The 72089-nt window shown below is 32.4% G+C and overlaps 3 protein-coding genes, 1 long non-coding RNA gene and 1 pseudogene across 6 annotated transcripts; 2 read left to right on the top strand and 3 right to left on the bottom strand.

Annotated features, from left to right (window-relative positions):
- The first annotated feature begins 6120 nt into the window (after positions 1-6120).
- LOC120080279 (uncharacterized) lies at positions 6121-10469 on the top strand. 2 transcript variants are annotated; one of them, XR_005482458.2, is made up of 3 exons: positions 6121-6466; positions 6594-8511; positions 9498-10469. It is a non-coding gene; the product is annotated as an uncharacterized LOC120080279 (long non-coding RNA). The 2 variants fall into 2 exon arrangements; XR_016530230.1 differs by having other exon boundaries at positions 6594-10469.
- Positions 10470-14480: 4011 nt separating this feature from the next.
- Positions 14481-16704, bottom strand: LOC120079146 (beta-amyrin synthase-like; annotated as a pseudogene).
- Positions 16705-17351: 647 nt separating this feature from the next.
- On the bottom strand, positions 17352-17922 carry LOC150035505 (secreted RxLR effector protein 161-like). Its single transcript, XM_090314335.1, has 2 exons — positions 17753-17922; positions 17352-17487 (listed from the first exon to the last, which is right to left on the bottom strand). The coding sequence occupies exons 1-2, from the start codon at positions 17920-17922 to the stop codon at positions 17352-17354; spliced, it is 306 nt and encodes a 101-aa protein (XP_090170461.1).
- A 5656-nt stretch (positions 17923-23578) lies between these two features.
- LOC120080345 (putative protein phosphatase 2C 10) lies at positions 23579-25831 on the top strand. The gene is made up of 3 exons (XM_039034987.2): positions 23579-23747; positions 24433-24695; positions 25526-25831. The coding sequence occupies exons 1-3, from the start codon at positions 23732-23734 to the stop codon at positions 25544-25546; spliced, it is 300 nt and encodes a 99-aa protein (XP_038890915.1). The 5' UTR covers positions 23579-23731; the 3' UTR covers positions 25547-25831.
- Positions 25832-44273: 18442 nt separating this feature from the next.
- LOC120079834 (beta-amyrin synthase-like) lies at positions 44274-52554 on the bottom strand. Of its 2 annotated transcripts, XM_039034255.2 has the most exons (16): positions 52244-52554; positions 51971-52162; positions 51786-51875; positions 51387-51575; positions 49916-50170; positions 49243-49431; positions 48367-48480; positions 48145-48264; positions 47648-47770; positions 47462-47560; positions 47247-47306; positions 47033-47079; positions 44969-45371; positions 44799-44882; positions 44652-44708; positions 44274-44378 (listed from the first exon to the last, which is right to left on the bottom strand). In XM_039034255.2, exons 1-16 carry the CDS (start codon positions 52442-52444, stop codon positions 44289-44291), a joined length of 2313 nt encoding a protein of 770 aa, XP_038890183.1. In that variant the 5' UTR covers positions 52445-52554; the 3' UTR covers positions 44274-44288. The 2 variants fall into 2 exon arrangements, with proteins under 2 accessions (XP_038890183.1, XP_038890184.2); XM_039034256.2 differs by lacking the exon at positions 44274-44378 and having other exon boundaries at positions 44402-44708; positions 52244-52553.
- Positions 52555-72089: the final 19535 nt, after the last annotated feature.

Below are 72089 nucleotides of genomic sequence, written 5' to 3'. Positions count from 1 at the left end.
CGAGCAGCTCGATACTGAAGAACACTGAGAAGGTATCCGAGCAATAGTACCTAAGGTACGACGGTATTTAACTAGGACCACATTAAGCTGGATACTGAAGGACATAGAGATGATATCCGAGAAATTGATACTAAAGGACACGAAGAAGGTATCTGAGCAATAATACCTAAGGTACGATGATACTTAACTAGAACCACGTGCACGTAAATAGAGTTGATGTTGAGAATTGAACAAAAGAGTTCCTTCCCTAAGTTAAGTAGTAATGTAGTTAAGTATGGTAAAGAGTAAGCAAGGGGGCCACTCTCAACTAAGGCATAATTCAACAAAGCATAAAAGGTGATTTGTTATGTTAATGATTACGTGAATGATGGTTACCTAAGTTTATGTTTTCAATTAAAGCTTTTAGTTTTACTATCAAATTTATGTATGATGCTTATGTTTTAAGAGTTAGTCACTCACTGGCCTTTTAGCTTATGTTTTCAAATGTTTTTCCCCCTCCAGGTAGCGGTCAGTTCTCGGAAGTCGTCTCTGTTGCTGCTCTGCCACTCAAAGACTCAAGTTGAAGGAAGCTTAATTGAGGAATCTATATTTGTTAGTGCACATGTTTCTATCATATAGGGACTAGTATTGTATGTTGGGCTCACTATGTTGTAATATACATAAGTGTATGTATGAACAATGCCTAAAACCCTATAATGTATATGTGTTAAGTTTTGAGTTAATCTGTTCAGTATGTTGTTGAAATGTATGTAAACCAGGATTTAAGACAGGTCAAAAAAGTTAGTTAGGCAGTAAGTGCCAGCAAAAGGGTTGGTAACTGCTGCAGTCACATATCCTTCTAGGTTAAGAGGGTAATCTGGGGTGCATGCTGTAATTTATAATTAAATGCATATCTTGTTTTTTGTTTACTATGAAATTTATATTCAATGGAAAATGGAATTTCGTCGATCCGCTTCCGCTCAAGGTTCTCTCTCCATAGAGTTTCTTCAAGACTGAGATTGTTTCCTTTTTCTGTGAAGAACAAGGCTAAGGACTGGATGGAGTCATTTGCGACGAGAAGCATAAGAAAATGGAATGAGTTAGCCCAAGCCTTCCTGAACAAATTCTTCCTTCCTGCAAAAAATGGGCGGACTGAGAACAGAAATTGGCACATTCAGACAGAGAAAGGATGAGTAGTTATTCGAGGCATGACAGCGCTATAAGTAGTTGCTGCGAAAGTGTCCTCAACATGGATACCTCATTGGTTACAAATCGAATTGTTCTACAATGGGTTGACCAATACAAACGAAATCCATATTGGATATTGCTGCAGGAAGCTCAATTTTTGCAAAGAGTATTGATGCTGCTCTGACGTTACTGGAGAATACGACTGCCACGAGCTATAATTGGCTCTCAGAACGATGTTCAACAAGAGTGGCTGGAATTTATGAACTCGATGAGGTAAATGCTTTAAAGGCGCAGATGGCTACTTTGACTAATGCCATTAATCTTTTATCCACGGGTACTCAATCATCGATTGCATCAACGGAAGCTCGTAATGCACTTGCAGAATCAATTTCCAGTAGCCCATCAAAATTCTTATCAGATGAACCAACCCACTGGTTATCACTCAGGCTTGAGCAATCATGAGAATTTTTCATATGCTAGCAATAAGAATGTTTTGTAGGCACCTCTAGGTTTTTCTAAAAAGAAACTATTTGTGGAGATTTTGCTTGGGGATTTCATAAAGGAGTCGAGGAGTAGAACCAATTTCTTAGAGAGCACAGTAACGAGTCATGGGAAGGCTATCCAGAACCTTAAGGTTTAGGTTAGCCAGAACGCTGCTACATTGAACACAATGAATAAAGGAGCTTTCCCTTGCTATACGGAGAAAAACCGAAAGGAACAGTGCAAAGAAATAACCTTGAGAAATGGGAAAAATATCGTGCAGTGACAGACCAGACAGAGGAACAGGTGATATTTTTTGCTACAGTTGGTAATATGCATCAAGGGAAAAAGGGTGATGTTCCTGTATCATCCAAATCAGGGAGTAATTCTAAACCTTCACCCGTTGTATTGAATAAAATTCCCTATCCCTAGCGTTTTTAGAAAAAGAAAGTAAATGATCAATTTGTTAAGTTTTTGGATATTTTTAAGAAGCTTCACATAAATATTCCTTTTGTAGATGCTCTAGAACAAATTTGAAATTATGTGAAATTCATGAAGGAAATGCTGTCTTCAAAGAAAATTTCAAAAAGTTCGAGATAGTGAGTTTAAATGAGGAATGCAGTGCTATATTACAAAAGAAGTTTCCGTAAAAATTGAAGGATCCCAGGAGTTTTACGATTCCCTGCACCATAAGGAATCTAACGGTAAATAAGGCCTTATGTGATTTAAGAGCCTCAATTAATATGATGCCTTTATCTATGTATAAGAAACTGGACATAGGAGAGGTACAACCGACGATGATCTCATTGCAGTTGGCAGATCTTTCCCTCACTTACCCTCATGGTGTAGTAGAGGATGTTCAGGTTAAGGTCGGTGATTTCATCTTCCCAGTAGATTTTGTGGTCCTAGACATAGAAGAAGATGATGAAATTCCCATCATTTGTGGACGGCCAATCCTAGCCACAGGGCAGAGCTTTGATTGATGTTTATGATGGCAAACTTACACTTCGGGTGAACGATGAAGAGGTAAAATTCAACATCTTTCATTCTTCCAAACCAAATGAGCCTATAAGTTTGTACCAAGAGATCAACGAAGTAGATGGTAAACATTTTGAACAATCTCTTGGTAAAGCAAAGGGCAACAAAAAGGTAAGTTGTTCTGAACAATCTCCAAAGGAAGGTACAGTAAATTTTCTCGATTATATTCGTAAGGGAGATATTGAACTGGTGGACGAAGGGAGAAAAGATTATGCTTTTCCTGATAACTGTTCTTCGACTAATTTTTATGTGAATGTTAGTGTAAGAGAAAATTATATATTTCAAGTGTTGCTGTGCATGGAATGATGAAGCCACCTTGAAAGTTGTTTGAATTAGAAACCTGGTCTAGCTACAGACGTTAAACTAAGTGCTTTTTAGGAGGCAACCCAAGTGTTCTAGTTTTAATTCAGTTTTGATTTTATTTGTTATTTGATATTTTTAAGGATAGAGAGCCACCTCATGATTATATTTTTTTTATCCTCAGGTTGGAGATGATGCTCAAGTGTTTTCACATATTACATGTTAATTATATGTAGTTATAATTATATGTCACATATTACAAGTTAATCTCAAAGCATTAGAATTACATAATAAAATTATTGGGCGTTAATTAACAATAAAATCATGAAATTCATAAATATAAATTTGGTTCAAAACCCATAGACAAGTTTGTATACATCAATATCGAAATCTCACAAAATAACACCGAGTTCCTCCGAATCTTTAAACTAAGAAACCAAAACCTTACCTTCCTATGGAGGATGAGAAGCTACTATCCGGTGTTACTCGATTAATTACTAAAGAAACGTCCAAACTACATAGTGGACGAGAAAAGAGAAGGGAAATTCGGCTGAAGGCCAAAGGTGGGCGTCTCTTTCTGGCCTAAAGTGAAAAAACATATATATATAGGAGTTGGTCGCAGCGTCGCAACGCTGCAAGCAGTGCTGCCATGCTACTCTGCCGTGTTCGCACGTTTGTTATGATGTTCGTAGCATTGCAACGCTGCCTTATTTTTTTCAAAATAGGTAGCTACTGCCTTACAGCATTGCGCCACGCTCTGTCCAGGGGTATTTTTGTCTGTTCACCTCCCTTTGAAGTCTGATTGCTAAAATTAACTCCTAATTTCTCGCAATTAATCCCAAATAGCTTGTAACGACTTATTCTACCTTCAAGATGCTCAATACCTACAAAAGTATCAAATAAACAATTTAACATAGTAATGACCTAGAAATAAGAAGAGAAAAATAACACATTTTTGGTGCTATCACTCACCTTACCTAATTCATGCGTCGACGCTTGTACAAGCCTCTTGCTTAAGATTCTCTTACCATGCATACCAACTTAGCCCCATCGCATAGCTTCTAGCCTCATTGCATAGCTCTGGCCTCATCACATAGTTCCAGCTTCATCACATATCTTGAGCCTCATTGTATAGCTCTAGCCTCATTGCATAGCTCTAGCCTCATTGCATGGTGTTGGCATCGCATGGCCAACTAGCCAGATACCTAACCGCATGCCCAGTGCCCCTGCATTCAGCGCCCATCCTTGCGTCCAACCGAGTGCTTCCTCGCCTGTGCATGGCCCTTACTCGATGCACGATGGTCTTTACTCGATGCGTGATGACCTTTACTCGATGTATGATTTTGATGGATCAATATGGCAACTTTAGGGGGGGGGGGGGGGGGAGGGTGAATAGGGTTTAATTAAACTTTTTTTTCTAAATTAACCCAATTAAACTAATTAATACACTTTTTATAAATAATAAGAAAAATTCAATTTATGCAACAAATAAGATGACAAAAATGTGATAATTTAATTCTATTAAATTTTAGTAAATAAATAAGAATAAACTAAAACATACAATAAATTGCTTAAATTAATTGCAAAAATAAAAAGAAAAAAGTTAGAGAAGAAGACACCGTAATTTTTATAGTGCTTCGGTCAAACTCGACCTACTCCACTCCCCAAGTACCTTTTGGGAATTTGAATAAAAATTTTCCGACTCTTTCCACGGATTAGAACCCAACCGTTACACCACCACTCCTTTTACAGGTTTAATAGCAAACCCGATCCTTCCACGGTTTAGGATCGAACCGTTACAAATGTTGAAATTTTTGAAGAACACAATACATCTCTCACTAGAGTGGATTTACAAGTTTAAGCACTCAAGAAGTTTATCCTCACAATATAATAACACACTCTCAAGAATAAAATGAAAAGAAAAAAAAATTGGGAACTTAGAGAGAGCAACAATGGAACTTTTGAGTTTTGGAGGATTATGAAATGTAAAATTTGTTGATTTAAAATTTGGAGAGGAAGATGGTTTATATAGGGATGGAAAAAAAATTTTAGAAACCACAATTAATTAAAAGTCAATGGTAAAGATTTTAAACTAAACTAGTCGTTAGATACAAACAAAATATAATATTAAATTCCTTTTTTTTTAAAATTCATTTTATTTTTAAAATTAATCCAAAAAATAAAAAAAATACCATGTGTCAAAAACTAGCCGTTACACACAAACATAAAATAATATTAAATTCATTTTCCTTTTAATTCATTTTCTTTTTAAATTCATTCTTTTTAAAGTCAATCCAAAAATAAAAAACATACCATGTGTAAAAATCTAGCCGTTAGACACAAACATAAAATAATATTAAATTTATTTTCCTTTTAAATTTCTTTTTAATTTCAATTTTTTATTTTAAATCAATCCAAAAATAAAAAATCGATCATATGTTCATCTCTTAATGATCCACCATTCAACCAATATTCTACCACATGTCTACATGCAAATGGTCTGGTTATGCCACATCATCCACCACGGTATTTTCTCTATAGATTTGTTTTGGTCATATCGTCTTCGTTTTAGCTTCGATTTGAGTGATTCAAGAGGTGTTGGAATCGTTGTTCCGAGCTCTACGCTATGGACATATTAAAATACTAAGATTTCCAATAATTAAAAATTGAGTTTGTTATCATCAAAACATTGATTAATTAATTAATTAAAATTAATTAATTTGAGATTAAGGGCCAAAAAGCCAATAGATTTCATTTACTCATTGCACGATCCTGTCCTCGATCATGCATGGCCTTTACTTGATGCATGATCCTTCCCGCGATCACTCATGATTTTTACTCGATGCACGATCTTTTCCTTGCTCACCATTACCTTTACTCAATGCTTGATCTTTCAACGCCTAGTGTTTACTTGATACCCGATCCTTGCCTTGGCTGCTTCCACGTTTGGCCACCATTTTCACAGCCAACACTTAGCCATTTAATGAACTTTTTTTAACCTCCACTACAATAAATTGGCTATGAAATCTTACACTAAAAAAAGGCGGAAACATGTTAAAAATGAACTTTTGAGGTCGCCCAAATTTTCGGAAGTATTCGCGCCTCACTCCTTCATCACTAGACAAAATATTTAATTTCTCTCTTTGTTATATTTCCTTTCTCGTCTCTACATGCAAATTCTTAAATCTCTTTTGTTTCCTTTCCTCGTCTCTACACATAGAGCCCTAAATTTTCTCTCTCAATTCCCTACCCTTATATCTCTTAAGTCCCAACTTTCAGCACTTGATACCTACCTAGAACCCAACCTTCAACATCGATGAGAATGTCAAAGCTTCAACTCGTTTAGTTCGTCGCTCGAAACCCACCCCTTCTTTCTCTTAAAACCCACCTCTTCATTTTAAATCTCACTGTCGATTCTTCTCAATCATATTATTGCAATTATCGACCATCCACAAATTAACAAAGAAATGCCAAACGAAAGGTTAGTTCATAGCAATAATTAGGAATGTTTTGGTTTTTAGATATTTTATTTCTCTCAAAATTTTGTATCACAATTTGGAGGAGCCATCTAATAGATGATTTTGATCTCACTATAATGGTGTTTGTAGGAGCCATCTAATCAGTTTTATCTTCAAGAAGCTCTGTTTGATTATCTGACTACAAGTTGAAGAAACCAAGGTTGAATATGATGGGTATTTTTAAAGCTTCACCACATGAACTAATTTTCCAAGTAAAATTTAATGTTTTTTGAGTTAATTGCTTTTGGGTTTCCTTTTATATTAATTTTCAACGAGTGCATGACCCTAAAAATTCATAACCTAAAATCTTACAAACACCACATTGAATCAAAATCTATCACATTTTCAACCTTCTAAATGTTCTAATCCTTTGGTTAGAAAAGATGAGGGTCACAATGGTAGTTATGTAGGAGTTTGATAATTTGTCCCTTCGTATTATTGTTGTTTTTACTTGAAGAATCTTTTTATATTATGTTTCTCATATGCATCAAGACTTTTGTATTAAATGGTCGTTGAGTTTACACTGTAGTTTGGGTAGGAGAATCGAACAAAAATTGAATAGAATAAGTTATCTCTATTGTTCAATTCATACATATCAATTTTTAACACCCGCGTTAAGGACAAAAATAAGGAAATAAGACAAATGCTACCAAATAATTAAGGTTGGAGATAAATATGATCTTGTCAAACAAGTTAGGTCGTAAAAGGATAAACCATGACTTCTATCAGTAAATTGGATGAGAAATAGTTTTTTTTTTATACAACCAACTGCAAGAATCTCTATAATTTAACATAAAAAAAAAAAACTCTTTTAAAGAATTATTGTGTATGTTAAAAACATACATAGAAGAGAACATGATTGAGAACAAAGAGAAGAAAGTAGTCCAATTAAGGAATGAGTTTGAGCAAGTATTGGTTGGTGTTATGTACTGTAGTATATTGTTTTTATTTGAGCATTGATTGTAACATTTCCAACCATTTTCTTTATTTAAAACATGTAGGTAATCATACTTTCTTATGTCGTAATTAATGGTAATATAGTTTGATTTTGCTCAACTCTTTTCATTTACCCACAAATATGATCTCTCAATGGTATGGTGTAGTATTTTATAATTGTCGATGTTGAAAGCATTGACGAGCCCACTCTAAATTTACTCTAAATCTCACAAACTTTTAAGAGAAGAAACTTGTTCTCTTACAAAACTCAACAACGCACAAGAGAAGAATATTGTTCTCTTGAAACTCAGTTTCTTTTCAAACTTCAATTTGCTTCTATTGATTTTGATTCTTTTCTCTTGCATACAAATGAGGGAAATGAACTCTTTATATAGTACTCAAGAGACACTTCCTAAAAGACACAAAATAAATGAAGTACATGCATACATACCATTCATGTACTTCAATAATTACATGTATCTAGAAATGCATGTATCTTAGAAAATGTATCTAGAAATGTGTGATCCATAATGTATCTAGCTTATTAATTTCTAACAGTCGAACCTGTAATACTTTACAATTGTGGTATTGGAAAATATTGATAAGATGGAATAATAGTAAGCACAGTCAAATAATATTCTGCACTTGAAGTGTTAACTTGGATAAGCTTTGATGTGGGCATGGGATATATAGAAATCAAAGTTAAAAATATATAATTTCATTTGGGGGGAAGTTGCAGAATTGTGTCATGTGTTTTCATATATGCTATATTTGGTTGCAATTGGACAACAGTAGGATTTCAAAGCCAGTAGTTTGTCTTCATGGTCTGATTCTCTTTTCCCATTGAGCTACTTGCTTTTTGACTTGTTTGTTTATATGAAGGTTTGTTCATGTTGTTTTTTTCATTGAGAATTGGAAACAATAATGACGGTCAAAGATGACTACCAAAGAAAATAGCAATTTGTTCTTGTGACAATTGTTGTACTTGCATCCCCGCTCTTGTTTCTTTGCTTGTATATCAACAATAAGGACTCTAAGAGCTCGAAGATTTGAAAAAAGCAGGCCTCATTTGGTAAATTTTCTTTTTCCTTCTCTCTTGTATATGTCCTGAAATTGAAAAAAGAACCTTTTGAATTCCGCAAGCATCTTGTTGATCTCTCCAGTTTTGTTGCCTCTTTGATATGAACAAAACTTGTTAACAAAAACAATAATGGCTATTGATTAAGGGGGTTTTTGTTTTCTATTTTCATCTTTTGGCTTTAATATTTAGGATATATCGGAGATTTTGAGTATGTCAATGATCATAGATTTGGAAAAGTTTTTGTCAAATGTGGGGTTATTAGTCCTTGTTTTGATGTGGGTGTTAAGAAGATCAATGGTTGGACTGCTAGTTTGCTCCCTTCTAGACAGGGTAGTGTTTGATAGTTTTAAATTTTGTTTAATGTAATATTGCTAGTTTGCCACCCAATGTTCTTCCACCTGAAATAGTTTAACATCCTTGCAAGTAGTGTGAATGTTGTTGTCTTGGATTTTTTTTTTCATAGAAAAAACATTCATTCTAGCTTGGGGTGTGTGATGGGGTTTTCCTCAGGAACTCCCGACAAACTTCTTTAATTGTCGAGACAGATTTCTTTAGGCGAACTAGTTTCTTAGTAACTTCCGACGGATTTTTACATCGTCGGGAGTTCATTAGTCCATTACGGCGTCGAGAGAGACCATGTCTCCCGACGACCGATTTAGGCATCGGGAAAGCTAATTTTTCTTGTAGTATATATCTAGAAATTTGTCTAGCCACATTTTCGTAATGCATTCAAGCATGGTTGGCTACTTCTATTTGATGTATATTCCTTGTAATGGTGGCGATTAAGGTGATTTCAGTACATTGATAAATAGATTCTCTCTATCAACTAAGCTTAGGAAGCTAAAGTTTTCATTTTATGCCTTGTCTATTGTGGACAATGGTTGACTTGATTGCTTGTATAAAGGGGTTTTCATGATTATTTTTCAGAGAAATGTTTGTTTTTTCTAAACTATACATACTTATGGCATTTCAATCAGGTTATACAGTTATGGTAATCTTCTTTTTATTGTTGAAGGAAAGAGCTCTTCTATGCTTCCTACACTATGGATGTAAGTAATCTCTTAGTTCTCTCTTTATTTTGTTTCAATTTCTTTGTTCTCTCTTCTTCTCATGATCTTGTGGCAAGTTTTATGAAAGAATAGCCGAAATTCATGATGTTATTTTTTACATCTACCTTAAAAATAATGATGGTAAGAGGCTCAATTCTTTTCTTCTTGGTCATATATATTTTAGCAACCAAGGTATGCATCTCTTTTTTTTTTTCCCAAATATGGGCACTCTACAATTTTTTTAGTTTTCATAAAGACAAAATCCTTGAATTTTATTGTTTTTAGAAGGATTAAGATGGTCCGAACCCAGGAATCCCTTAGATATGATACAAAATGGATCTTGTTCTATCGTTGACAAGAGATTTCTCTATGAACAATACGAATCGAATTTGAAGAAGGGGAAGGAGAAGGAGTCCTCGACCCGCAACAGATAGAGGAGGATTTATTCAATCACATAGTTTGGGCTCCTAGAATATGGCACCCTTGGGGCTTTCTATTTGATTGTATCGAAAGGCCCAATGAATTGGGATTTCCTTATTGGGCTAGGTCATTCTGGGACAAGCGGATCATTTATGATGAAGAGGATGAGCTTCAAGAGAATGATTCGAAGTTCTTGCAGAGTAGAATCGTGCAGTACCAGACACGAGATAGATCTTCCAAAGAACAAGACTTTTTTCAAATAAGCCAATCCAAAATAGTATCTTTTAAGTCACTCTACAATCCTTTGATTCTATGTAAGGCATTTGAGAAGACACATATTTTGAAGCTTGAAGGAGATCAACAATGACCATCTCAACTTTTCCTTTTGAGTTTGTTTACTCTAAAATGTGCTTGAATGGATGCTTTTTTTTTTTTTGGTGAAATATAAATTTAGTGAGAAAGAAGGTTTACATGGCTTTATATATTTTTCAACTGTGCATGTATTTCCTTATTCCCTATATGTTCAAAATTGATGGATATTTGTACATTGAGGCCATGAATTTGAAGTAAATGAATTAGAGTTGTTTCAGAGTCATTTTGTTAGTTTAATTTGATCATGAATGATTAGAGGTTGCTCATTTTGTTAGTTCAAATTAAAGGACACTAAATTCTGCCATGTTCAAGATCTTCCTATCTACAGCACACTAATTCTTAAGTTATGTCTGATAGGGGTGTTCAAAACACTCGATGACCCGAAAAATCCGATCAACTAACCCAACCCATGCAGTTTGGGTTGGGTTATCAACATATTTGGGTTGGTTTGGATTTAAATAAATGAAAATTTTATGGGTTGCATTGGTTCATAGCTTCATCTAAAATAACCCAAACCAACTCGAACCAACCCGAAATTTATTATTAACTTTAAAATATATATTTTTTATTACTTATAACACAATTATTTATACATATATTGATTTTAATTTTATTTAATTCCAATATTTTTTTAATAATGTATACTTCAACGACTCTCAAAATTAGTTTCTTTGTACTTTAGAAGGAAAATTTTGACTATATAAATTGAAATTGAGTTGTTAATCTTAATTAGATATATTAAAACAATTAAATTATATTTTTACATATTTATGTTTTCCTTCATTTTAGAAGAAAATTTTAAATAAATGACCCGGTTAACCAGAACCAACCCAACCCAAACCAAATATTTTATGGTTGGGTTGGGTTGGGTCATTTTTTAATCAGGGTTATTTGAGTTGAAAAAATTTACAATCCAAACAATTGGATTTGGTTTAAAGAGTCTTTCGATTCAACTCAACCCAACCCAACCTATGAACACCCATTTGTTTGCAAAATTTGAATAATTTACAAGTCTAAAAAAATATTTGTCAACAAAACTTATTTTCTACTCTGTTAGAGATATTCCTCAAATCATCAAGCTGTAAAGTTTTTCTACCGATCAATATCTCAAGACCCTTCTTCACGTTGTAATCATTTGTAATTCCTTTAAAACAATGTAAGCTATGTTTTCTTGTTCATCTTTGCACAATTGGAGAGTAGTCTGGGTGAAGCAATGTTATGCTTTTTAATTTATTTAAGATTGTTTCCTTGGAGATTACTTATTCATAGACTTATCTTGAATTTTTTAGAGTTGAAATTTTGATCATTGCTTATCCTAAACATGATATTAAAAATGTTTGTCATTAATTCCTTAGTATCCTTTTGTATCAACGATATAACTAAGTTTCTTTTGTATGGTTTAAAATAAAAGATGTGTGAATTGGTTTTGAGTTGGTAACTTTTCTATTTGGTTGTTTTTGAGTTAATGATGACAATCACTTCATTATTGTTTTGAGTATTGTTGGTGACTTTAAACCATGTATTTGTTTCTAATTACATGTGTTTTTGTTTTTGTTGTTATATGCAGTGAATGAATATAATTCTCTATATATTACTTGTTATTTTTCTCCCTTAACGCTTGAGTGTGCCTTGCAATGACTTATGATATATTTGTTATTTCATAAGTTTGTTTTTGTATAAAGTTTTAGTCTTTACTTCGAGTTTTGAACTTCAAACTTCTACTAATGGAGATGATCATTCTAGATCTTAAGAAATTTTGAGTAATTAAATGTATTCGTGTTATTTATATTTCAACTCTATTTTTTAGTTTCCATGTTTATTTTGTAGAGTGTGTTTGAATTAACTTTCTAAGTATTTACAAGAGAAAAAGAAAGTGCTTAGAAATACTTAGAAAGTCAATCCAAACGGACTCTTAGTTTGCTTGGCTATTAGAGAATGAAAAGTAAAATCTAACATTGTGACTTTTTTTTTTTTTTTTTAATCTTTTGTGGTCTTTATTATTTTAGGTCTTTATTTTAATAGTTTTACTTAACTTTTTATTATTTGATGACTTTTATAGGTTGATGAAAGACTATCAATGCATGTAATGTCTAGACCACAAACACAACAAAGTTGGAGTTAATTAGATTTTTACATATCAACATTTTATAATTTATAAAGGGTACATTTTGTTCATCTCCACATATATGATACTCATTAATATATCTCTTTTTATTACTATATGAATCTTGTAGATATTCACATTTTGATTACATGGAATATAAATAGTTTTTTTTTTATATATATTTTACTTTTAATAAGTAGCAAGGTATAAAACACAATAATAGCAACATGATTTAGAAGCTTTAAAAGATGCAATAATAGCATTTATAAAGCTATGAAAAGATTTCTTTTTAACATTTGACGGCTTATTATAGTTTTTATTAAATAAATAATTATAGCTGCAAATAAATGCTATAATAGACAAATAATAACTTGATATTTTGGTTATAAAGTATTTTTATTGATTTTTCAAAATGTTATCTTACATTTTAGAAAGATCAAATGTGCTATATATAGTTTTCAAAATACTATAAAAAGTCAAGCATTTCATAGCGTATTACTAAAGGCTTTAAAAATATTGAACTTTTTATAGCATTTTAAAAATACTATAAAAAACCTCATACTTTTAATAGATTGGGTTGTCACGACTTTGCAGAAAATGCTATAAAAGACCTATTATAGCTTTTTTTGAAGCTATAATAGGCCTTTTTTCCTGTAGTGCTCTAATTCTCCCATCTCAACACATAATTCTATATTTAGCCAAATCTTATGCTTCCCACCTTAGGAAATTTTTGGGCTCTTGACCTAGAAAATTTCCCTCTTTTAAAGCATAGTTTAGCAAAACTTTTTCCCTCAAGCTTGCACTTTAAGCTACTATCTATTCCTTAAGAAATCCTAAAAAGGTGAGGGTGTCACAATAGATTAATGCAACTAAATGTTAAATGAAACGTCACATATTTTATTTAAAAAACAAGATGTTTATACAATACAATTATAAACTATAAGACCCTGCGAGATTTAAAGTATCAACCCCAACAGAACTATAGTGAAAATTCTTATTTATTTAGTTTATACGATTTAGAAGTTTTTTCAATCTGGCTTGGATGGAGAATCCATTATAGGCATTTATAAATTTTTGTACGTCAAATAAGATCAAAAGTATTATTTATTTCAAAAAAAGATGTCAATTTATCAATGTTGGGAGCCATTAGCCAATACTAAGGTTAGATATAGGGGGCTCCTCTTCTTGCATCGTCCCACTTACTTTTATATGTATATTTGTTTATACAGTATGGTTTGAAGAAAAAGAAAGAAAGTAAAAACAAACCTGTTGGGCAAAAGAAGTTTGAACTAAATTGGAAGATGAATATATATATATATATTTTTAAAGATGAAATGTGGCTCTCTCCCCATCCACCATCTTCACATTGAATTTTAAGTAGAAAATCCACAGCTTTTGTCATTGCCAAGCAATTTTCATAAGTGTTTCCTGCTGCTGCTAATCCTTTTATGGCAAAATATGTACCATAAATGTGACATATTCCCCAATTTCCATACCATGATCCTTCTTCTTTCTGCATTTTTTTGATGTAATTTGTCGCTTTTTCTATAAAATTATCCATCTCTTTCTTCCTGTGGCTTGGAAATAGCTTCTTAAATAGCACTGGAGCTCGTATTGCTGATGATGTACATTCTACATATCTAATTTTTGTAATTTCATTTATCAAACAACAGTTTAATTTACAAGAGATAAAATTGCATTCTACCTGTTTGTTTAGATTTCCTTTTCAGTGTAATTTTGAAAAAAACAAAAAGCCATTTTTATAAATTTTGTAGGGTTTGATAACCACTTAAAATAACATAGCTTCTTATCAAATGAGTTTGATCGAATAAATCATGTTTTGAGTGAATCACTTGAATCCTAATATTTTTTTTAAATGAATGTTTAATTGAGCATTACTTCAAAGCTTCATTATATATGAAAATGACCAAAATGTTATCACATTTTACTTCTCTATGACTTCGATAGCCACTTAATGTCGGAAACCCCTCATGACTATGAAAAGGAAAGTGAAAGGAAGGCAAATAAAATTTACAGATATTTCTCTAAATTAATCAAACTCATTATTATTAGTAACATATGTACCTGTGATTTTTTAATGAAGTCATGCCCTCTTTTTAATGTGTCTGAGAATTCATCATGAAGATTAGTGGCAAGAATTGCTTGAATGGAAAAAGCAACATCCCAAGATTGGCTTCCATTAATGCCCTTCTCACCGTCAAATGAGAATGATATATATATGAGAAATATATATGTTTAACTATGATATTGTTGAATAAAAAAAATAGATTTCGATACTATTTTGTAATCATTTGAAAGATCATGACGAACTAAAGTTGAAAGTGTAGGAACCAAAATAATATTTTAAAGGATAGGTATCAAAATCAGCGAAAACCATAAATACAAGAACAAAAATAATAATTAAGGAATAATATACTAACTTGCATCTTCATTCCATCTTCACTAACCCATAAGTAATCTTTGACTCTAGCAAGATGTTTCTTGTAAGCTTCACCATTAGGGTCGTCTGTCCAGCAAGCAATCATGCATAATGACTGCATGTTTATTAGCCCGTTACTATGTCAATATAATTAATACTTATTTACATTCCTCCAATAACCATTTGTTATATTTTGTTTTGTTTTTGAAAATTATATTTTTCTCTCTCAATTTCTTACCATGATTTCGAATTTTTAACCAAACTCTAAAATAAAATAAAAAATTATATAGTTTTTGAAAACCTACTTTTTGGTTTCTATAACATATCACTTAGAATTTGAAAATATCCCTGAAAGGTGGATAACAAAACGAATAAACCTTAGGTTATAAAACAAAGTATTATTAACTCTTATATTAATTGCAGTAATCGATAACCACGTTAGTTAGGAACAAAACCTTTTCCACACATCCAATTGTGATATAACGACTACAATGATCTTCATAATCAATGTGCCGCTTGTTTATTTGGATGGCACAATTTCTAACTCTTTTAAATACTCTGCTGTTGAGAATTGGTTCTCCCAGATATTGAAGAACATCCCATGCTAACTTTTGAATTAGTGGATGCTCAAAGCATTTATCCTCCTATAGTATTAAGGGCAAACAACTTGTATGATTAGAATCTCATATCGAATAAAATATTATTGAAAATTATTCCTCTACATAACTATAGTATTAAATAAATACCTTTGCACAGTAATATCTTGATGGACACCATTTGATGTTGGCGTAAAATTGAATATAGATTCCTTGTAGTAGTTGTAAAATGAGAGGAGTGAGAGGCCCCACAAAGCACTTTCCATATAAGTATGACATTGGAAGATATGTCAATCGACAATAGCAACAAAGTGCTCCTGGATTCATAGTCACTTTTTCTGATCCAAACATCTAAACTTCTGGTGGCATTGGGTTTGTTCCCTCCTATTCATACACCCCCAAAATCTATATATTCATATTAAAATTACTCCATGTAATACAAATTACAAGAAAATAATAATAATAATAAAGTAGGTAGAAATTAAATACTATACTACTCACTGCGAGCAAAATCTTTCCCCAAGAAGGTATGTAAAGAGCACCTCCATGGTCAAGAATCCACTTCCTTGCTTTAGCATAGCCATCCTTGTCTACTCCTTCCCCAAGCAAACGCAATGCAATATAGTTTAGGACAGTGCAAAACATGCAACTTTCTCCCAAAATGTGTAGTCCCCATCCACCATCTTCATTCTTGTTCCATTCATTCAATGGATAAAGACGTCAATTACCAATCCAAAAGATCGTACTTAATAACAAAAACTTTTTATTTCATTAGTTGAAATCATTTAAAACTAATTAGCTAATTAGTTTTCCCCTGATGACAATAAGCGTAGTGGAGAATTTCCTTTTGATGCTCTTTTGAAAATACAACATTAAGATCTCTTGTGATGTACCGTACAAATACCTTTCCACACTATATATATATATATATATATATTACAATGTAGAAAGTATATACATTTACAAATCATTAAAGATAATATGAATTAAATGAATTAAAGTTACCAAAGGAGGTAAAAAGAATAAAGGGCCAGCATTTTCTGCAGGCCAATGGCCATGGTCGCTTTTTAAGGCTATAAAGAAAGTTGCAGCTCTTTTCAATGCGAACTTTACAGTTTCCGTCTTCTTCATTCTTCCATTTTCTTCTTCTACTACCATTTTTGGAATTGTTTGTTTGAAATTTTTCCCTCGTAGAAACTGCATCCTTCCAAAATAATCAAAATTATGTACCACCGAAATTTAAATTTTAAGAAATATTACCTTTTTTTCTCCCTACGTTTCGAAGGATATGTATGCATTTAGTCCTAGATCGATGCATCTCCCGAAAAATATTTTAGGTTGTATCGTTAATGTTATTTTCGATTTATGAATTGTGGATTAAGGTTGTAGATGCATCTCCCTAATATGACCCGACACTATCATGAACTTGTATTTTTTATTGAGGAATTGTGGATGTATTTGTTGAAAGCATTGACGAATCCACTCTAAATTCACACTAAATCTCACAAACTTTTAAGAGAAGAAACTTGTTCTCTTACAAAACTCAAGAACGCACAAGAGAAGAATATTGTTCTCTTGAAACTCAGTTTCCGTTTAAACTTCAATTTTCTTCTATTGATTTTTTATTCTTTTCTCTTGCATACAAATGAGGGAAATGAACTTTTTATATAGTACTCAAGAGACACTTCTTAAAAGACACAAAATAAATGAAGTACATGTAAACATACCATTCATGTACTTGAACAATTACATGTATCTAGAAATGCATATATCTTGAAATTAGAAATGTATCTAGGAATGTGTTATCCATAATGTATCTAGCTTATTAATTTCTAACATGCCCCCTTAAGCTATACTTCCCTGACTCCGAGCTTCTCTTTCATTTTCAAGAATAAGTCCGTCTTTAATGCTTTTGTGAATATGTCTGCAACTTGATCTTGTGTCTTGCAATACTTGATATATACTTCTCCATCTTTGATCAATTCTCTGATGAAATGATACTTAATCTGTATGTGTTTACCTCTTCCATGAAAAACTGGATTCTTCGAAAGTGAAATAGATGATTTATTGTCAGAGAACATGACCGTCCCTTTCTCTTAAGGACACTTCAATTCATGTAGTACTTTTCTAGGCCAAAGTGCTTCACAACTAGCTACAGACAAAGAAATGTATTCAGCTTCCGTCGTTGACAATGCTACCCTGCTTCTTTGATGCCTACGAAACTGCTCCAGAAGTAATATTAAATACATACCCAGAAGTACTTTTGAAATTATCAATATTTCCTCCCCAATCACTATCACTGTAGCCAACAAGAACATTATCCACATTCCTTTTATAGTGCATTCCATGATCAACAGTTCCAAGAATATATCTAAGAATTCTCTTTTCAGCTTCCCAATGACTTCTCTTTGGTGATGCCATAAATCTACTCAATAAACTTACTGAGAACATAAGATTAGGTCTAGTTGTAGTTAAATACATTAAACATCCAACAAGACTTGTTTAGATGGTGGCATCAAAAGCTTCACTATCATTATGCTTGCTTAACTTTAAACCCAGTTTCATAGGAGTACTAGCAAGATAAGCATTCTCCATTTTGAACTTTATCAATAAATCCTTTGCGTACTTCTTTTGGGAAATTACAATCTCATTATCACCTTGTTTTACTACTTCAATACCAAGGAAGTAATGAAGTAAATCTATATCAATCATCTCAAATTCTTTCTTCATGCTCTCTTTCAACTCGTCAATCACCATGTTTGAATTTCCCGTAAAGATTAAATCATCAACATATAGACAAATCATTGAGAAATTACCATTTTCGTATTCTTTGGTGTAGAGAGCATGTTCATATGGACATCTTCTAAAACCATTCTTCAAGAAAAAATCATCGATACGTATGTACCAGGCTCTTGGTGCTTGCTTTAGCCCATACAATGCTTTCTTCAATCGACACACCTTATTTTCTTCTCCAATTTTGGCATAAGCAGGGGACTGCTCAACATATATTTCGTCCTTTAAATACCCATTTAGAGATGCTGACTTGACATCCATCTGATGAACTTTCCAGTTATTTTGTACTACAACGGCTAATATCAAACGAATAGTCTCCAAGCGAGTTACTAGTGCAAAAACTTCTTCATAATCCACACCAAACTTTTGTTTGTAACCTTTTACTACGAGTTTGGCCTTGTATTTTTGCACTTCTCGATTTTGCTTTAGTTTTGTTCTATAGATCCATTTGACTCCAAGAGCTTTTCTATTCTCTGGTAATTTGACTAACTCCCATGTCTCGTTTCTTCTGATTGCATCAATCTCTTGATCCATTGCATCTTTCCATTTCTCATCTTGAATTTTTTCTTCAACGTATATAGGATCAACATCTACAAATAAAGAAAAATCAGCATGTTCATCATCTTGAAGTATTATAGATCTCTTCAATATTTATTGTCTTCCTTGGAGTAGTTTCTTCATCACTTGTGGAGTATAATGAAGAAGGTGAAGTCAGTGGTTGAGTCTCTTCATGCTCCAAGTCTCGAGTATCTTCTTTGTGATTCATGTCAACAAATAATGGATTCTAGTCTTTATTTGATGCATCCCATTGCCAGAATTTTGCTTCATCGAACTTAACATCTTGACTAATAATAACTTTCTTACTTACAGGGTTATATAATCTGTAAGCCTTGGAGTTCTCACTGTACCAAAAAAAAAAATGCATTTTTCTGATTTATCATCTAGTTTACCTCTTTTCTCGTCTGAAATATGAGAGTAAGCAATACACCCAAACACTCTTGATGACTAATAGTTGGTTTCAATCCTCTCCATGCTTCTTGAGGAGTAATACCTTGCACACTTTTAGTTGAAACTCGATTTAGGAGATAAACAACACAAGTTACTACATCTCCCCAAAATTGATTTGGAAGCTTCTTGGCCTTCAACATACTTCTTGCAAGTTCCATTATTATTCTGTTTTTCCACTCTGCAACTCCGTTGTGTTGAAAAATTCTTCGAATAGTCTTCTGATGCTTAATTCCATTTCCTTCAAGAAATCTGCAAAGACTATATATTCTCCTCCACGATTCGAATGCAATGCTTTCAATTTCAAATTACTTTCATTTTCCACTATTGCTTTGATGTCTTGAAACATTTGAAAGTAGAGCTCTTTTCTTTTAACAGATAAATCCACGTTTTCCGACTGTAGTCATCAATAAATGTGAGAAAGTAACGGTTATCTCCATGTGTAGTGGTTCTCATGAGTCCACATAAGTCTGTATGGACAAGCTCGAGATGTCTTGATACACTCCAAGAACCTCCAGTCGGAAATAAATTTCGATGATGCTTTCCGAAAACACATGCTTCACAAAGTTGATCTTCTTTTTTAATATTTGGCATTCCTCTCACCATATGTTGTTGACACATGTGAGACAAAGTGTCAAAACTCAGGTGCCCAAAGCGACAATGCCACAACCATAAAGAGTCATTTACTAAAGTCTCAAAACAACAAGCTTCTCATAGCATATTTTAATTGGAAACATTTTCTTGTGAGTCATGCATACCTTCGTTATGAGACCTCCATTCTTGGTTCTAATATCACATATGTTATCTTTATAGATAACATCATGTCCTTTTAGGAGAAGTTGCCCAACATTTAAAGATTGTGTTTGAGACTTGAAACATAATATAACTCAGTAATTCTTTTTGCTCCCTTTTTTGTCTTGACAAGAATATCTCCTTTTCCTTTGACCTCAAGCTTCTTGTTGTCACCAGTCTTCACTACATTTTCATGAGATTCATCTAAAGATATAAAAATATCCTTTCTTCTTGTCATGTGGTTAATACAACCACTATCAAGGTATCATATTTTCTCAATACTTGTTTCTTGGATGTTGAATGTGAGGAAGAGAAGACCTTGAATTATCCTATTGCTCATGCATTAGAGTGGTTTTTGCTTGATTAGAATTAGCCTTCTTAGACCAACAGTCTATTTGAAAATGTCCATAGCGTCTACAATTGAAACATTGTATGTGTGAAAAATCTCCCTGACTACCACTTCTCCCTCTTCCTCTATTTGAACTTCTTCCCCTTCCTCTATTTGAAGAAGATTGATTGTCTCTGCTCTCTGACTCAGAATTTGATACGATATTAGATCATCCATTACCTCTACTGCCACATCCACCTCTTCTTCCACCAGATCACCCTCTAGAGGAGGATTGAATATGAAAAGCTTCTTCTGAAAGAGTAGAATCAAACAACTTCAATTTGAGCTTATGAGATTGAAGAGATCTCATTAAGCTATTGATGGAGAGAGTTGACAAATCTTTGGATTCTTCAATTGCTACAACAATATGCTCATATCTTCTAGTCATGCTTCTAAGGATCTTTTCAACCACTCTTTAATCTTCGATTGTTTCTCCATTTGATCTCAATTGATCAACAATTAAGAGAACACGGTTGAAAAAATCTTCAATAGTTTCAGCATCTTTCATTCAAATGGTATCAAATTCAGCTCGATGTATTTGTAATTGGACTAATTTTACTTTTCTTTTCCTTCGTACAAATTCTTCAATGCATCCCATTTTGCTTTAGCAGTAGACTCCTAATATTCTTTCAAAATATTTTCATCCATGGCTCGGTAGAAGAAAAATAATGCCTTCTTATCTTTTTTTTTCTAGTATCTCTCAACTCATTGAGTTGTTGTGGTGAAAGTCATCCTCACTTTCTGGCTCCGAATATCCTCTGTCAACAATATCCCAAAGATCTTGAGATCCATAAAGAACCTTAATTTGTTGGCTCCACCGTCTATAGTTTTTTCCCTCAAAGCGAGGAAGTTGAGGCTACAACATGTTAGATGATATCTTTCAATCCTTTTGTTCTGATACCACTTTGTTGAAAGCATTGACGAGCTCATTCTAAATTCACTCTAAATCTCACAAACTTTTAAGAGAAGAAACTTGTTCTCTTACAAAACTCAATAATGCACAAGAGAAGAATATTGTTCCCTTGAAACTCAATTTCTTTTTAAACTTCAATTTTCTTCTATTGATTTTTTATTCTTTTCTCTTTCATACAGATGAGGGAAATGAACTCTTTATATAGTACTCAAGAGACACTTCCTAAAAGATACAAAATAAATGAAGTACATGTATACATACCATTTATGTACTTGAATAATTACATGTATCTAGAAATGCATGTATCTTGAAATTAGAAATGTATCTAGGAATGTGTTATCCATAATGTATCTAGCTTATTAATTTCTAACAGTATGAAACGAATAGTATGTTTAAGACTTGAAATTCAAACATGTTTTCTATATAATATTTTCATGTGGTATGACATTTACTTGATTTTGGCAATTTTTATATTAGTTTGAATGATATTTGTAAAATTGAAATAGCTTTGACATTTGAAAAAAAAAAATTAAGTAAAGAATTAAAAAAAAAAAGCTAATTTCGACGGTTAAATATATAATCCCGATGCTACAAGGGGTCGGAAAAAACCATATTTAATGCATTTTTCTTCTTCTCTCGACGGTAATAAACAAAACCCTGACAGTCCACGGGGTCGAAAAATCTATGAAATCCCGATGATGCAAACACACCGTCCACGTAAGTCGGTTCGCTCGACGATCGTAATTCATAAAGATCGTCGGGATAAAAAAAACTTTGCTCGACGATACAAGGTCACCATCGGGATAATTTAAATATCTCTCGATGGTGGCTCTAATTTCTCACGGTCGGGATATATCCAATTATACTGATGGTGACCTTGCACCGTCGGGCAAAAAGACCGTCGGGGTTTAATAATTATCCCGACGGTCTTGTTTAGGGTCGGGATAAAGGTCCTATTCTCCGTCCGTCGAGATAGCTGTTTTACCCCACGATTGCGTGTTATACCAATGGGCTGGAAGGTTACGCTGGTGAGGCTTTGTCCATTGTCCTCCCAACGATTAATTAGCCGTCGGCAAAAGTTCGACCGACGCTCTTTCTAACTAATCTCGACGAAAATCAACAGAAAAGGTCCAAATTATTGTAGCGTGGACTGATCTATTCTTGCTTCCTGCAGCACCAATCAATATAGTAATGAGATTTTATTACCAAAACCATAAATATTACCAAATAAAACAAGTGGGTTCTTGGAAAATATGATACAATTATCATGCAACAAACACCAAGAAGTTGTAGCTTGCTTCTGTCAACAACATGCCAGGCTATTGTAAGCCTTTTCATTGTTGTTGGACAGTAACTTCATGTGTAATTCCATCTGCTTCACGCAAGGAAATAACTAGTTGGATCAAATATGTTGAACTTGAACTATTGAACTCGAAGATTATTGTTCTGATAAAATCATGATATTGACTTGTGTTCAGAAGGAAGCCTTTGATTGGAATCTTAGATGATTTTTGGATCAACTCACATTTGGGTAAGTCTTTTAAGGACACTTGTGATAAGGTGTGATTTGGAATTATGCTGTTTGGGTGAAACTCATAGTTTATGTTTATGAGTTTTATAACCTTGTTGTGTTGATTTATTTTCATAAGTTTTGCTTGTTTTTATTTGTTTATACGTTTTTTTTTTTTTGATCTTCATGTATTTTGCCAAATGAATTCGGTTACTATTATCTTTTCTATTCGATTACAATTACTAATTTTTTCTTCATTTTGATAAGCCTAATTTCTAGGATATATAAGTTTCTTCTCTTACATATGGTTTTAAGTAAAATGTCTTTATATAACTTTTAACTCTCTTATTCAGTGGTTGAAAACACTCCCTCGTGAGCCTTAGTAAAGTTTCATATAATCACAAGGAAGAGATTAACAAGTTTGGTTTGGAATAAGTGCTGATCACAATATCATAACATTGCTAGGTTACATTGTTAGGTTGCTTGCAGAGCCGGCTGTGACCTAGTTGTTGTGGTATGTTGGATTTGATTTTGTTATTATAGAGAGTGTAATAGCGGTTTGGACCTTTTATGGTCCAATCCAAGTGAATTGAAGCTAGTCCAGACTTTAAAAGGAACTATGTAAGCATTGGTTCAAGTTATTTTTGGTAAGTTTATAAGCTTAGAAATTGAGGAACTATGTAATTGCATTTAACCGAAACTAGGAATAGTTACAGTTTTGATTTTGGGCATTTTATTTCAATATCTTTTCGCTTGTGCTCTTGATCAGGTAATTTGCACACCATTGATACACTTTATTTTTAAACTTTTGGGGTTGCTCTCATCCCAGATGGTCACTTTTAGAGGTATGTTACTTTCTCCCAATTTTCTTTACATATGTCTTCTAAAATAACATGCCACCGCTAAATCTAAGTGGAAAGGACTAATTGGGTGCTGAAATATAAGGTATTCTAGTTGATTTGATGATTTGTTCTTCGTGTGCTTATGCTTGAACATGATGTTGCATACATCAGGTTGTTGTCTTAGATGTCAAGATTTTTATGTTAATAATCATAATACACTCAGATATAACGGTTGATAACAATTCAAGAGTTAGGGGCAATAGAATGTTGAAACTTGAAAATCCTTATGTCATTTTCCAGAAGGCTGCACGATCATATAGACGATGCACCAAGAACTAAATGATAGTTCAATTAAGTAAACGATTGGAGGAAGCGTTAGATGATCGTGTATACGACAATTGACTGAAACTAGACGATCGTATAGACGACAATTGAGGAGCTACACGATGCAATAGGAACTACACGATCGTGTAAACGATACCTTAGCAAAATCTAAACTATCGTAGAGGTAAGAAGAAAAGACACAGGAGTTTAAGTGGTTCAGCCAAAGGCCTAGTCCACTGTACAAATTGGGAGGTTCCCTTTTATTACTCTTCAAAGTATTACCGAACAAATGCCTTACTCTCTCAATTTATTATTCACTTTTTTTTCTTTAATCTCACATTCGATTTCGTTTATATACGTGCAGGCGATTCGGCCAACAATGAAGCTCTGGTGGTTACAATACTTAACAGAAAGAGGTCGACAACGGTTCAACTACCAGCTGCACTGTTCTATTTCTTGATTTCGAATCTTTCTGTAACACAGGTTATGGCTAGTGATGGATTGTGGGATGTCCTTAGCAACTCTGAGGTAGTTGGTATAACCAGGGACACTGTCAAAGATCCAGGAATGTACTTGAAACGACTCGCAATGGAAGATACAACTCGAAGCAGCAACGATAACATTGCGGTAATTTTTATATTTTTACATCCAGTATCTACAGTAGAGAGAATTTATTAAGTGGTGTAATTAGAATGTCTCTTCTACATTGCTTTTAACACACTCTTTTTCTGAAGAATCATTGTTCATAATATACAAGATGTTGTGAGTTTGAATATATATTGTGTGATATAAACATTTGATTCGTAAGGAAATACATGTATGATGGAGGGCAACGAAGGAGATGGAGTATTTATTCACTATTGTTTGTTCTTTGGATAAAATATTGTATTATTTGAAATAAAGTATGTCCTATTCCATTATATGTATTTATGTGATTGCAAGGTAAATTTGTTCCTAGTAATTGATTTAATTCTAACCTCCCAAAGTTTAGAAAAGGATTGTATTATTATTTTTTTCTCTCTCTAGAAAGGGCTAATTCATTTGCAAGCTTGTTAGAATTGTAGTCATCTTTACCGAATATCTCCAATACCTTCACATATACTATGGCCCTATTACTAAATGAGGAGGATAACTATCGGATAATTAGTATATTTTAGTTTGGGCTATTTTTAAATATAAAAAATGAATCAAAATATTTACAAGATAGAGCAAAATTTTAGAACTATCAATGATAAATGCAGATGGACACTGATAGACTTCTATCAATATCTATCAGTGACATTGATAGACATTGATAATAGAAGTCTATCAGTATCTATCAGCGTCTATCATTGATAATTCTACAATTTTTTTATATCTTGTAAATATTCTCAACAATTTTACCATTTGAAATAATTTCCCTTTTAGTTATAATATTTATTTTGTTGTTAATTTAGTTTCATTTGATTTTTTTGCAGATAAAACTTTTAGATCGGTAGACTTTTGTTGGTAAGACGAGATTCAGTTGTGCAATATTCTTGGTAAATCAAAGAAATGCATATACCCAAAAAGAGATCAATGAGATTGGAACATAATGGGCTAGTTTTGTTGGGCGATTTGTGTAAGGCTGAATTTATTTTTATTTTTATTTTATCTTAATAGAATGTAAATTAGTTTATAAATATAATGGAAGTTAAGTTAGATAGTGATTGTAGTTTGTAGAGGAACAAGTCGTTGTCCATATATTATAGAAGTACTTGTACAATGAGCTAGTTTTGTTGGCTTGCCATGCAGAACAGTATACATGCATAATATACTAGGCACGAAACACAAGTATCAATTTTTTAAAAATTTAATAAAATATGATGACAGATATTTCTTGACCTAACACAAGACATTTAATGTCGTTTTTAACTCTTTGACCAATATTAAAAATGGATTGGATAATTTAAAAAGTGAGGCATTAAAAAAACAGACAATTGTTGAAAAAATTTGGTAAACAACTGACATTAAAGATGGTATACAATGTCGGTTTTAAACTGATATTGAAGATGATGTACAATGTCGGTTTTCAACCCAACATTACAGATAATTTGTAATGAAATTTTGGTCACCTATAATGTCGGTCTAGAACCGACTCTAAAGACCTTTTATAACACGATCTTCAATGTTGGTTTTTCAACCGACACTGTATCCTTTAATATCAGTTTTAAACTGACATTAAAGCCTAATTTTATAATAGTGTGTCAATTTTATTGATTTACTAAACACGACTTTTGAAGTTCAAGTATTAAAATTTTAATGATTTAAGTATACACGTATGTATGTATGTATATATATTATAATGTATATCATAACATATAGGTAGTCGAAGAAAATAGGTAAAAGTAGAAGGATATAATGAGGAAGAGAGGAACAACAATATTAACATATTGACACTTCATCAATAGATTTCAATTTTAATTTTTTGTTTTTATTTATATAAATATAGGTATCAAATTATATTATTTGTCATATTGTACTTGAATAACTCTTTATGACTGGACCAAGAAAATTGTTGTACTTGATTGATGAAAAGATAGCATCAATGAGTTGGGTTATTCAAATGATTCTCGGTTAAGTTGGATTGAAATTTTCTATTTTTGTTCGATTAGGTCTCAAATTGATGCTATTCTTTTAGTATTGTTGATAGGGATTTTTCTATTTTTGTTCGGTTAGGACTTAAATTGATGTTATTCTTTTAGTATTGTTGATAGGGACAACGACCCTCCAACTATCTCCACAACGATATGATATTGTCCACTTTGGACATAAATCTTCATGGCTTTACTTTTGGTTCACCCCAAAAGACCTAATACGAATAAAAATAATTGTCATCACTTATATATTCATGATCCTCCCCTTATCTAGCCAATGTGAGACTTTGGTCGCATTCCCAACAATTGTTATGATGTTTATATTTGTTTAAAGCTTGTAATAGATAACATGGATATATATTTGATATTTGACATTTGAATTATACAATATTTTATTTATTAAGTCATGTGTTGTAGATAAATCGAAATATTTTAAATTAATAAGAAAAATATGATAATAATCCAACAACATAACCGAACTCAAACTTGAATTTTAAGGATTGAGTTGGAGAATGGAGACCCTCTTTGAAGTTTTTGAGTAACCAACTCGACCAACCTGAATTTTTTGATCGGTCTAAAATACTCTTCGAACTCAAACCCAACACGTGTACATACTATTCGTAGCATTCATAATCAATTAGGTTCATAGAGAGCAAAAGTAAACAGTTGGGATTAAGCATCAAAATTAAATGTAGAAAGACATTAATGTAATGTATAAGGCACAAAATCAACCCAGCTGTAGTTTATTGCATTAAATTGCCATAAAAAAGTTAGTGGTTGGTTTACTATAATAAGTTGGTTTATTAAATTGCATAACGTTAGCTCCACAATAAATTCATAGTATTTTATCATACTACAATCACTATTTGTAGTATGATAAAATAAATTTTATGAATAAGTTTTTAAAATAACTTATTTTAATCTTCATCGATTAAAATAAAATTTTAAATTACTAAAGATTCATTGTGACATAGTTTCTTGGTTTCTTTATAAATAACTAAAACTTCTAATTTTTTCCAATTATTCCTTTTGGAAAGCTTTGAGTTTTCTAATAAAATATATATTTTTTTAATATCACTTGACATTTGGATAATTAAAAAATGACAATATTTTTACATTCACAATGATTTTATTTTTACTTTTATGGATGACACCCTAAAATCATTAATTTGTGGAGTACACAACTCGACAAGGATAGTTGTCTTGTTACCATCAACTATACCTATTGAATTAAAAAAATCTACTTACAAGTTAAATAGTCCCATTATGCCATTAGTGAATGGTAAATTAGAAATTTAAATTTATAAATGATAGATTTAAGACAACTTCAATTCTACCTCTTTACTTTTTCTAAATAATTTAACGCTATTTTTGAAAAAAATATATATTATATAGCCTTTTGTAGTTGTTTTCTCTTTTATTATTTATTTATTTTGTTTTTTAACAACATATGTTGGGGATTCTTTTATTTTGGAACAAACATATAGAAGAAAAGAAATTGTTTCTCTCTAATTTTTTCTATCAAAAACAAATGTCTTAATTAATTAAGTTATTCTCTAATTGACAGAAATCGTATAGTTTTTAAATTAATATAACTAATATCGTTAATATTTTTTTATGGATAGTTATTTTAAATGATAAAATTATTTAAATATTTTTAAATATAACAGAATATCACTATTTATCGATAATAATAAACTACGATAGACTTCTATCATTCAATGATAGAAATCAAACAATCTATTATTGGTAGATAATAATACTACATGCATTCTAATTAAGTCCCTACTATCTATGTTTGCACTCAAAACTAATAGATAGGTGTGTAAGGGAGAGAGATGTGCTTAGTGAATGATTATAAGTATCCATAAAGAATTAGCTACTTACGTGTAAAGTAAGCAACTACCATCCACCACCTCAATTTATTGCATTAAATTTCTGGTATCCCAAATACTTTTTGATGTTGACTTTAATGATGTGTGTCATTACAACAAAATTTAGATTCTTTTAATTTAGGAAAACGTATACGACGAATTTAACTTAATGGTAATTAGCATAATATTTTTTTAACATTAGTTAATAGTATGTTATTACATACATGTATACACTTGAAAATAAACCTTTTGCAACTTAAATAAAAAGAATCAAACCTTTTATATATATATAAAATATAGCATTTCAACAAAATAAATGTTAAAAATAACGAAAAACCTTTGTTCGGTGTATCCCTGAACATATGTTTAAAATAAGAAAAAAAATAATGATATCAAACATTTGACTACAAGAATCTAGAACATGAAATACATGATAAAACATATGTAGAAACGTCAATATAGTCTCATGGGCATGGTCACGGATTCTTCAATCTAGTCTCATGGGCATGGTCACGAATTCTTCTTGTCATTCGTTGATCTATCCTTTGCCTTTACTTGAAAACATATCATAAGAAATGGTGTGTATAAAAATACTCCGTAAGTGACCCTACTAGCACACTACTACAAAATTGGGCTTTAGTATCGGTTTAAAACTGATATTATAGGGGTACAATGTCGGTTGAAAACCGACATCGAAGATTGTGTTATAAAACGTCTTTAATATCGGTTTACAATCGACATTATAGATGACAAAGATTTCAATGATAATTATCTTCAATATGAGTTATCAACCGATATTGAATACTATCTTCAATGTCGATTTTGAACCGACATTGAAGATCATCTTTAATATTGGATTTTTACCTAATTTTTATCAATAATTGTTCGCTATTAAATGTCTTATGGTTTTTTTATTGATATATATATATATATATATACTTTTTTCTTTCCTTACGCATGTACAAATCAATAATATTTTTATTGACACATGTATAAAAACAAAAATATTAATTGCGATTTTATATACAACTCAATTTTAAACAAACACAAAAATTAAGTAATTCACAACAAAGAAAGTGATAAATTGTTTAACTAACCTATCAACAAGTTATATTGACTAGTATATACATAAAGCTCTAAAGTCTAAAGATCTAGAGAGTTGATTGTCTACTTTCGAGGGTCATATAGATACATCCAATAAAAAGGAGAACAAAACCAAAATATTCGTGCAACTGAATCTCGTCATACCAACAAAATCCTCCCAATCTGGAGGTTTTCCCTGCAAAAAAAAAAAAAAAAAAAAAAAAAGCATTTTCTTAACATATCGAAAACTATGGTTAAAAAGTAAAGATCAGTACAAAAGTTCAATAGATTATTTAACATGATGTTTTCACTAATTGAGATATTTTAAAATTTTCTTCTTAGTTTCATTAGGAAAATTTTAAACTTATAAACAAAAACAACTTAATAAAAATCATCAACAAATTTTTTGAAACCAAGCAATTAAGCTTGTCAAATCTAAAGGAAAAGGCACTAGTACAAAATTGGGCTATGGTAGCCATGAACAATTTAACAATTTAACAACCCAATCATGAAAATAAAAATTTGATATCAAAGACAAAATTATATATAATAAACCATGAACTTATTGTTAGAGTTTACATTCAACATTAAGAAGTAATTTAGAATCTAACTACTCTAATTACATTAATTTTAGTGAATTAACATGCAATATTAGATTTCTAGAATTTAAGGTTAATATGTACAACTTTTGAAGAATTCTCTTAATTACTTTAATCTACTGTGAATTTTTTCGTGAAACCTTGGTGTAGACAACCACAAGAGCTTCTCTACCATTTTTGTGGTCTTAGAATGGGTAGTGGAACCCAAATTGATAGGAAATTAGATTTTTGGATTTGGAGAGAAAAATTTTCAAAAAAGAAAATTAATTTCAGCTTCAGCTTTTTTTTTTTTTTTTTTTTTAAATTCTCCTTTTAATTTGTATTAAAACATGTATTTATATAAAATTGGCATGCAAATAAAATTCATTACAATTTGACACCCAATTTTCCATTAAAAAGCTTAATTAGGTGTAATGGTACGTGGGATTATCACACTTTTATTTTAAAATCATTTATTTATTTATTCTAAATTAAAACCAATTTATTTTTAAATCAAAATCAAATTGGAATTTCCAAAATCAAAATTTTTTCATAAATAAATAAATAATTAAAAAATTTAATTAATTTAAAATTAATTTAATATCAAATATCAAATTAATAAAATACCTAATTCAAATATGAATCCATATTCATATATAATATTTAAATCAAATTTAAATATTTTAACTCTCCGATTTTTTTTGTATTTTGATAACTAAACATTTATTATATCAAATATAATAATCCAAACCCTTATTCGAATTTGAACATTTCAAATTTTCCCAACACACTATAATAAGGTTTAATCCATTTATGAGCTAGTAGAGGGGCCTAATGGACCTACAGATCATGAACTCCAATGTTTTGAGATTAATTGGCCAAACTTTTTTAATCCAAATTAATTAATATTCATTAACTATCGAGACACTCCACTAAAGCCCAATAGTTTCACTCTCCTCAGTGTAGATATATTTCTGTCCACTCGATTTAACCATAATCAATAAGTTGATCCTTCACAGGTTGTTTGTATTTACAGTTGGGTCAAAATTATCGTTTTACCCTTCTAATATATCTTGCTCCTGAAGTCTCAGCTAATCCACTAATGAACAATTAGTTTGTGGTCTTACCACTAAAACGAGTCCCTCTCAGTCATAGAGAGGGCGAGGCTCCTTATTCAAGATTAGGAGTCAGTACTTAAGGGAACAACATATCTACTATCCCTGAAGTCAGGTAGGAGTGAATTTCATCTTGCAAAACTATGACCCTAGCTATTTATCTAGTCTTACCCCTAAAATGGGAGGCTTATCAAGCGGCGATGATGAGCTTTTGTCACCCATGCAGATTAAAGGATAATCTCGAATAAATAGGAGTTCATAATTAGCTCAGGATTAAGATCGAGTTACCTTAGGTATCGAATTTGAAATAGTTAATTTAAAAGTAACGGTTATTATAAAGAAAAGTGACGATTTCATGGCCCAGTCTTATGCAAACATCTTTTGAATAGGATGCCTCCACTCGTATGTCTCTACATGAACGATTTTGGACTCATATCATTTGTATTATATACAAAGTGCATCGCATCCATATTTTCAAGATAAGGTTCCCAACCCTATCCTTATTCTTATTGACTATTTTGGCTATATACTCCAACTTGATCCACTTTGATGTCTCTGCATAAAGTTCAAGCATTCATGCCTATAGCCAGGGGTTCGTTAGTTTATTGGATTTAGGTTATTACAAGTGCAGTTTACAAGTTCAATAACAACTTTATTGAATAAACCTCAATAACAACTTTATTGAAAATAGAATATGTTTAAAGATTACATACTGCGAGTTTTAGGACATACAGCCAAACACTGATCAACAACAAAACTATTTATAAGTCGTATGTTCCAATATCAAAATTACAAACAACTTATCACCAAGATTATTTTCAATACATTCATTAAAGTCTTCTAGTACACTAATTATAAATCCAAAAATAACATGACTACCAACGATAACAAAAGTTACTAACAAAGATATTAACATAACAACAACTCACTTTATCAACAAACCAATGACTACCAAACAACTAATATTATCAATAGAAGCCATGAGCAATTTAGCAACCCAAATAGGAACTTGATGTCAAAGCCAAAGATAATACTAAAACTATTTACAAGCTTATGTATAGTGTACTATATCCTTGATGAGGTGGTACTTGCACTCGATGTGCTTCCGCACTTATGGCTTCTTAGTTCTTTGGAATTTGCAACTGCTCCACTTTATCATAATAGAGGGTGATAGACAGATGCATATTTGGAACTATTTCCAAATCAGTCAAGAACTTCCTTAGCCATACTGTTTCTTTTGGTACTTCACATGCAACTACACACTACGCTTCCATGGTGGAGTCAATAATACAATTTTGTTTTATACTCCTCCATATTGCACCTCCTCCATTTAAAGTGAATACTAATCCCGAAGTAGGTTTCCTAGAATCCTGATCATCGGTTTGAAAATCAGAATCAGTGTACTCTGTAAGAATCATATCTTTAGTACCATACACAAGCTTATAGTTCCTTGTTCTCTAAAGATACTTGAGGATATTCTTAACGGCAATCTAATGATCATATCCAGGATTGGACTGGAATCTGCTGATTATTCTTATTGCATAATATAGTCTAGGCGTGTACACAACATTGCATACATCAAACTCCCAGTTGCTAATTTATATGGAATTGGTTTCATAGACTCAATTTCTTGAGGTGTCTTATGATATTGTTCCTATAGACAAACGAATTCCATGCCTGAAAGGTAATAAACCCCTCTTGGAATTTTGCATCTTATATTTAGACAACATCTTATCTATATAGGATGCTTGAGATAAAGCTAACGTTTTGTTCTTGCGATTACGAATTATTTGGATTCCAAGAACATATTGAGCATCTCCCTATTTGTAATTGCGATAGTCTTTCATCAACATATAGTACCAGAAAAACTATAGTCTTGTTGACAATATTCTTGTAAACATAAGGTTCGTCAACATTTTGTTCAAAGCCATAAGATTTGATCGCAATGTCAAATCTTATATTCTAGGATTGAGATACATGTTATTGAAGAATCTGGTGAAGGTCCTTGATTGAAAACGGGGGTCGGACCCAAATCTCAAATTTTACTAAATTTTTAATTTTACAGAAGAAATACAGAACATTATGCATTTAATATAAAATTCAACATGCTTATAAATAAATAAGAAAAAGAAAAAATAGAATAGGGAGAATAAAGACTTACTGTTGAAAATCTAATCTTCATGTTTTTCCTTTTCTGCAAAAAATCAGGAACTCGAAACCCTAATTTATCTCAAATGGGCACCATAAAATGGTTTCCTCTGTATTCTCTAGGATGAGAATCTAGGAGTTTTGTGGGCTCTGACTTTTTGGAAGAAAAAGGGAATTGCTAGAGAGGAGAAGAGAATTAAAAATGAATTTAATTTCAAAATTAAAATTAAAAATGAATTTAATTTTTATATATATATATATATATATATATATATATATATATAATAACGAACTTGTTATATGTCTATATATATCTATGTACATAACTATATATTATATCATATATAACATATAACCTATGGTTTAATTTTGTATCATATACAATATAACCTATAGTTTCAATTCTCTTACCAATGACATTATATGTAAATCAATTATATTAAATTTAGTTATATGAATCCAATTCATATAATTAATATTTGAATCATATTCAAATATTTATTTCATCTCAAATATAATTTATATTATAATTGATCAAATACATTGTAGTAATTACATCATATATAATTAAATAAATAAATTATACCACATATAATTAATTCTCTCAATTAATTTGAACAATTTAAATTAATCTAAAATGTATTCTCATTTAATCGCTATTGAGCTACAAAGGGAACCTCATGGACCTATAGCTTGAAGCCCCAATGGTACTTGAATAATTAATTAAACTCCTTTAATTATATTATTCAACATCCATTAATTGTCGAGCATTCCACTAAAGATTGACAGTTGTTTTGTTCGCACTATAGATATATTTATGACCCTTCACAAATTGTTCGTAAGTACAGCTGTACCAAAAACTACCGTTTTGTTGCTGTAGTTACATCTAACTTCTTAAGTACCACAGATCCCTCTAATGAATAATAAATCATAGTCCAACAATGACTAAATCCCTCTCGGGCTAAAAGAGGGTGTGGCGCTACATTGTTCAAGCCCTGAAATAAGCCTTAAAAGAGAAATTTATCTACTTACCCCTATCTTAGGGAAGGAGTAAATTCTATCTTGTGTGGTTGTGTTTTCAATTTCCCAATCAAACGAATCCGAAAAATTGTAGGCTTTTTGAGTCGACGATCTGGCCACTCTCACCCATACAAATAAAAGGATCGCCTTCATAGGCAGGAGTTCACAACTCACTCAAGATTTAGGTCATGTCACATATGGTCATCCTCGTTAAATGTAATTCTCTATTATGAACAATGTTAAATAATGAGACTAGACATCGTGATCCGGTCTTATGCAATCTCTTTTGTATAGAATACCCTCGTTCACATGTATCCACATGAATTATCAATATCAGATCATTTGTGTTACAACAATTGTAACATCTACAAAATGGACCGTACTCGTAGTATCACTAAGATAAGATACTCAGTCTTATCCATCTACTACAGACCATTTAGGTTATCACTTAAATATGATCCACTTGTATATCTCCACAAATATATTTAATCAACAAAAGATAACTTTGGATGTTAGTATATTGGTTTGTGGGTTTAATGCTACTAAATGTCAAATAAAACATCTCATATTTTATTAAATAAATAAAATGTTTGTACAATACAATTACAAACTACAGGACCCTACGAGATTTAGGGCATTAACCACAATAGTTTTAACCCATAAATGGATCTTTTAAGATTGCAAACATTTTGCCCTTGACCCTGTTTAATGAATCCTTTTGGTTGAGACATATAAACACTCTCTTCAAGATATCCATTAAGAAAAGTTGTCTTGACATTTGTTTTCTATATTTCATAATCGCAAAGGAAATAATGGACAAGAGTATTCTAATATATTTATTCATGGCAACCGGAGAGAGGGTATCTTCATAGTCAACCCTCTCTCTTAGGTCAACCCTTTTGCCATGAGTCTAGCTTTATAGGTCTGTACCTTACCAGCATGGTCTCGTTTAATTTTGTAGATTCATTTGCAACCAATAGGTTTTACTCCATCTGGTTGATCTACAAGTTCCCAGACTGAATTGAAGCACATAGACTACATTTCGTGGTCCACGACTTTTATCCACTAGTCTTGATCCACATCTTCCATTGTCTGTCTTATGGTCAATGGATCATCCAAGCCATCATCAGGTATGACGACCTAAGTTTCTATCAAACTCATGTAACAGTCAAGATGTTGAACAACCCCCCTACTACGTCGAGGCACTCTCAACTCTTGAGATGGTTGTGTTAGACCAATTGTGCTAGTTTCATAAACAACTCTTGTTGAGGGACCAGCCTGATTAATAACTTTTGTTGATTCATCTGTAGTTTCTTTGGACATTTCATTCAATACTAGTTTACTGTGAGGTTGATGATTTCTTATACGGTCTTCCATTAAGAATGTAACATTTACCAATACAAACACTTTATCTTCTTGAGGATCATAAAACAGTCTACCTTTTGTTTCTTTGGGGTATCCTACAAAAAGGCATACTTTAGAACGTCGTTCCAATTTCTTCGAATTTTGCATCAACACATGTGTTGGACATCCCCAAATCCTAAAGTAATGTAAACTACCTTTATGCCTCTTCATAACCTGTATGATGTTTCTAAAATACTTTTCAAGGAAACCAGGTTTAAAGTGTATACTGCAGTCTATTCTGCAGATCCCCGAAATGAATTAGGAAACTGAGTGTAAGTCATCATCGAACGAACCATGTCAAATAGGATTTTATTTCTCCTCTCCACTCCACCATTTTGTTGCAGCGTATGAGTGCTTTGAACTACGATTGAGTTCTGTATTCTATCAAATAGTCCTAGAATTTCAGGTTCATATACTTGTCACCTCAATCTGATCGAAGTGTTTTAATCTTTTTACCTAATAGATTCTCAACCTCTGTTTTATATTCCTTGAACTTTTGAAGAATTTCAAACTTATGATGCATTAGGTAAATATAACCATATCTAGAATAATCATCATTGAAACTAATGAAATATTCAGATCCTCCTCGAGTTTTAACGTTTATCAAACTTTAGAGGTCAGAATGTATAAGCTCTAGAGGTTCTTTGGCTTTTAGATCTTTTCTTGTAAGAGATCTCAGCTCTAGAGGTTCTTTTTACCACTTAGTAGAGAGTTATCATCTAACTGATTTAGAAGTCCACTTTTACAAATCTCTCAATCCTATTGAGATTTATGTGTCCAAGTCTTAAGTACCAAAAATAGGCATTAGGAGAAAATTTTCATGTTCTATTTTGAGTTTTCGTTATTTTAAACATCTCTATATTTAAAATAGTTTTCGTTTTAGTTGGGTTTAACAATTATAAGTTATTTTCAAGTTTAGCCGAACATAACTATTTTGAGTTTTAGCTATTTTAAACATCTCTATATTTAAAATAACTTTCGTTCAAGTTTAGCAGAACATAATAGAACACCTCTTGAACTAACGAACATTTCATTGATATCAAAACTAACTTTATACATATGTTCTAGTAAACAAGAGATCAATATTAAGCTCCTTTTTATATCAGGTAAATAATATACATTTTCTAACAAAATGTAGGCATCTCCAAAAAAAATAACTTCAAATCTCCCACTACACGACTGAAACGACTTCACATGTTTCCACCTTGAAAGTCATCTCATTCTTTGCCAGATGTTTCCAGGAACTAGTTTCTTAAATGAAAGTATAAATATGGTTAGCAGCGCCCGAATCTAATATCCAGGTCAAATGATAATTTTCCACTAAACACGTATCAATAACAAGTAAATCATATTTACATTGTTTCTCTTTCTCAGCTTTCTTTAGTGCAAGGTACTCTAGATAATTTCTTCTTCAGTGTCCATCCTTGTTGCAATGGTAACATTTACTTTTAGCAACTTTGGCCTTGCTCTTATTTACTGGAGCTTTTTTTTTCCCTTTTCCCTTATTCTTCATCTAGATAATTTTGTCTTTATAAGTAGAAGGTCAAGACTTCTTACCAGAGGGTTTAGTCATAGATGACGATATTTTCTAGAATTTTCCAGGGATTACGACATTTGCTTCCCCTTCTTGACCTTTATTTTTCATTAGTGATTGATAAGTATGAAGCTCATTAAGAAGAGTAGTCAGATTATATTCTATTATGTTCATTAATGCATTTGTACGAAATTGCAGGAAACTCTTTGGAAGAGATTCCATAATGAAGCTGACTTGGCTCTTTTCATCTAGGACAACCTCATTTGCCTCTATGATATTGAAGTGGACCATTATATCTAGGACATGTTCTCTAACAGAGGTCCCCTTCTTTAAAAGGGAATTGTAAACGTATTTGAGAGCATCAAGTCGAATAGATGAGGACGGTGTCCGAACATTGCTTGAAATGATTCAATGATCGCCTTAGCAGTGACCATGCTCTCATGCTTCTTAGTCAACACATCAAACATGCTGGCTAAGATATAGGCTCAAGCTTTTTCATTTGTCCTAACCCATTTGTCATACGCATCCCCAACATTTCGATTTGCTATTGAGCTTGGAACTAGAGGATATTCCTCTGTTAAAACAAACTTTAAATCACCTACAACTAGTATTGTAATGATATTCGATTTGCAGGTTGAATAACCTTTGCCATTAATCTTATTGAAAGCTAAAAGTTCGATGATAGAATTTGACATGTTGATAATATAAAAAAAAAATTATTAGTAAATTGCTTTTAAATCCAAATTTATTTTATCCAAAGTAATAATGTACCCATATTTCATTATTAATTGCAAAGATACTTTAGTGAGTCAGAATAGATGCTATCGAGGGGCAGTTAAATACTCCTTCACTAAAGCAAGACATTCTTGACTAAATACTAATACCAGAATAACTCTTTATTCCTATAGCCATTTAGTTATTGTTTTTGGTTAAGAACTTATTAATGCTTAGCAACTCTTGTAAGTGTGACCCTCCATTTTCAGATTTCAAAGAACAGAATCAACAAACTCCCGAATCAAAAAACAATGCTAAAGAGCAAACTAAGAAACCCTATTATTTTTTAAGTTTGCGATGTTTCGATCCCTATGTTACAACCCTCCGAATGGGTGGTAGCTTAAAAATGACATACAGGTGGAACATAGAAATCTCATGGTGCAACGTAATGGAAGAGACTATAGGATATGTTGACACATTTTCTTCACCCACTTACTATGAACTACTTCCCCTATTCACCTTGTTATTGACCCATGCTAATACTTTCCGAATGAAGTAGTCGCGCTAAAAGCGACACAAAACCGAGCTCGTGAACTATTAGGAACGTGAGAGCTAAACACAATATATCGTATATATTATTAATCTCCCATTAAAGTGTTCTATTTGTTTTGGATAAATGTTTACTCAGGTATTTTCTGACTAAAAATAACCTAAGTCTAGGTGATTATCCAAGTATAACGTTTATATTTGGATTTTACCTACGATGTCTAAGTGATAAACCAATTTTTTACCCCACATCGCTCATGCATGCTCATAAATCCAGGTTAACAATACATAAGAACTGGCTAAAATCCCCAAGTAGCAGGTGTTCCATAAACTGTCAACTTAAGTATCTCCAACCTTAAACATGATTTAGCCAGTGTGAGTTTGTAACTATTATTTTACAAGATAATGACATATTTTAATTTATTAAAACAAGTTGTTATGTGTTAACCCTAGGTTAGCATGCATCTTATCTTTGTTATAGATTTTAAAAGTCTAATTCTTTTTATAACACTTTATAAAACTATAGACATGATTTTCCATCCATAACATACACTAAGTATTTCATAATTTAATATAATAAATTATATTAAACACATGAAACCCTAAGTCATGCATACTATATATTATAACAAATTATAATATACTTTCAGTGCTTGATACTGAAGATTTGTGAAAACCCTAGACGGAAGCAAGATCATTACCCAATTTCAATTTTACATATAATAAATAAAATTAAAAAACCTATTATGCATTTTATACAAATTTATAGCATGTTTAACAAAAGAGAAGAGGAGAATAATAGGGTTTAGTCATACTAACCTTTGAAGACAAGAAATCTTCACGAAATTCCTCTCCAACCCGTCATGAACACTTCAATTGAAATCTTTCAACAAAAACCCAAATTGGACACCACTAAAAGATGATCCTCTGTATTCTTCTTTAGGGGTTGAGAATTATAGGAGTTTGTGGGTTTTGTTGATTTTGGAAGAGGAAGAGAATTTGGAAGAGAGAAATTTTCATTGGGAGAAGCATACACTAAAAATCACAGACCCTCAATTAATCTTTTGGGAAGAAGATGAAAATTATATAACCTCCATCTTTCCCATGTTCGGGGTTCAAATTAATAGAAACATTATCGCACACGCTTACTCAAACAAAGAAATAAAATCACTGATCCTATACTTATACACACAAATACAGTAAAGCGGTAAGAACGAGGTCGAATCCACAGGGAAACTAATGACTATCCAGGTTAATTAGAAAATTCCATGTGACGGGGGTTTGACTGGATTTGTGGAAACAATGACTAAAAATTAACATGCAATGTGAAGAAACAAAATTGATCACGCAAAAAATGTTGGTTTAAATTAATGAAAAAGTCTTGGGATTAATATATATGTTTAATATTTCTATCATTTGGCACCAATTAATTGTACTAAATCTGTGAACCCCTCAACCTATCAAAAAAACCTAACAGCTCAATTAGCCAAATTCGATATTAAACCAAATTAGCCTTAATTCAATTTACAATTTATCTTTCTTAGTGAAATACAAGTTAAAACCGAATTGCATTATGAAAGGGTTCCATTGTTGAGACATACTACAAGCCAGATAGTCATATCTTATAGCATGATTAATTGGAAAAGATTAAATTAGGGCATATATGAGTTTGGTTAGAAAAAATCTAGATTTTACACATGCGATCCTAATTTGCACAACTAAATCTATCCTTTTTTTTTTTTTTTTTTTTGCATAGGCTATGACAATTTTGCAAATAAGAATTTCATTGAATAAATTTGTCAAATCAATTTAGAAAAAATCTATTAAAATTAAATCAAATCATCCCAAAAAATTTACAACAATTTAGTAAATTAACTAGAAATTCTTCGAGAATTTAAACATACAACTAACCCAAAAAAAAATTGATAGAGAAAACTAACATGCAGTGAAAGAAATCAGAATCAATAAGCACTATAATTACACTTAATTTGAGTTCATAAAGCATGTTGAAACAGTTTTGTAGAAAAGAGGGTTTCGTGCTAAAATACCTTTGACGAACAGTTGAAATTCTTCTTCTCCTCAACGTATTTGATCTCCAAAATACCAATGGACCATCATAAGGATCTTCGCTACTATCTTAGCTTGGATTGAGTGGTGAAATCTATGAATTAGCTCAAATGGGTGTAGGGAGATGGAACGGTTTTTAGAGAAAAAACCAATAGAATCTGGAAACTTGCATGAATGAATCCAATTTCAGAAAATTTTGAGTATTTATCAAACAGATTCATGCAAGCATTATCTAAATCAATAATTTGACGTCTCAAGCTACAAGATTTAGTGGGCTTAGGAATAATGAAATGGGTCAATTAATCTTGAGAAGTTGGATAGATTCACTTATGTATTTAAAACAATTTTAATTTATTTATTATAACAAAAATTCATTTACAAATTTAATTTTCACCAAATTAAATTTAGAGAAAACCAAAATTCTGAATTTGAATTTTAAAAAGAAAAAGTTTTATTTAAATATCTAATTAGAGAAATTTAATTAACTAATTAAATAATAATTTAATATGAAATATTAAATTAATTAAACACCTAATTGATACATGAATCATATTCATGTATTTAATAATTAAATCAAATATTTAACTATTATAATTTCTCCAATTTTCGTTTAATTTCAACTAAATTAAACGTTTCAATTACATCGAATACAATTGATCAAATCCTAAATTGAATTTGAACATTTCAATTCAAAACTCTAATTTCGATTTGAATAATTCAAATCCGCTAAATTCACTGATCCAATATAATTATACGAGCTAATAGAGCGACCTAATGGACCTATAGATCATGAGTTCCAATGATTTGCAATTAATTGGTTAAACTCTTTAAACCGAATTAATCACCATTCGTTAACTACAGAGACACACCACTATAGTTCGATAGTTGCACTCTCCTCCTTGTAGATATATTTATGTCCACTTTAACCATGATTAGTAAGTCGACCCTTCACAGGTTGTTCGTATTCACAACTAGGTCAAAATTACCGTTTTACCCATATAAATACATCTTGCTCCTCAAGCTCCACTAGATCAATTCTTCTACAAAGTAAAACAAATAGAACACAAGAATCATCCAAAATAGAAGAATTAAGGACATAAAATTAGTTCTTTTTGAGAGCTAACAAATATCCCCGATGGATATAGAGAGAAAATAGGGAGGGAGTTATTAACTCCCTCATTTTATTTAATTCAAAATCAAAATTAAATTAAAAAAAATCAATATACTTATATGATAACCAACTTATCATATATTATACATTAAACTATATGTTATATCGAATATAATACATAACCTATAGTTTTTTTATTGTATCAAATAAAAATATAACCTATGGTTATAATTCTTTTAATAATATATGAAATTTAATATAAATCAAATTTATATTAAATATATGAATCCAATTTATATAATTAATATTTGAATCATATTCAAATATTTACATCCTCTAAAATAAACTCTATATTATAATGTATCGAATACATTATATTAATTATATCACATATAATTAATTGAAATTAATTATATCACATATAATTAATCCCTCAATTAATTTGAATACTTTAAATTAATCCAAAATTAATTCTCAATAATCTCAGTTGAGCTACAGATAGGACCTTATAGACCTATATAAGGTCCCATAGATTGAAGCTCCAATGGTACTTGGATAATTAATTAAATCCTTTTAATTAAATTACCCAATTTCCATGAACTATCGTTCACTCAACTAAAGACCGATAGCTGCACTTTTCACACTACAGATATATTTCTGTGTCCATTAGATATAATCAGTCAATAGTATGATGACCCTTCACAAATTGTTTGTAAGTACAGTTGGGCAAAAATCACCGTTTTGCCTCTATAGTTACATCTAACTCTTTAAGTATCACTAATCTCTTTAATGAACAATAAGTCATAGTCCAATTATGACCAAACTCCTCACGAGCCAAGAGAGAGTGTGGTGCCACATTGTTCAAGGTTCGGAATTAACCCTTAAGGGAGCAATTTATCTATTTACCCCGACATTAAGGAATGAGTCAATTTTGTCTGGTGTCTGTGTTCTCAGCTCCCCAATCAAACCAATCTTCAAAATGGTAGTCATATTGAGTTGGCAAACTAGTCATCTCACCCATACAAATAAAGTGATCGCCTTCATAGGCAGGAGTTCATAACTCACTCAAGATTCAAGTCATATCACCTATGGTCATCCTGGTGAAATGTAATTCTCTACCATTAACGGTTATATAATGAGACTATTCATTTTGTGGTCTGGTTTTATACAAACCCTCTTGTATAGAACACCCCACTCACATGTCTCTGTATGAATGATCAGGATCAGATCATTTGTAGAACTATACAACAATTGTAACATCTATAAAGTGGGATGTATTCATAGTATCACTAGGATATGTACAATTTGTTTAAATTTTCTCTTGAAGACCGATGGTGACTGATCATGGACTTGAAGATTAAAGAGGATGCAACTGATCGTGGGCTCGAAGAAAACATTAATTGTGGCCTTTATTGACTTTTACTTCGGGTTGGTGTCAGATTTTGCCATATTTACAATTTGTTTAAATTTTCTTTTTATGCACAATTAATTTGGGCCAAAGTGTTATACTTGCAAACAACCATTTTAAATAAGATTCAAAATTAAACTATAGAATAAAAGAAAATTTATTATATTCGAATAAGATTCAAATATTAATATGAATTAGATTCATATTAAAATGAATTGGTTTCATATTAAAACTATAGATTAAAAGTTAATAGGAATGAAATTCATATTAAAAATTAAACTATAAGTTATAAGAGAGATATATATTTGAATAAGATTCAAATATGTAATTAAATACTAGATATTTAATTTTGTAAATTAATTAATTATCCAATTAATTAAATCAAGTTAGTTATTAGGGTTATTTTCAAATATGGGAAAATGAATAAAAATATTTACAAATATAGCAAAATTTTACTGCCTATCTATAGTAGATCGCAATAGACCACGATAGATTACTATCTGTGTTTATCTGTGTCATGATAGTAGTTTTCAAAAGTAAGTTTCTTCTTCCCTGTAGAAGTTTTTTTTTTTAAAAGCTTAACTTAATACATATTGATGTATATTACTTCTTTTATGTGATGTAATTTTAAAATAAAATCGAAGCAAAGCGATCACTCCCTTCAATGTCATCTCTCTTCAGTTTTTAGTTTTTAATTCACCATTAAATTCAATTAATATTCTAAATATTCATTAATTAAGTTTACAAACTTAATTAAACATTTTAAGAACTTATTAAATTATTTCATTCGTATTGAACTAACTATAGTGCAAAATCTTATTTCTTTGGTTAATAGGATCTAAAAGGTTTTTCAACATGTCATGGCAAAGAATCTATAATAGACATTGATAAATTCTTGTACGTCAAATAACATCAAAAGTAGTATTGATTTCAGAAAAAGTTGTCAATTTGTCGAGGATGAGAGCCATTAGCTAATGTTAAGGTTAGATATAGTGGAATCCTTTTATTGTCCCACACATGAAAGAGGATTTATGTTGTGTATTCTTGCCCGTTGTATGGTAAAGTCTCTTAAGTCCCTCGTACGATAAGCTATCTAGAATTCAAAAAAATAGGGTATTAAGACGTAGGCACAACTCAATATTTAAGCATACTATCCATACACTATAAATATTGTATCTACAATGATAGCAAGACCCAAAAATTTTAAAAATTATCATATTTATGCAAATTACTCAGTTGTGTGACATATTTACAAATATGTCAACTAATTTTGTCATGCGTTACAATATTTCGAAATGTAGGAGGTAGAGACTTAAGGCAATGAAACAAAATTATAATACTCTGCAAGTGCCCATAGGGGAAATACATTTCTGTATAGTGCATAATGTAGCATGCAAGTGTCTGCAAAAACTCCAGCTATTTCCTGCCATATAAACAACCTTTTTACATAACAAATAATAAATAACAAGTAATTATCTATTGCAAATATAATTTTAATTAAAAATTAACCAACCTGTTGAGGGTAATCACCATCTTCTAATTGAGAGTTAATTAGCAGCTTAGCAGCACGATGGAGAGGAGTTGGATCCCTCCTTGCCTGCAACCATTATTAATCTCATACTTTATATGTATATTTGTTTATACAGTATGGTTTGAAGAAAAAGAAAGAAAGTAAAAACAAACCTGTTGGGCATGGATCAAACCCATTAAAGCAAAAGAAGTTTGAACTAGATTGGAAGTATTGCCTGGTAGAGGAGTATGTACTTTTTTTAAACAAGAAATATGGCTCTCTCCCCATCCACCATCTTCACATTGAATTTTAAGTAGAAAATCCACAGCTTTTGTTATTGCCAAGCAATTTTCATATGTGTTCCCAGCTGCTGTTAATCCTTTAATGGCAAAATATGTAGCATAAATGTGACATATTCCCCAATTTCCATACCATGATCCATCTTCTTTCTGCATTTGTTTGATGTAATTTGTTGCTTTCTCTATAAAATTATCGATCTCTTTCTTCTCGTGACTTGGAAATAGCTTCTTAAATAGAATTAGAGCTTGTATTGCTGATGATGTGCATTCTACGTATCTAATTTTATTGATTTCATTAATCAAACAATAGTATCAAAAATTAAATTCAACTATTAGAAGTGGGGGTAGGGACTACGGTGTGTGTTTAGATTGCCTTTTTAAGGATTTAATTTTGGAAAAAACAAAGTCAATTTTGTAAAATTTGTAGTGTTTGACAACTTAAAATGACTCCTTGAAAAATTAGTTTGATAAATAAGTTATTAACCATATAGTTTTTTTTTTTTTATTTTTTTTTATTTTTATTTTTTATTTTCGAAAATTAAAGCTTAATTATAAATACTTCTTCTATCCCTATTTTTTTTGCATTTTATCTACTTCCAATATTTATAAAAATCGAGATAAATTTTGAAAATTAAAAGAAGTAGATGCAAATCATTGAGTGTTTAAGTGAAAACTATAAAAAAAAAACTTGGCGAAGAATACGACTCATGTATTTAAGTACATGCAAATCATTGTAAGAAATTGTGAGGAAATAGATTTAATTTTTAAAAACTAAATAGTTACCAAACTGGACTTTAAATCTTAATGCGAAGATAAGTGCTTTTGAATGATTAAGTGAATGTTATCTATCGCAAACAACAACCACCCCCGTCTACCGATAGCAACAATCCGCATCACCCCCTCATTGTCTGCGAGTCCACGACCACCGCCACCAATCACCACCGTCTATTGTCAGCAACAATTATTAGTGATCACCATTATTGTTCGTTGTTGGTGACCGCTACCACTTTACCGTCGACGAGGATCACCACCGATCCACCTACAACCTCATTTTCCGAATCAATTACTGGCTATCACTCTGCTAATTAAACCATTGACAGTGGTCAACCATTGAGGGGGGCGTTTAGAACAAAGATTATTATAAGATTATAATAATCATCTCTTGTTACAGTAAATACTATTTTGAAACCCCTAATTCGCTACAGTATACACTATTTCAAAACCTACATTTGCTGCAATATTTACTATTTACTACAATTTTTACTAATTTATATTCATCATTTTTTATTCTTTACTAGAGTGCTTACTATTTTCTATTCAAACTAAAATAGTTTACACTTCAAACACATATTATTATAATCTAAACTAAAATAATCTACACCCCAAACACAACTATTAAAACCCAACTATAATAACCTAGAAGTATAATGACAAACTCCTTGCTCCAAACGCATCCTTATAGTCTTTGAAATACAAATTTGAAGTTATTAATTCATAATGTTTGACGGTTGTTTTGTTTTTATATAAATTTGACATTTGTTAAAGCATTTTGTATGTATGACAAACCAAAGAACCTAAGAATATTTTAATTCTAAATAGTTTTAATAACAAAATGTAGGAAAATTATTTTAAATAATAAAATTTCTGAAAATATTTACAAATAATAATAAAATATCACAGTTTATCTGTGAGATTGCGATAGACTACTATTTGTATCTATGTGTGTCATGATAGATACAGATAATAGTCTATCGCAGTATATTCCGATCTATCACATATAGACATTAAAATTTGGTTGTATTTATAAATATTTTAGAAAGTAAATGTATTTAAAAGTATTTAAAAGTAAATGTATTTTTAAAGAACGCTTTTTTTTTTCAGGTAATCTAAACGGACCCGTAATATCTTTTTAAAAAATAACATTGAATTATTACATACTCACGCTCCAGTAATGAGTATTCGAAGAACTCCACCGGATTTAGTTTCTGAAAAATGTAGGACAAAAAAAAAAATTAATTAACATAAGACAAATAATTAATTAACATAAGACCTTTTTCCATTTTTTAACCTTTTTTATTTATTATTTATTATTTATTTTGGTGTGTGAAGATTTGAAGAAATTTCGTATATATCTCACAAACTATTTGTTTACCTCTAACCATGAAGGTACAGTCCCAGTAGGCTCCCAGGCTGCCATTCCACCATTTTTGGCCTATTTAGTTAAAGAACAAAAACTTAGTCCTTTAAATCGTTTAATTACGTCATAAATAAAAAGATATCATGAAAATAGAAAAAAACACATTATGTTAAATTTAGAATTATTTTAAAAATTACAACTCAAAATATTTTGAATTAGAATTACTATACCTGTAAAGAAAGTATTAAATTGACTGCATCGAAAAAACATTGTGGTTCCATAGGATCTCCCACAATGTCTGGAGACATTGTTGAAAATATCAAACAACACTAGAACATTATTAATAATAAGAATTAGCACATTATTTACTTTTTTAAAATTTATACATTTTAAAAAAATTAGTTCATATTAATTACCATTAAATTTTCTGCTGTACAATCAGAAACTTGCCATCCATGATCTTGATCAGAGAATGTCCATCCTCCTTTTGACATGTGACGATACATTCTTTTGAAATTGCCATGAGGATTCTCTTTTATCTTCATATATATCAAAAAAAGAAATTTTATGGAATCGACAAATAAATAAAATATAAGGAAAGAGAATTGACACAGATATTTACATGGTTCATTCATAGTATTTTAGCTACGTTCATGGATTGAAGGAGAGACCAAAATCGTAAATAATATAATTATGCCAAAAACGAATTCAACTTAGGTTTTGAGGGTAGGGTTCCAAAACACCATAGGATGCATCATTCCTAGACCCCGACTTGCTAATCGGTCAATAAGATCCTTGTACTTGGTCTTTGAAAGAATTAGATATCACATTCAAGATATCCCAAATAAATAAAATTTACGAAATTTCGCTATATCGTGCTCATTAACAGCTCATCCATGAACAAGATATGTACCTGTGATTTTTTTATGAAGTCATGACCTTTTTTAAGTGTGTCTGAGAATTCTTCATGAAGATTAGTAGCAAGAATTGCTTGAATGGCAAAGGCAGCATCCCAAGATTGGCTACCAAAGCTCTGGTCAGGTAGGAATATATATGAAAATATAGTGGCAAATATATATGTTTAATTTATAACATGCTTGAAAAAAATAAATAAATAAAGGAATAATATACTAACTTGCATCTTCATTCCATCTTCACCAACCCATAAGTAATCTTTGACTCTAGCAAGATGTTTCTTGTAAGCTTCACCATTAGGGTCGTCCGCCCAGCAAGCAATCATGCATAACGGCTGCATGTTTATTAGACCACGACCATGTCAATTATATAACCAATAGTGTTACTTACACTCCTTTCGATAACCATTTGTTATTTTGTATCTTGTTTTTTAAAATTATGTTTGTTTTCTACCCGTTTTTCTACCATAATTTTCATCGTTCTTAGGATTACGTTTTGAATTCTTAATCGAATTCCAAAAATATAAGATAAATAATTTTTAAAAACCTACTTTTTGGTTTTCATATAGGACCAACTGGGGCATTGGTCATGGTATAAAAGATATTTTAGAGTAGAAATAACCTTGAAAAGTGGGTGACAAAATGAATAAACCACAGGTAAATAAAGTAGTGTTTATAAACTTCATTTTGAAAAATTAAAAATCAATGACCGTTTGATTACCATTAGATTTCTTGTTACTGGTTTTTGAAGATTGTATGTTTCAGTTTTGTTACAATTTCTTTACTGTGATTTTCATCCTTCTTAACTAAACATTTCAACTTTATTTAAATTTCATAAACAAAAATAATTTTACTCATTTTCTTTTTTTTCTTTTTTTTATTTTTCAAATTTATTTTCTTTTTTTTCTTTTTTTTATTTTTCAAATTTTGGATTAATTTTTAAAAATACTCATAAAATGTAGATAATAAAACAAATAAATCAAAAGTTTACTAACTTAATTAATTTTCAAAAATAAAAAATAAAACATAAGTAGTTCAATATTATTAATTCTCATACTAATTACAGTAATCAACCACCTACAAGTTATGAGCAAAACCTTTTCCACACATCCAATTGTGATGTAACGACTACAATGATCTTCGTAATCAATGTAGAGCTTATTTATTTGGATAGCACGATTTCTGATTCTTCTAAATGCCTTGCTATTGAGAATTGGCTCTCCAAGGTATTGAAGAGCATCCCATACTAATTTTTGAATTAGTGGACGTTCAAAGCATTTATCCTCCTATATTAGCAAGAACAATCAACATATTGTGAGAGCCCAAAAAATAATATATAATACTATTCCATAAATTAAAAATTCCTCATCTGATCAATTGTTAATGGTGTTCTTGAATTTTTTTAGTTCGATCATTTGTACCCATACAAACATTCGAAACTATGATTGAGTCCTCACCTTTGTTAAATTTTGCATCAATAAATGAGTAATGATTAGTCTCATGCATCCCCTTCTCATATAGAAAAAAAAAATAAAAATAAGAAAAATACTTAAGTGCGTCCCGAACAATACATATCTATATGCATTCGTTTCAATTATTTATTTTTTTAATATATTTTAATTATTATTTGGTGTGTGAGTGAATAGATGCATAGAGATATGTGTATTTTGGAATACACCAAAATATTATCCTAAAAATAATTTAATTAATTTTTATTTTTTTATTTTGAAGTATCTAAGCTACACCAAATCAGTGAGGCTGAATAAATACCTTTGCACAATAATGTTGAGCTCGACTCCATTTAATGTTGGTATAAGATTGAGTATATATTTCTTGTCGTAGTTGTAAAATGAGTGGAGTGAGAGGTCCCACAAAGCGCTTCCCATATAAGTATGACATTGGAAGATATGTCAATCGACCATAGCAAAAAAGTGCTCCTGGATTCATAGCTATTTTTTCTGATCCAAACATCCAAACTTCTGGTGGCATTGGGTTTGTTCCCTCCCACTCGTACACCCCCAAAATCTATATAATATTCATATGAAATTACTCAATTTAATAGAAATTAGGTAAAAAGAAAAAAGGAAAATTATAATTTTGATCAATAAATTTTGGGTCTAGCTAACTTTTATTTGGTTCTTTGATTTTATAATATTACATCTCTAGTCGTTATGTTTGATTTCAATTTAGTCCATAAATTTCAGATTAAGATTTTAGTTTTGTTTCAATTTAGTCTATATGTTTTAAGATTTAGACTATTAACCTTACTTTCAATCTTTGGCTTCGATTAATTTAAAGTAATTATGTAGTTAAATTTTTTATTGATAAAAATAGTAAAATTTAAGAAATGATAATGCTATTAAATTAATGGGCTATTTTCAAATAAAAGAAAATGAGTCCATTTATTTACAAATATAACAAAATTTTACTATCTTTCACTAATAGATTGTGATAGACCGCGATAGATATTTATCTGTATTAGAGATAGAAATCTATCGCAGCCTATCAAGCTATTTTCAAATAAAATAAAATGAGTTAATTTATTTACAAATATAGTAAAATTTCACTATCTATCACTAATAGATCGTGATAGACTACGATAGATATTTATTTGTATTAGCGATAGAAATCTAATGCGGACTATCTCTAATAGACAGTGTGCTGTATTTGAAAATATTTTCAACAATTTTACCATTTACAATAATAACCCTAAATTAATTAATAGATATTAACGCTAAGGATGGAAAATGAGTGTTTAGTGAAAAATCAAGGTTAAGAGTATAAATATTGAAACCTATGAACCGAATTGAAACAAGACTTAAATCTCAAAGGTAACATCGTAACATTTTAAAACTTAGCAGGCGTCTGGGACACTAACTTGGTTATTATATTCAGTGAGTTATAATAGTCCATGAGTTACAATAGTATATATTTGGGATGCAAACTATGTTAGTATGGATAGAAAATAGTACACTATAACAAAGAGACAAAGAGAGGATGAATAGAAAATAATAACTAAACACTACAACGATGAAAGTTTTAAATAATAATATCAACGGAGGGGGTCACTCCACCTACTTGAAGTTGTGGCCCCAAACAACCATGAAACTCAAAACTTAAAGGACTAAAAATATAACATTTTAAAATATATATACCAAATAAAAACTATATACAAAATCTTATAGGTGAAAAAAAAAAAGTGTTTTTCCCAAAGGTAGAAATTAAATATTATACTACTCACTGCAAGCCAAATCTTTCCCCAAGAAGGTATGTAAAGAGCACCTCCATGATCTAGAATCCATTTTCGAGCTTTACCACAGGCTTCCTTATCAACTTCTTCTCCCAATAAACGAAGTTGGATATAGTTTAGGACAGTGCAAAGCATGCAACTTTCTCCCACAATGTGCAGTCCCCATCCACCATCTTCATTCTGTTTTAGCTCATTCAACGGATAAAGATGTCCATTACCAATTTAAAGATAATATACTTCATTATTTGCGTCGAATATAAACTTATAATTCCTACTTACATCATAAATTATTCTCATTCATTGGTTTATATATTATATTTAATAAATAACAATAAGATTTTATCACATTAACTGAAATAAACTAAAACTAGTTAGCCAATTAGTTTTTACCTGATGGTAATAAGTATAGCGAAGAATTTCCTTTCGATGCTCCTCTGAAAATATAGTACTAAGATCTCTTGTAATGTACAGTGCAAATACCTTTTCTTCGAAAAAAACAAAATAGGTTAAGTATATAATACACATGTACAAATTAATCAATAATCATAATATGAATATAAATAAATAAAAGTTACCAAAGGAGGGAAATAGTACAAAGGGCCAGCATTTTCCGCAGGCCAATGGCCATGGTCGCTTTGTAAGGCTACAAAGAAAGTTGCCGCTCTTTTCAATGCCATTTTTACAGTTTCCTTCTTCATGATTCCTCCATTTCCTTCTTCAACTACCACTTTTGGAATTGTTTGTTTGAAATTTTTCTCTCCTAAAAACTGCATCCTTCCAAGATAATCAAAATTATGCAATTATATTGTTATGACAATCATGATGGAAGAACAAAAAAAGAAAATGACCTGAAATCTCCAAAGCAAATCACTACTACATTGGATTTTATTTCGATTTTGGTAAAAATTTAGACGTGCAGCTTCAACTTGAGCTCGTTCTTGAGGTGTCCCTGCATCAGGATCAAATTCCCATGTTTGCCTTCCAATGAAATTGTTTGTACTGAACAAATTATTCTCATTCTCTCCCTTTCCCAACTTAAGTCTCCACATCTTTCACTATTAAATTCTCCTCCCAAATAAACTTAATTGCCTTTGCACTCAAAACCCTTCCCTATATAAATATATATATGAAAACATTAAATTACTAATTATTCCTAAACTTTCCAAAATTGTCTAGAGGTTTCTTAAAACATTTCAAATTGTTGAATAAGGCCTTTAAATTTTCAAGTGTGTGTATCATAAGTTCTGTCATAATCACCAAAATAAGCATAACTCAACTAAGATAGGGATAATACAACCAAGTGGTACGTGGTTTGAATCTTCTTAGGGGTCATTTCGTTGGCAAGTTTTCTATATGGTAATTGGCATAGGTATCAAATTCTTATGTTTGTTTCACAGTTTTCACTTTTTGCCTGGGAATAAGCTATTCTCATGCATTTTCATTTCTCACATATAATAGTTTTCTATTCCCTTCCAAAACTATGAGTTTTCTCTTTTACCATCTCTATCTGTTTTTCATTTATATATAATTTCACTTTGAATATCGTTAATTAATTAATTAATATTAATTTAACAAAAATGATATAAATATTTATTTTAATAAATCAATAATGATATATTAAAATATTTACTTGACTTATTTTTATAATAAAAATTTATTAAATGAATGTAATTATTTTTTACATAAATTATTAATTTATTAACTAATAATATCATAAATATATTTAATTAGTAAACTAGGATGAGTTAAATTTAGTTAGTATTAAACTTCATTTTCAATCATAATAATTTATTACTTTATTGTTTTTTTAATAATCAAGTAAGTTATGGAGATTAGTTTTAATTCGATCATTCATTATGAATATATAATCATCACTGATTATTAACTGTGATTATTTTTTATTACTCTGTTTATTATTAACATATCATACTTACAAAATACTTTTTAGTATTTATTATTACTATATCATATTTTTATCTCATTTTCTTCACTTTTTATATAATATATTGTCCATTTGAATATATCTTCTTATATTATTTAATCAAAAGTAAAATTACTAATATTGAGCTTAATTAATAATAAAAATGATTAAGTGTTAGATTATAATTAGTATGACGTTCGTTAAATAAATTAACTGGTTAATTTTAAATTATAAAATTATTAAAATATTTATAATTATAATTAAAATATTGAATAATTATAATTATAATTATAATCTTCAAATAATTATAATTAAAATTATTATTGGTTCATAATTAATTTTTTTTATTGATATATTGAATACTATTTATTCTTTAAATTTTGATCTATTACAATTATAATAAGATTTTCATGCTTAATTTCATAAATTAAACACAAACACAATTTTTGTGCACAAAATTCTGATAGCATTCCCATGCAGAACCAAATACAATCATCTTTGATTCCTACACATCCTATTCTCAAACATCCTTTATTCCCAGACACCTAAAAATCCTTAAACCAAACAGTCCACGGTTGAAGAATAGCTTATTATTAGAAAGAATAGTTCAGGTTACATATCATAGGCACCTCTACGGTTAGAAAATCTATATAATTCACTTCTCTAAAATCCAGGATGAAAATCATAAAATAATGTAAATATGACAAATACGAATATAGCTTTAGATTATTTTGAAGGCAATGCTTCCAAACTCCACTCGGGCGCGTCACCTCTTGATCCTGACTCGCTGATTTGGCAATAAGATATTGTACTTAGTCGTTTGAATGGCGAGATAATAGACTCAAGTCATTCTAACCATATTCTTTTTTCTGTTGAGTAATAATATGCATTAAATTGTATTTATATTGTTCTAGAAAACTCTGTATGGGTGGACCAAGAAAATATTGTTGTGGGGATGAACGGATGGCATCAGTGAATGAACTATTAGAAGTGATAATCAGTTAGGTACTTTGACCTATAGAACACAGTTGGGATTGAGCATCACAATTAAATGTAGAGACAGAAATGTAATGTAAGAGGCACAAAATCAACCAGCTGTGGTTTTGCATTAAATTGCCATTGACAACACAAAGAAAAGTTGGTCTTCTATGACAATTAAGCTTCCACAATGGAGCGGGCCTATTAAATTCCAGGAGTAAGGCCAATTAATACTGATGTGTTCCTTTTCTATTTTACTCTCAACTTTAAAGCCAGCTGCCTCCAATTTCACTGTTTTCACTATCCACTACAAACCTTTTCTACTATTATCAGTATCTTTAGTATCGATATTTTTCTTCATTCTAACTAATTTTATTGTTTGTCATGTGTTTGGATCCTGATTTTTCAAGAAGGCAATGTTTGAATAGTGAATAGGTCAAATTATGGATATGGTTTAAATTTATAGCATGACTTTAAACAGAGCCTAGAGAGTGTTTAAAGCTATAGGAAAAGTGTCAAAGTGGGGGAATCGTTTGGAGGTCGTTCATTGATTTTAGGTTGAAAATCAAGGAGTACCCGACGTCTTCTATCGACAGGTGTCACATGTAGTATATCCCTATTTCTTTTATTTATTTACTATTTGTATGGTTGTGGCAATATAATATGAAAATATGTTTGTAATAATGATGAGTGACTAAATTATTGGGAATGGAACCAAAGTCCCACATTAGTTAGATAAAGGAAGGATTATGGGTATATAAATCAGGACAATTATCTCCATTGGTAGGCCTTATGGGGGTGAATCAAAAGTAAAGCCATGATGGTTTATTCCCAAAGTGAACAATATCATACAGTTGTGTAGATAGAATGTCGAGCATAGGATATGTACTAAAGAATATCTACTAACCATTTCCTTCTCTTTCGACTCAATAGAATGTCTGTTCAGAATGTCGAGCATAGAATATGTACTAACCTTTTCCTTCCCTTTCGACTCAATAGAATGTCTGGCATAGGAACGCCTTCATTTGGTGGTAGAAGGAGCAACTCAAATCTCTTTCTATAGTGGGAAGTCCTCGAACACGAACGACACCTACAATTTCAAAAGGAATTTTGAAATAAAACTAAACATGATGTGTGCTTAGTACGACTTTTCTGAACAAGAATTTTAGATATGTTGTCACAGTAAAAAGTCATGACATCTTGTGAGATATCATACTCTTGCAATATTTGTTTCATCCATACAAACTTGGTGTAGCTACACCCTGCTATAATGTATTCAGATTCAGCTATTAACAAATAAACACAGTTTTGTTTCTTGTTAAACAATGAAATCAAGTTGGTCCCAAGAAAGAAATATCCTCTAGAAATACTCTTCCTGTCCCCAGAGCTTCTAGCCCAATCAAATTGCAATAACCAACTAGAGAGCTACTTGTATCAAAAGTGTATAATAAACCATAATCACTTGTACCATTGATATATTTGATTATCTTTTAGCACTAAGTAAGTGACTGGTCTTGGGACAAAATTTATATTTGGTACAAACACCAACAACAAACACAATATCAGGTTGTTGGCTGTTAGATATAGAAAACTTCCAATGGTACTTCTGTACAGACTGTCACACCCCCTCCCAGTTTACCCTCTTAAAACCATAAGGGGATGTGACGACAACAATTACTGACCCTCACACCATAACCTACTTCCTAACTTATCTATATAACCTGCTTAAAATCTTGTTATGCAATTACGACTTAGCGACACAATAATTTATAACATAAACCAGCAAAAGTAACTTAGTTACAAACTCGAACATGACAGCAAAACATATATCCATCAAAACACACAAGAACAAATACATGGGTCCCAAAACAAAATCCACTAGTCCCAGACTTCTCTCACAAACATGTATACATTAATTATAAGCTTTAACCTAAATTTTCTCCTTCCTAGCTGAGTCTTGAGTGGCAAGCAGCATTGAGTTTAACCTCGAGGAATCTGACCGCTATCTGGAAAAAAGAAAACATTTGAAAACATTGAGTTGGTTGCTCAGTGAATTGACTCATAGAAAAACAGTTCGTCTCAAGCCCTTCATACATATAATAATCATGTAAACATGTGGGAATTAGTCTCAAGCAACTTATGTAGTAACATACATTAAAAATAACATCATAATCTTACATATTATCAAACCTTAGTTGAGAACAAGCGTTCGCAGCTCAAGCTCCCAACGTCCATTTATGACCATGAGACCCATTCTTCGGTCCCATTATAATGATTGTGGCCAAGAGACCGATACTTCGGCTTCTCATACTGAACTTCCTACGTGCACGTGGAGTATACTAAGTACCATCAACACCTTAGGTACTTCCTTGGATACCTTTTATACCTTCGACATCCGGCTTATTAGAATCGTACCATTCATAAAAAACATGTGTAAATAAAGCTTTAGGTATAGCATTTACCTAGCTTTCAACATAAGAGCATTGACACATTTCAACACGCATGCTTCATGAAATATAAACATTTAGATTTTACAATACTTTAGCATTCAGCCTTCATATGCACTAGAATTAGTAAAACTTATTTAAGTAGCTTAAGAATATCATGCTTAAGAAATGCTATGAAATATTTAGAATCATAGGTATAAACTTTTGTTGCTTGAAAAACCCATAAACCTTAACGTGAAATTCATTTGGAATGCATGACCCTTTATATATACATTTTTTAAGACATTTAGTCACTCATGGGTCTTTAGGCTTGTTTTTCTTAGGCTTGGTAGGCTTCCCCAATGGATGTTGCTACTATACAAAAGAATAAGAAACTTAGCTACTACCTTGGTCTCCCTTTTGAGAATACTCTTTTTAAACCAAGCTCACATTAGCAAGAAATTGTCTGTTTGTCCAACAAATTTCAGATTTACCTTCAAATGTCAATAACTCGGAAAACATAACTCATTTTAATGAATCTTTCTCAATGGCCTTAAACTGCAAACTCCCTTCTTGTTCAAAATTTCTAGGTTTAACTTCCAAATTATGTAACTCAAACTCTGACTTTATCTTGCAAAAGTTCCTTCTATAAACTTACTTGTAATGATAATAAAAATATTACCTTAAATTTTCAGCCTGGAATTTCATGTGGTTAAGCCTAGATCTAAGATTCTTCGTCAAGTGCCCAAAATCGCCCAAAAACGAACCTTTATTTGGCTTTCTTTCCAACAAGAACTTCCTTCCAGTGGCTCGATTTCAAAAACTAAACTCAAAGAGGTTTCCAACAGTACCAAAATCGCTTGATTTGCTTGAAGGAATCATCAAAATCGAGATCTTAAAGTTCCCTTTCCTTTTTATACTACTACCTAGCCTTATGCGTGAAATCTCCTTAAGCCACCTCGCCCACTAATGGAGATTAAGGACCCAAATTAAGTCATCTGTCCTGATTTTTTTTTTTTTTTAAAAAAAAAAAAGAGTTTAAAGTTGAACTTTTTGAGCAAACTTGATACTCAATGGAAAAACTCGATTGAAATTTCAATGGTATTCTGGAGAATACTCGATGGAAAACTCGATGCTCGATGGGATACTTGATGCTCGATTGCTTGCCTGATACACGATCCTTCCTCGATCGCACATACTCGATGCTCGATGGCATTTACTCAATGCCTGCCTTGTGCTTACTCGATGCTCAGCCACCATTTTCACGACTAACACTTTGCCAAAATTTCTCTTTTTCTCTTTTATTTTTTTGCAAGGCTAGCTTAAATGTACTCGAGAACCAAGTTTCCCATACTTAAACTTTTTTTTCCTTTGAAACTTATCCTCTACCCAATTCCCACAATTCCAATCTAACTTAAATGTTTAACCACCCTTACTTTACTAAACTTAACAATAAACATAAAGGGCCTTGTTGAGTTTGTACACGTAATTAGGATATGAAGGATCCACAAATCACTTGGGCTGTTGATGTGATGACTTTGTGTTGCACGCAAGTGTATGTGCTCAAGTTATAATATTAAAGCAGCTTGTAAGGTCGAGTATCGTCCTCTAGGAATCAGATTGATATTCTTTTAGCTTTTCAAAGATTATCCAATTTTGTTTAGGGACCAACTCATGATGTAAGATAATGAAACTAACTAAGAAAACAATAAAAGTGATCGAATATGAAAGAATTATCAACTAATAGACATTCTAGGAATAAATTTTATCAAAGGTATTATTGAACACATATGATTTGACTCTAAAAGTAATTAACACAACACCTAAATCTAGAAGTCTTTCATCTAGATTGAATCTTTTGAAAATAATATTTTCTCATGCCATTAAATGATAATTAATATTATGAAACCTAATAAAGAAGCATGACATTACATTCCTTCATCAACAATCTCTATCATTATTCGACTATAATAGTGTGTTCAAATGATGTCTAGCATGCATGACTAATTCAAAACAAACTCTCTCAAGAAAGATTTAAATCATAAAATCATTCAAATGCTAATCAAACATTCAAAAGCATTAAGAACAGTCATGCTAGAAAGCGTAAATATAAATTAGCATTCAAAAAACAAAGTGTCCAATAATTTAAATCTATGAATTCATCTACCCCTATAACTATGAGAAATTTAGCCTAACATGGCTTCCATAGACAGAACCAAATCAAAAATGCAAAATCACAAAAAAAAATCCAATAAACAAGAGGGAAAGAATAACTTATCTAGCTTCGAAGCACATCTTCATGATGAATTTGGCCTTCGAACAATCTTTGATCTCTCCTATATTAAGAAAACTCTATATTCTGCTCTAGACGCTCTTTTTACGCCTCAAACACTCCAAACTTCGATGTTGTTGCCAGCCAAAAACTATAGGTTAGATAGGAGAATTTTTCCAAAAATGCAGAAATTTTAATTAAGGAAAGGGAGCGTCGCAATGCTAAGCTACAACATAGTGACACTGGTTTTTTCTTTTTGTCGTAGCATAGAGCTACGCTGTTTGTAGTATTGCAACACTGTGTCTAATCATAGCTACTACCTTCAAGTGTAAAGGGATAGCCTTGCAACCCTGTGTGCTAGCCCTCCCTTTAATTGTTGTGTTTTATATTCTGAAACTCGTGGTTTGTAAATATTAAACATATTCTTTTTCACAATAAAGATGTTATTGAGGTTTATTCATGAATTGCACCTTTTTTAAACCTAAATCCAATAAACTAAGAATCCCTTGCTATAACATTAATACTTGAACTTTATGTAGAGACATAAAAGTGGATTAAGCTCAAGTAGTAGCCAAAATGGTGTATAGTATAAGGATAAGAATGGGTACCTTATCTTGGGGACACTATGGATGCAACCCACTTTATGATTGTTATAATAGTTGTAAAGTGTTACAAATGATGTATTCCTAAATCGTTCATTTGGACACATGTGAGTGGAGGCATCCTATATAATGAGTTTACATAATATCGGACCATGAAATAGTCACATTTACTTTATAACACCGTTTACTGTTAAGTCTGACTGTTTCAATTCAATGGTCTAGGAACTCAATCTTAATCTTGAGCTAACTATGAACTCATATTTATTTGGTATTATCCTTTAATTTGTATGGGTAATAGTGACTAAACATCACTGACTCAATAAGCCTCTCATTTTAGGGGTAAGATTGGGTAGATAACTGAGAACATAGTCCTGCAAGACGTAGTTTACTTCTACCAGCTTCTAGAATTAGTAGATAGGTTGTTCTCTTAAGTGTTGAATCCAGATCTGAAATAAGGGGCCTCGATCTCTCTAAGGCTTGGGAGGGACTCGGTTTTGTGGTTGGAGCACAAACCAATTATTCATTTTTGGATCAGTGATACTTAAAGTGCAAGATGTATTTACAGGGGTAAAATGATAATTGACCCAACTATAATTATGAATAACCTGTGAAGGGTCAACTTACTAATCATGGTTAATTCAAGTAGATAAAATATATCTACAGTGAGGAGAGTGCAGCTACTGGACATTCGTTCTGCTTATTAGCTCATATCCGACTAGACCTTGGAATAGTATGTTGAGAGAATTTGAATTGTTCAAATTTGTTTTAGGGAATAAAGTATTAGTTATATGCAATATAATTAAAATATTTATTTATCGAATTAAAAAAAATTGGAAAATTGAAAATATTTAATTGTGATTTAAATATTGCATACATCAATAGGGATTCCTGCTTGGGATTTGTGTTTTATTAATTTATTATATGATATTAAATTAGATTAATTAAATTGTTTAATTAATTTTTGAAGTTAATTTTACATAAATTTCATTGTTAATTTTACTTAAAATTATTTTAAATGAAATTAATTTTATTTCAAATAATTAGTTGAATTATTTTATTTAAAATTTGTTTAAATGCATTTTAAAATTGAAATTGAGAATTTCAAATTTTAAAATGAGAAAAATTGGGTTAGTGCAATGTGTGGTATCATTTGTTTTTAGATTATTCTTGCATGAATAATTTGTATAAATTGAAGATTTTAATAATTTTAAAATTTTCATGCAAAATTAATTTTGAGAAAGAATTTTTTCTCTTTTTTTCCACTAATCTCATTTTTTCTCTTTTTTTCCACTAATCTCTCTCCAATTGCTCAAAATTCCCTCAAATCTCTTCTCCATTTGAGTCCTACAACTCGTTCCAAGGCTAGAGAATAGTAGGAAAGACTCTAGAGATTGTCCACGATGTGTTTGTGTTTTAGTTCGTGCAAAGGAGTTGTTGAATTTGGAGTTCTACAAAGTTTGTGCTCTAAAACCCTAAATTTCCCTTATGAACATGCTTGTCTGATCTCTAGAATTAATGTAGTTAGAGTGCTTAAGATCCTAATTGTTTTCGCATGTTGATCGTTGACACCAATATTTTGGTATCCGAGCATGATTTAAGCATTCAATTGACGTTAATTTTAGCTCGGTGGGTGTTTTTCATTAGATGAATGCAAAGGTTGTTGAAATAGATATATTATAGTTTTGGCATTTAGATTTACCTTCATTTTTGTTGTAATTGGTTTCTTGTTTATGTGCCTCAATGTGTGAAGAAGGGACTGTAAATTTGATAAAGTCACTAGAGTTCAAATTGGTCTGTAATTGGAGAAGATTTGGAGCATGCACACCAGAAAAATAAAACTGGTTTTGCTTTTGTCTAAAGGTGTTGCGGCGCTATTGTTCAAATTTTTCCTAGAATTGCAGTAGCATTGCAGCATTGTTCTTCTTCTAACCCAGAAGTGCGCGTGCACGAGGAACCGGTCTGGCTGAACTGGTTTAACTATTTTCGATCCGATTCAGCTGGTTTTCAGCCCTAGCGATCAACTTCAACCTATTTGCAGCCTTAAAGGTTCGATTCAAGCATTTTTTCAGCTAGTTTAGGCTAGTTCGAATTGTTCAGGAGCAGTTCAAACAAGTTTTCATATTATTATTGTAATAATTTAGGTGTTTGCTTGATTAGGATGCCAAAATTAGTCCATTTAAGTGTGTGTTTAACTAGTTATGCATTGTGAATGTATTTATTAATTAAATTAATCTTCTATGTGCATAAAGTATGCCATGTTGATTTAAAATATCACCATAGAAAAACATGTTACATGCACTGAAAGTATGTTATAAATGTTATAATGTATAGTATGCATGTTTAGGGTTTTGTGAGATTTAGTAGAAAGTGTTATATTAAATTATGGAATGCTGATGTATGTTATAGATTTGTCTAAGTTATAACTGTTATAAAATGAATTAGACAATTAAAATCTATAACAAAGATAAATCCATGTCGACCTAGAGTTGACAAATAAAAACTTGTTTTAATAGTTAAAATAGGTCGTTATCTTGTAAAACTTCGGTTATAAACTCACTCGGCCTAGATCCTATCTAAGGTTGGAGGTACTTAAGTTGACAGTTTATAGAACACCTAGTACGTGGGGATCGAGCCAATTCTTCTTGTTAACCTAATTTTATCAGCATGCGTGAGCGATGTGAAGTAATAAATGATTTATACTTAGACATTGTGGGTTAAATCTAATATAAAAATTATACTCGAATAAATACTGAGACTTAGGTTGTTTTAAATTAGTAGGAATATACCTAAGTAAAAGTATATCCAAACCATATAGAACATTTCAATGGGAGATTAATAAAATATATGGTATATTATTTTTATTTCTCACGTCCCTAAGAGTACACACTGTGAGATTCATGCTCGGTTTCATTGTTTTAAGGTGACCGCTCCATTCGAAAAGTATTTGCATGGGTCAATAGCAAAGTGAATAGGTGAAGTTGTTCATAGTAAGTGGGAGAAGGATGTGTATGATAACACCGAAAATGTGCTATTTTTCTCTACTTAATTCTTGGTCTTTACTATGTTTAATGTATTTATTTGATGATTTTGTAGGTATCGAGAATTTTTTAGGTGCAATCGGTCGTTAAGAGCTATTTCGGGTTAATTTGGAGCAATTAGGAGCTAATTTGAGAAATCAGACATCAAAGGTACGTGAATGGATGAAAACACCCCTAGACAGAGCATTGCAACGCTCAAACAAGCATTGCACAATGCTATAAGGAAGTAGCTCCCGTATTGGACGAAACACGGTAGCATTGCAATGCTACGAACATGATGATGGACGCATGCACTAGGCAGCATTACAACGCTGCAACCCTACCCTATATAGGTTCTTCCCTTTTTATGTTAGAAGGGAGAAGGGAGAAGCCTAGCATCGACTCCCAGCCGATTTTCCCTTTCTTTGGAGTGTTTCTTTAGTAGTTAATCAAGTAATATCGAATTGAAACTTCTCATCTCCCATGGGAAGGTAAGATTTTGGTTTCTTAGTTTAGGGATTTGGAGGAACTCGATGTAATTTATGAGATTTCAATTTAATAATTTATTCAAACTTTTTTATGGGTTTTGATCTAAATCTATATGTATGAATTTCATGATTTTGATTGTTGATTGATGTCCAATAATTTTGTCATGCAATTTTAGCACTTTTGAGATTACCTTGTAATATCTGACACATATTTATAGGCCAATCCTATTAGAAGTAATATGTTAGTTAGGCAAAAAGGACCGTTCCTAACAACCTAGAGAAAAATCGCATTGATTGTTTAATTAGAGGTTGGAAATTAACACTCATCTTAGCTTAATCCCTAGATCTTAATGCGATTAGTTAATTTGTATAGAGTGGATTTGTTTACTATGCATTTTGACTAATTAGTTAATTAAGACCATTGGTTTGGATTCCAATCAATTAAGCTAAGCATAAACAAGGATTTTAAGTCATAAATGGGCCGATGATCAAAATTACACTGGATAATCAAGTCCTCTAAATTAAGACATCTCGGTTAATTGTACTTCTATCTTTACTTTTCTCACATTTTTATTTTTATGCAATTTCAATTATCCAACTATAGCAATCCTCCCCCATTTATCACATTAACTGAAAACAAACTTTATGAACTAATCGTCCATGCTTCCCTGAGTTCGACCCCAGACTTGCCACATGTTCTACCAGTTAGTATAAGTAGTTAGTTTGGTGATTTATTAATATTATTTGTGCAGGTGCGGGTTTAGGAATGATGGTGAATCTATCGACCGACAAAATTGGCAGCGTTGCGGGGAAGCCAATTAGTTCTTCTTAGTTAGTTTTTAGCTAAAGTTTCTTTTACTTTGATTTGTTTTCTTTTTGTGTCAGTTGAGCATGGCAGGATTTCCACATTATTCTTTGATGTCAAAAGGTCAATTTCAAATTTTGATGCGAGGTAAGTGGCCTTCTGTTGGACAAAGAATTGAGCTATACAGTGATGCACACACGAGATACAAGTCCATGGATATGAACTAATGACCTGAATTGACTCAATTCATGCAATACTACTTCTAAATATGTGTTATAAATGGATGCTCTTGTAATATGTTGTGCGTTGTCATAAGTTTCCTTACATTGAACCAAGTATAATTCTACCGCAAGTTTTTCGGTGTGATCCGAGGTCGAACACAGGGACTGTTTGAGGTTATTGCGTTATGTTTTATGATACATACGACCAGGTTTTTCAATTTAATAAAAGTATTTGTGTACAAGTATATAAAGCTGCAATAAAGTAAAGGAAAGCAGTAAAAATGCGATAATAAAATAAAATGCAGTAAACCTAAGCTAAGATGGTACAAGATACAGGCGGCATGATACAAAATACTGAGGGCAAGGCTGGCTGTGAAGATTATACACAGATCATGTGATGCTATGGCAAGTCTTATGTACGAAGCATAAAGAGAAAGATAACTAATATAAACATCGCAAGTTCCTTAATTGCGTTAAAGTTATAAGTACGGTTCCATTTTTCCCTTAGCATACACCTTTCAGTGATCAGCCGTGTTCCCACATGTCTGTGATGAAACAGAGATGAACGTAATGAACGCAAGGTTGCTTCCATCTCTGGAAGTACTACTCGCTCTAGTTAACGCATTCTTCTGACATTCTCTCAATAGATCAGAATGACATCTTCACTTTTGTTCTCACAGGTGAAAATGTCGTCTAGCATGCCTCAGCTAAACGTAATTATCTCTTTAACACAGATTATATACTTGTTTAATTCATATTGACTACCTAGGGATTAAGAACACTTCATGAAGAAAATGATAAACGGAGGAATGGAAATAGATAGAGAAGTGGTGATGAAAACCATCAAGACATTTAATATATCTATTCAGCATATGATACATGGTGTGTGAATGAAGAGATAAAGAAGATGAGATACAATGATGAAAAGAGATAGAAACAAATACAACAAGCACCAATGTCTTGACATCGATTTGAATGGAGATTTGCTTGCCGGAATGGATGGATCGTGTGGAAGGATGAGCTTCCCTCTCAGGCTTGCTCAATCGGTAGTAGGGTTCTGAGTATAGAGCTTCGCGGTGGGGATCTGGTAGATTAACACTGAGACTCACCTCTCGGCCTTGTCTCTTCTTCTTCCCGGATTTCTTCAGTTTAACACTCAGCTCAGCCTTTTTCTCAATATAATAGCATAATTAGCCCCGTATCAAGTAGCATATTTTTCTGTGAATTCCATGGGGTATTTATAGGTGAAAATCTTTGGCTCCAGCCTTGTGGTCCACACTTGTTGTTATGGAAATTCTGAAGATGGAGGGATATTATTCCTTCTGTTATGCAATCAGACCGTCAAATCTACACAACCGTTAGGTGTACTCGTGGCACAATCCTCTGCATTTGCATTGCTCAGCTGCATCTTTCGATCGAGTGTTCACATGCGGTGTTATTTTTATTACCACATGCAGTTGAAAGTTAGCTCTGGATCGACTGTCGCATTGCACCGTCATTGCGTTAATCATCTTTTCATTGTTGATTGATGGACGCAATATGACAGAGATACATTGGTCAGTTTGTCTTGAGCCTTAATCGCAAGTGGTGACTTGGTTTCCTTCAAAACAGAGTAGAAATCTCCTTTTCTTTCATCTTAATGATGTTAGTAGGTATAATTGTGATAATTCAGAATTATTGTATTTCTAAGCTAATTTTCATACAATTGGCGAATATTTATTCTCTTTCAGCCGCAATATCTAGATAAGGCAGTATAAATTACTTGTATTTCTACAACTTATCACACCCCAAAATTTAGATATATTCTTGTCCTCAAGCATATATTCTACTAAGACAATAAAGCTCAATTCCTATCCTATATTTCTGCGTCAATTGATTGTTTCGAATGTTACACTTACGCACATTTCTTGACATCGCAATTTCTTCCTATCCTTGCTAATTCTTAACAAGCCCTACTTTATTCTTCTATATAACAAAATTCTGCTCAAAGATGCTTTTCTAGTTTTTTTTTTTTTTTCAAAATAGAATATTTATCTCTTCTTATCAAAACATTTGATATATCTACATACAGTGGTCAAAACTTTTGCATCTTTTACTAGAGACAGTTGGTCATGGTTATACTCTTCATTTTGGCCTATCCCCACAGGTGTCATGCGAACATCCAACTACGGTTGTGTGCCAATCTCAACTTTAACTCATGATATTCAGAGGAGTTTTCTTTTATACTACGTTGATCTTGGAAACCCACCTTCATTTTGGCTTGCTCCTATGGGTGTCATACAAACATCCAACTACGAGCAGGCTCCTTTCACAACTAAACTCTTATCAGGTTGGGAACATTTTTTTTAAGGATTTCTCTTGCGCTGACATTGGAGTTTTGTATAGCTTTTTTTTTTAACAGAAAATGAACGCATTTTCTTAAATATTGCATATTCTTGATCTTATCTGCTCAGACCTTCCCCACCCCCAAAGTTAAAGATGAGCAAGGTTCTCATTGCGTTGTTTGGATAGAATAGACAAACACTTAGAAGAAAATTTTCAAAAAGAAGGTTTGAACAGAACTTTGATAGATAAAAGGTAAAGTATTGCTAAACTAAGAAGTAACTAAGTGTTAGTCAGATTTTACAAAGTATGGGAAATGTTTCTAAGTATAAACATATATTACATCATCGAAACGCAATAAAGAACACAAAAGTAAAAGATTAAGAACATTGTAAATATTGACAAAGGATGATAAGGAGAAAGGCACAGGCAAAAAGTGGAGTGAATATGTACTCATTGTATTGAATATTAACAAAGTATACAAATAATTACAAAATTTGTGCCTGCACAAGAATCAAAGAATTGATTAACTCATAAAAGAATAAATGAATTGGAAAGAATATATAATGGTCGCATAGACGAAGACAAAAAAATATGGGAGGATTATTGCTGAGGGGTTGGCGGGTCTGGAGGAGGATTTTGAGGTGGTGCTGGAGGAGCTTCTTTAAAATTTAAGTGCTGCCGGAGATGTGAAGGTACTATTGGACCATGAAGATATGCAGTGAGAAAGTTGAAGTACTCTTGATTACGTTCCGCAATCAGTCTCTGGTGCATATGGACCTTATAAATGCTGCATTGCGTGTTGATCAATGCCTCTCTTGATGTGGCAGCACTACGTTGAATATCATCAATCTGCTCCATTACCACTTCAAATCTTTGGTTGAAGAAGTGGTGTTGTTGAAAGAAAAGTTGTTGTTATTGAGAGAAAAGGGATCTCATTTCTGCTAACTCAATAGCCATGGAGGTGATGGAGGGTTGTGCCTACAATGTCTTGCCAGCATCGTTTTAGGGTTGGGCAGAGGTGCCTTCACCCAAATCATGTGGGTCATCAACTTGTCGCAGTGGAATGGGGGGTTGTGGTGATGATGCTGTTGGTGACGGTGGGGCTGTTGGGTAAACAGGTGAGGAGGTTGAGACAAGGAAGAGATTGGTAAAATGTTCGTGTAGTGGAGAAAAAGGTTGTATGGGTGGGCTAGGAGGACTTGAAGGGCGAATGACTAAGGGAAGAGGGTCCGTAGGTTCTAGATCTTGCGCTGGCAACTCTTAAACCCTTTCTTTTCCTTATCTTCTCTGCATCGTCTTTTTGGCCTGGGCTCTTGTGGCGCATTTAAATCGATCGCGGGCATCTTTGCTAGCAGCTCAGGACAGTGTGGGGAGTCTTTGAGTACTACCCTCGGATATGCCCCACCAATGATCTGATCTGCCTTTCAATCAACTACTCTACGTCGATAGGAATGCCACGTGCGATGCAGTATGCGGCCATGACTCGATCCTTTGATATAGTTTTTTCATGTGTTGTTGGGATCAGCCGCTTCTTGACCAGGTAAACCCAGAGCCTTCCCTTCGGAAGCAAGGACTTGGACTCCAGGGTGCGGATGCCTTTGAGCGAAATCGACCACTTCATGCTCGGTTGCGTTAATACCCTCAACGCATCTTCCATCTGTTTCTCTGTGGGATCATCAATAATCTTGTTCCCTGGTGCATCAGGGTTGTCCTTCATCTGATATATTTTGCTGATGTCCCTTGCGCTAAAGGATACTGTTTCTCTTTTAAACGTCACTACATCCCTATTTCCATGTAGACGCCCGCGATAGAAGTCCCGCACCACCTGAGGCACAATGACGGATTGGCACTGGCAGAATGTGTCCCACCCATGTTCCCTAATCATGCTCGTGATGAGGTCATGTAGTGGTGTCAGCGCAGGATAGAAGCCCATCTCAATCAACATGTCATTATTCTTCTTTCTTTTTTATGAATGCTTCTTAGCCGATACGGGCTCGCTGCTCTCCGTGATTGCCTTGCCTTTTTCCTTAGTCAACGCAAGGCAGGTTGCTTGTCTTTGTTTCTTCTCCCGCTCTTTGCATTGTTCCTTCTTTTCACGCTCTGCAAGTTCTTTGCCCTTTTTCTTCATTAAGCGCCGCATATTAGCTTTGCGCTTTTTCTTCTTTTCTTCCAACAATGTCCTCTCCTCTTCTTCCTTTTTCCTTCTCTCTTCTTCTTCTTCTTCTTGTTCTTCCCTCGCAAATTCTTCTTTAAATTGCTTAGAGGCAAGCAACCGACGCTGTTCCTCCTCGCGCCTCCGTATTCCTTCAAGTCTTGCAAGCTCATTATTGCTTCGCATTTCTTCGTACTTCAATCTTCTTCTTCCATTTCCTTCTGCGATGATGAGCTTTCCCCTCTCCATCTTTTCTTTCTTCTCCTCCTCTTCTTTTCTTTTTCTTTCTTTTTCTTCCATTGCGATAATTAATCTTTGTGGGTCAATAATGGACCTTTGCAGTTCATTCTCCCTACGACGCCGCATCAGGGGGGTTCCTTCTACTTCTTCTCCTTCATCGGTTGCAACTATTTGCGTTGTTTCGGGTTGCGTCGATTCCATCCACTGTGTCGTTTCTCCCTTATCCTTCCTCACGGAGGTTGATTCTCCATCCTTCTGCAGGCTCACAGCCCTCTGCTTTTCTTCTTCTGCTCTTTTTATGCACCCCTCTTCACGCCGGCGCATTTTATTTTCTTCCTTCTCCTTCTTCTTTCTTTTCTTCTTGGCCTCCTCATCTTCATCATCATCCTTTTTCTCTTTGTTCTTTATCTCCTTACGATGATGGGAAGATTTAACCTCTCTAACCTTCCTTCCTTTGTTTTTCTTCTTCTTCTTTTTCTTCTTAACCATTTCTGGTTGAGCCTCCCCTGCAACCTCCTCCAACGCAACGTCAAGGGTCTCCAACACAACTTCAGCCTCCTTGGCCTCCTCCACCACAATCTCTTCCTCCGCAATTCTAGAAGATCTGTCATAGGCTTCTGCGTTGACAGTCACCTCGGGAATCTCTCGGGCCAGAACGGCTCTTCTGTTTTCTTCTTCAGTCACCACTGCCTCCTCCTCCACCACTCCTTCTGTCAGTACCACCATCTCCTCCTTCGTAGACAGTGGTTGATTTACAACCCCTGCCTCGAGTAGTCCACCTCCTAGCTCCAGGTTACTCAGAATGTTGTCAAACACCCCTGTATCAGTCTCTTCCTTTCACTCTCGGTTGAGACGACAGGTGTTGGAACAAGTATGCTTTCAGTGCTTCCTCCGCATTTGAACAGAGGAGGTCTAACGGCCAGGGGGTTTCTTCAGGCTCTCAAGGCGAGTCTGAGGACAGTGTGGGCTTGGGCGGCGAGTTTATGACTGGCAGCCAGAAATGCTGCCTTTCGCATGGCTACTTGGTCAAAGGTAGGGGTGGATGGTGAAGTAGAGTGGTTGGAAGTTTGGTCAGCCATGGAAGCTAAGCTCGAAAGAACTGGTAAAACGTTGGGATGCTGGGGAAGAAGAAAGTCTGTATGCTAAGGCGCTAGGGTTTCTGATTACAAAGATGAGGTAACGTTTCCAAAATGAGGTAAGGGTCCTATTTATAGGTTGGGTCGTAGTGGGCCCAACGCGGTTTTTGCAGCAACAGGCCTCGAGACACTCAAAAGGCGCGTCGTTCGACTTCCCTCATTTATGGGATTTCAGAAAAAAAATGTCCTTTCATATGTTGAATCATCATTATTTGGAATACGAAACGATTGGACTTCCCCACATTACAAAAAGAATTTTCTTTAATATTTTATTCGAATGGACGCAAGATAATGATTAACGCAATGTGCTCACCAACGCAAATGCATCTTCGCAGAGGATGGGCAACAACACATACATCCCCGCAACACACCCATTAACCAAACACATTTTTGGAGGATACCTGAACATAATACATTTAGCTAAGGACAGGAAAAAGGCATATACGAGCGCAACACACCCCTCAGCTCAATGTAGTTGAGTTGGGTGAACGCAAAGCGTATCTTATTGATTCAAGATGCGTCCATTATTTCCTTGCATACTTGTTGTTGATTATATGATTTTATTTTTATTTTTATTTTTCATTAATGCAAGTGCTATGACTTGCGACAATAAATTTTTCTTTATTACTCAGTCATTCACCATTTAAAGCTCAACGCATTAATTACAGAAAAGCTTAAAGAATTAAAGACTATAAGGAAATAAATGCCAAGGAAATAAATGCACAATTAAATTCATAGAGTCAATAACGAATTAAATAAGCAAGTGAAGACAAAATTCAATCATTCAAAGAGACAGGAATTTAAGAAAGCATTAAACATAGTGGTGAGATATGGACTGACAGATGCGTTTCTTGAATGAGCACAATCCACATCTCTGCAGGTGGTCCTACTTGCCTGCCCATTCCTGTAGATCCTGGGGCATCTGAATTGTTGGGCAGCGTTCCTGGTGCTCTGCTTCTCAGCTCGGAAGCCAGCTGGCCCACCTGGATCTCCAAATTTCTAATTGAAGATACCTACGCTTGCATCATTGCGTCGTTTTTATCCATATATTACTTCAGCAGGGTCTCCAAAGAGCTTTTAGAAGTGTTAGAAGATGAGAGTTGCTGGTGATGCGACTGTCTCAGTTGCTCTTGATTTGAATTTTAGTGAAAAGAAGGATTCCCTCGTCCGCCACCTTGATGATTGATTGGCCCCCCTTGGTTGGGATTACCTCCCAACCGAAGTTAGGATGGCTCCTCCAGCCAGGATTATAGGTGTTGCTGAAGGGCTTTTTCTAGATGGCACATACTTGCTGGATGTTCGATGGGAAAACTTCAGCTCTATGAGCCCCTCCACAATTGGCACAACTTAATGTAGCCACTTGAGTCGGTGCAGCATGTTGCGCTAATTGTTGAGAGATGGCTCCTTGATTAATTGCCATCGATTGGAGGATGAAGGTAACCGTGGTCATCTGTGCGGCCAACGTGGTCATTGTCTCCACAGGGACAATGGCATTTTCGCTCTTTCTTCTGTCGGCTCCTCGGTCTCATATCCATCGTCAATCCAATCATCCATGTTCTGCGATATGTGGTCAAGGATGACCTTAGCCTCTGTGTATGTTTTATCCATAAAATCTTCTGTCGCGGAGGTGTCAGCAACAACCTGCATTGATCTGTTCAGGCCGTTATAAAAAGTTTCCATCAAGACGCAATCGGGGATCCCGATATGCGGCTAGTTTTTCACCAATCTTCTAAATCGCACCCAGACGGTGTTTAGGGTCTCATTCTCCTTCTGCTTGAAGTTCAGCACGTCCTTCCATCGCCTTGCATTGACGGCTGGTGGGAAGAACTTCTTCAGAAATCGATCCACTAGTTGGTCCCATGATGTAATTTCATTTGGCTCTAGTGAGTGAGCCCACTTCTTGGCCTCGTCCCTCAAAGTGTAAGGGAATAAATACAGTCTTATACTCTTCGGGGTTACGCCAGGCAAAGAAAAGTTGCCGCACATTTCGACAAAGCTGGTCAGGTGGGCATGTGGGACTTCACCTTGTAGACCCCCAAATTGCCCTGCATTTTGGATCATCTCAAGCATGACTAACTTAATTTCGAACCTTGCATTCTCCTTGACAATAG

Source organism: Benincasa hispida, chromosome 6 (assembly GCF_027475165.1).
Source record: "Benincasa hispida cultivar pf3 chromosome 6, pf3_genome.v1.1, whole genome shotgun sequence".
In the NCBI taxonomy this organism is placed as follows: Eukaryota; Viridiplantae; Streptophyta; class Magnoliopsida; order Cucurbitales; family Cucurbitaceae; genus Benincasa; species Benincasa hispida.
Note: the sequence above shows the minus strand (reverse complement) of the source record. Positions and strands in the feature narration are given on the sequence as shown.

What these genes read in the sequence shown, in the direction of transcription:
- LOC150035505 (XM_090314335.1), bottom strand. Translation starts at nt 17,922, where the DNA reads ATGGCATCACCAAAGAGAAGTCATTGGGAAGCTGAAAAGAGAATTCTT. An exon ending in AATTTCAAAAGTACTTCTGG is followed by an intron (nt 17,488 to 17,752) that starts GTATGTATTTAA and finishes TCATTTCATCAG; the next exon opens with AGAATTGATCAAAGATGGAG.
- LOC120080345 (XM_039034987.2), top strand. An exon ending in GCAGCAACGATAACATTGCG is followed by an intron (nt 24,696 to 25,525) that starts GTAATTTTTATA and finishes ATTTTTTTGCAG; the next exon opens with ATAAAACTTTTAGATCGGTA.
- LOC120079834 (XM_039034255.2), bottom strand. Translation starts at nt 52,444, where the DNA reads ATGTGGAGACTTAAGTTGGGAAAGGGAGAGAATGAGAATAATTTGTTC. An exon ending in GTACAGCAGAAAATTTAATG is followed by an intron (nt 47,561 to 47,647) that starts GTAATTAATATG and finishes ATAATGTTCTAG; the next exon opens with TGTTGTTTGATATTTTCAAC. An exon ending in ATTATGCACTATACAGAAAT is followed by an intron (nt 44,379 to 44,651) that starts GTATTTCCCCTA and finishes TTTGAATTCTAG; the next exon opens with ATAGCTTATCGTACGAGGGA.